This window comes from Centrocercus urophasianus, unplaced genomic scaffold, assembly GCF_019232065.1.
Source record: "Centrocercus urophasianus isolate 14NV4802_14NV808 unplaced genomic scaffold, USGS_Curo_1.0 seq_5, whole genome shotgun sequence".
NCBI classification, from domain to species: Eukaryota; Metazoa; Chordata; class Aves; order Galliformes; family Phasianidae; genus Centrocercus; species Centrocercus urophasianus.
Window position 1 is genome coordinate 5,648,502 of NW_024885088.1, and position 72,089 is coordinate 5,720,590.

The following is a 72,089-nucleotide window of genomic DNA, read 5'->3' on the forward strand; positions in this document are numbered from 1 at the left end:
ACATAATTATCTGTATTCTGGTCAACAGGGTGTGGGAGTGGGAGAAGGGAAGGAAACAAGTTAAAACACTAGAAGTTTCCTTTTGAACATGGAACATCAACTGTTTTAGTAAATTGGTGCTTCTGACTGACGTATTCATGAGAACATCATATTTTTGTCCGGAGTTGCTTGAAGTTTTGATGGTAAAATATTAAGCCAGCTCAGTTTTCTGTATGATACCTTTGTTCCCAACAGAGTTAATTGCACTAGTGGTGAACAAGGTGAACAGTAAAAATGTGATTAGTTGGAGTAGCTATAGACTTAAGCTGTGAAAATGATCTCATCTGTTACTCAGTGCCTTGTACAGCATTTCTTGGCCAGAGCCATTATTACTTCTGAGAAGTCTTATCAATACGATACCCCTTTTAATAAGTGTTTAAAAATCCTGGGATTTGCTATTCTTGGAGAAGCTTAAGAAACTATACCTGTGTATATTTCTACACTGGTACTCATCTAGCGTATTCACAGCAATTTATGGTAATTTCAGAACCTCATACTTTCGTTTAACCAGTATGTTTGTAAACAGCTGCCTTACAAGTTTCAATCTATTTTTTTCTATGGCAGTTGCATATGGCAATTGTGCTTTTATTGTATTACAATGTGTTTTATGTGCAGCACTGCCTGGAAAATGATAATTATTATTTAAATGTACACCACACCTCCATGAAAGTTGAAGCACAAGAAAATATAAAAATAAAATATTAATCCTCTTAATGCCTGGAGGCTTCAATAGGTTTGGAACCTCATTTATTCAAGCAGCAAAAAGTTGGTCCTTTCTCTCACTTCCTGCACTTCTCAAGCCCCCATTGAAATAATCTTATGATGTACGTTTTACTACTTTTGTCCCATTATTTCCTCTTACTCTTTGGTAATATTGCTACTTCTTGAAAGCCACATGCTTCCAGCTCCTCAAAGCACACATTCTCTAGCATTATCACTTGTTGCTTTCGAGGCTCTCTTCTTTTCTCACTCCATCTTGAACATTATTTTCTTAGGTGCCTTTGCTCTAGGCCTCTGTTGTGAATACACTTGCCTATATGCTTAAATTTCAAATATTAAACAGTGATCAGGTTCAGGCAGCTTATTTAATCTAATTCTATGCATCATAGGCCATCATACTTCAAGAAACAAATCCTACACTAAGCTGAACGCAACTAAAGGAGGATATTAGCCATTTCAGTAGGCTTTTTCTGAAAAGCATATCAATAAAATATAATAATGGAATATATAAGGTTCAACAATAAGAGCAGTAGTGACATTGTTTTTCATTTTTCTATAGATGCAGTGGTAGTTTACATAAACAAAAATAATTTGAGATACTGAAGAGCATCTTTATGTGGCTGAATGTTATGGCTTCACTTCTACGGTTTTCTCTACATTGTTTAGATATTGTTCCCTGGTAAAGGCAATTTACATACACATAAACTTATTTATTAATCTTAACTTCATGTGTAGCTTCCTGTTACGATGCGTAAGGAATTTCCTAACAGGTATTTTGGAGGGATTGTGTGTCTCAGAGAAATGAATTTCGTTACTGTTCATACACAAGATTACCCTCATCTGTAACGGATCTGGATCACATTAGGAAAAAAGAGTTGAAAAGCGAGGAACTGAGGTGTCTATTGATCTTCTTGAGTTAGATGCAAATTGTTCACTGGCCAGTTGTACAAAACATCATACAACGCTAATCTTGAATGCTAAGATTTTTTAATTTTTTTTTATTTTTTGGCCAGGATTAATAGTAAAAGCAAAGCAAGTGCATGTTAATTTATTATCTGAATTTAGATACCCTGCTTCTGCGCAGCAGTGACTATTTGCCCATCTCTACCTTCTGGAAAAGTTGAGGAATGAGGCTCATGTCAGGCTGAAGCAGAGAATGAGAAGAGATGGTTGACATAGGCAGTCTAAGGCAATCCATAGTTTCTGTGTTTTTCCCCTGCAATGCACACTTTCATGCAATGTTTTTTTCCATAGATAAATATTTTAGACAAAGAAAAATGCTCCTCCAATTAGCTTGAATGCAGTGACATATTTTAAATTTAGGGAGCTTATGTGCTTACCTTGAAAACAGATGGCAATGGGATTTCTTTTTCTGATACACTGCAACAGAAAGACAGGCAGCAAGGGTAACTTCAGGAAGTGAAATGCCTTTTCACGCTGGAGGAGACAAAAGACTTTTTGGTGCATTAGGACAAACTGAAGAGCATCAATTTGAATTTCACAGTTCTAATTATTCATAGTGTTATCAGTGATTACTTGAGGTCATAAAGGCAGGAAGAAGCTTTTCCCTCTTGAAACCTTCATTTAACTCTTAAGGCCAAAACCAACAGTATGTTATAAATGTCTCCTGTTACAGATATCTTTTCAATCCTTCCAACAGATACTGTGGTTGTCAGCTTCTCTACCGGAAAATCCTTGATATAATCAGAGATCAAGAATGCCAAGGAGCGCTGCCATGGCTGCTCTGGGTGGAGAACTTTGTTGCACCTGCCAACTCCTACATCTAGCCCTAGCTGCTTATAGTGACTGCTGAAGTTTCATGAGTATCAAGTGCCAAATGCACAGAAGTATTTCCTGCACTTTACTAGGGTTTGTTTTGTTTTGTTTGTGTGGAAACGTTACGAGAGAAAAGTAGTTTCCTGTGAGGAAGAGCTAATGTCTCTAAATGAAAGTGCTACATCCCTGTAGAACGGTAAATTTGCATGCTGAATCTGCTTGCCAAAGTCAATCAAGTCAATGGAAAGACTTGGTAGGTAATTAGCTAATGCTTCATTGTCTGTTCCTGGATGCCTGGCTGTATGTTAGCTCTGACAAATGGTTTATTTCAGCAGTGTAATTGATAACTGACAGAGTTTCTCTTAACAAGCTGCTCTGATGTCACATGCTGTATTACAGTGCCTTTTCTGCACCTTTGCAGGTAAGCTTAGGTCAACATTTGCCCTATAAGGCCCATATGATCAGAAATGTGAATGCAGCTGTAGATGTTTGCAATAGGCAAACTACTCCACTTTGGAAGACAATATTATTTTGTTGGGCAGTATATAACAAATATTAAAAGTAAATTTTTTTCTCAAGTTAGACTGAAAAAACCCACCAGACACATTGCTTTGAATGTTCCAGTCTCACATGTAACACCTACAGGCTCTAGTTGATGCAGAGGTATTATTATTATGCATACACAAAGGAAAAGTTTGTTTTCTGAAGGGATTAAGCAATAGTTTTATTATGTATGCATAAAGCTTTGGACATCAGATGTCAAAAGTCTTTCAAAGTCCCTCAAAGATTAAAGTTGGCAGCATCAAGATAAAAATATTGTCATAATGAAGGCATCTTTGGGATGCTCTGCTGTAACTTGGATGTGACCTGACATTTCATCCACCACAGTCTGCCTGTCTACATAGCTGACTGCAGATTTCATTCTCATTTCATTTTTGCTTTTAATTTCCATTCTCTCCAAACTTTTTTTGTCAAACCTGAATCCTGCAACCAATGAGAGAAAGAAAACCCGTTTACATTTCAGACTGCTCACTTCAGACATGTTTCACTACATCTGTACCAGCAAACCAAGCAGACACACCGCTGGCCCTGAACACAATTCCATACTTGTTGCAGTGCCAAGTGCTGCTTGATTCTGGGGAAATTATTTCATTCTGTGGCTTGGGGAATTGCAAGAGTTGGTGACTTGTCAGCCATGTCTGTTTGTCTTGTGGACACAGAAGGGTATCTGGCCTGTTTGATGCACTAGTCCATGGGTGCACAAACTTTTGGCTTGCTTGGGCTGCATTGAGTAAAGAGGAATCGTCTTGGGCTACATATAAAATATGTAGGCCTCTCCAAAAATAATGCCTCCTATTTATTTCTGTGAAAACTAAAACAGATATAAAGAGCACGATAACAGGTTGACATTAGTTCATCACTTGCAAAAATGCATAGCTGATGTGTTGAAAAATAGTGTTTTATGGCTAAGAATTTACTCTAACAAATAGCGTTATTGTGTTCTTTATAGGAGGCATTACTTTCAGAGTGATCTACATAGATCGTGCTGTTAACAAGCACCGATATTTTCCTAACAACTCCTAAGTAAAAAGAAGTACTTAGCATTACTTGCCATGTCTATTAAACATATTCCTAAATTGAAATGTTACACAAGTCCTTGTGATGCTCTTTACTGCATGCTTTTATTACCATCTAATCATACTTTAGACTTCTAATGTCAAGAAAATGAACACCATATTGACAAACATTCCAGGTTCTAATAATTTTTCTTCAACTTTCAATTATCCTGTTATTCCAAAGAGAAGTAAAAATGTCCCCTATCCTTTTCCAATTGTTCTACTCCACTAATAACTTGTTGAATTTTTTAAAAGAGAATATTTATAATTTCTTCATTTCTTATTTCTGCTGTTAGGAAAAAAAAAACAAAACATTCAAAGCTATTTGAAAATGTTAAAACTTATACTTTATTTTCATAGAATCATAAAATGGCTTGTGTTGGAAGGGACCTGAAAGATCATCTAATTGCAATCTCCGTTTGCAGGTAGGCTTATCAACCACTAAATGAGGCACTAGAGCAGAACCCCATCCAACCTGGCCCTGAGTGCCTTCAGGGATGGGGCATCTGCAGTTTCTCTGGGCAACTTGTTCCAGTGCCTTACCACCCTTCCACTGAAAAATTTCCTCCTGACATCTAATTTAGATCTACCCTTCTTTAGTTTAAAACCACCCCCCCTTTGTCCTATCACTATCTACCCATATTATAAGTTTATTTCACTCTTTTTCATAAGATCCCTTTAAGTACCAGAAGGTTGCAATGATGTCTCCCTGGATTTTTACCTTACCTGGACTTTCTTTCTTTTTTCTTTTCAGAGAATCATAGAATGGCTTGGGCTGGAAAGGACCCCAAGGATCACCAAGTTCCAACCTCCCGCAGAGTCACCAACCTCCATATCCCTCCATATCTTCTCCTGGACCAGGCTGCCCAGGGCCCCATCCAATCTGGTTTTGAACACCTGCAGGGATGGGGCATCTACAATCACTCTGGGCAGCCTGTTCCAGCATCTCAGCACTCTCTTGATAACAAACTTCTCCCTGACATCCAATCTAAACCTTTCCTCCTTGAGCTTAAAATCATTCCCCCCTTGTCCTATAACTATCTTTTTACTTACCCAAGTAAAAAGTTGATTCCCCTCCTTTTTATAGCTCCCTTTTAAATACTGGAAGACTGCAATGAGGTCTACTTGCAGACTTCTCCAGGCGCAGCTCCCCCAGCCTGGCCTTGCAGGGGAGGTGATTATCATCTTCGTGGCCCTCCTCTGGGCCCTCTCCAATAGCTCCACCAAAGAGATAAGGCTGTTTGGCCCTTGCCCCTCACTCCTTGACTCATTGTTCTTTTTTTTTTTTTCTTTTTATTTCTTCTTTTTCTTTTTTTTTCTTTTTCTTTTTCTTTTTCTTTTTCTTCTTTTTCTGGCAAGTTCATAAACATAGATTGCTTTCCCATTTAAATGCATTTTTTTTTTCATAACAAGTGTTTTGACTTTATTTTTAATCATAACATTTGAAGAAAACACATTGCCAGTTTCGTTCTGGAAGAATGTATGAGTTAAATATATATACATATGCGTATATATATCCATGGCCACTTGGAACATTTCTTCAGAGATATGTATCCTATACATTTTTAAAAGCTTGATTCCTTACACAGCTGTCAGCTGATCTTTTTCAATTAAAGTCCTTTGATCACTACCACCTGTCCACAGATTTTGTTTATCTGGAAAGCTCGGTTTCAGACACACAGAATGTAATTAAGAAACTTTACATGATCTCTTTGGCAGGAAAAGAAAAGGACAGATCATTATTTCAAGAATTTTTTTTTCTAAGAACTTTTTAACAGACAATAGCAGGGTTCTAAAATAATATCTTTATCCAGTTTAAAGATCTGTGAGACAATTAAGTAGAATTCTGATAACACTGGAAAGCTGCTAATGTGTGGGATGCGCGTCTGGTTCTACCTGTGTGCACTTTAAAGGAAAAGATGGGAATAAGGGAAAAGTTCATCTGGAATCTGTGGGATTTAAACCTTATACTCTTTCTTTTATAGAGCACTGCAAAATAAAAGTTTAAACTCTCAATAATACCAGCTAATGGCAATGGCTCTGAACCAAAGAAATATATGTGGAGAAACTTAACAGCGAAAGTTTTATTACTTTTAAGTAAGTATTCTTATTGGCAGCTCTGGATGCACGGGAGTAATCCTCCTATCATGCATAGCTTATGCAAAAAGATCCTCAGTTTATATACGTAACTGGTGTTACATATGCAGAAGTTTTCCAAGAGGTACATTACATATTCAGAAGTTTTCTCAGAGTTATGTTACGCATTCAGGTTTTCCCAGAAGTATGTTATATATTCAATGACCCATTCCAAGCTGGACTTCCTTGGTACAAAGACTCAGCAGGACTTCCTTATCTCCTTGGTTCAGAGACACAGCTCTTTCTGTTATCTGAGCAAATTGCAGGGCAGCAGTATCAGCAAACATTAGCAAGCTTAACTGTACTGTCACTACTTGTATCATTTTAAAGCAGAACTGTCTTAGAACATGCCTCTCCATTTACAAAAACATCTAGATTAGGGAGGGAAAAACAAACAAACTGAAAACACAACAAACAATATAAACAAAAAACACTCATGGGGACAGTCAGAGGTTGAAGGTCTATGCTGAAAACCTGGAAGTTTTTCAGTGGATGCAGTGGATGCCAGACTAAACAGAAGCCAGCATCACGCTTTCCTCATGAATAAGGAAAACTGTAAGCTTGGCTTCTTGGTACTGGTAAGGCTGCCTCTGGATTTCTGTGTTCACTTTCATGACCTCCCGCTTCAGAATGGTTTCTGAGAAACTAGTGTGGATCTAGCAGATTGTTGCCAAGATAATAACAGATGGGATACGGAGCTAGTCTGGTTTAGTCCAGCAAAGAGGAGGATGAGGGCAGTCTCATAGCATCCACAGCTGCTGTTGGAGAGCAAAACAGAGATGCAAAGTAGTGTAAGATGATGTAGCCCAAGGCAACAGCTGCAAATAAAGGCTTGGCAGGTTCAGACTGGAACAGACTTAACAGCGTGAGGGACTGAAGTGAGGTTCAGCAAAACCTTGAAAAAAGGCAGAGAGCTGACTTGGCAAGAAAATGTTGAGAAGCTGCTCCAAAAGAGTCTAGGGGCTTGGGTGCCCGGGCTCAAGGCCAGGCTGGAGTTTATGTAGGTGGCAGCCTTGAAAGAAAGCAGCCTCAACAGACACTTCCCCAAACATCTCTGCCAAGAAGCTTCATCAAGATTTCTCCTTATTTCTTTTTGTAACTGCTTTTAAGCTGAAACTCTCGCATTTAGTAATCTGAGCTTTGCTGCAGCCCTGTGGCAGCCCTGTGGCTGGCCATGTATCCTGTTGATCCTGGCTCAGTCATGTGGTCTTGACCTCCCACTCTGCCACCATGAACTTGACTGATACCCTGTTTCAATGGCTGCCCTGGGCATTCCCTGAGCCTCCTTTGCTCTCTGCATGGTTGGTGTGCCAGGCTCTTCCCCACGGGGTGCCCCACAGCTTTTCTCCTCATGTGGAGCAGCCAGCCATCTCAGGGCTGCGCAACAGCTACTTGTGGGGATCCTTCACCTGCCCATGATCCTGGAGAGGTTTTCAACCGTGAAAAACATCAGCCAGGGTGAAGAAGTTCTGATGCAATGCTGGAGTGTTCTATTAGAGCCTTCAAGAGCAAAAGGGGCTGATGTCATTGCAGCATATATCATTAATTTGCATGATAAGAGCTATCACAGCAAGTAGTAGCTATCTGTAAAAATTTGGTATAGCTGATTGATAACTGCAAGTGGTTAGCACAGTAAATATTGCTTCCTTGATGCTAAAATACCTCAGTCCAAAAGTAGCATACTTTGGTTTGGAATTGACAGCATGGTATGGAGGTGTGCAAATCTGATGCTCAAGTGGTCCAGCACTGAGGGGGAGCCATGACCAAATGGCCTAATTGAAATACTTGTTACTGATTCCACAGAAGTTTTTGTTTTCAAATTAATAAATTTCCTTTTAGGTACTAAGTGATTTTGTTTTTTTAAAAAATAAAATATGGTTGCACGGGACTGTTCTGGACAGCTGACATTTCACAGAAACTCCCTTATTTCTTCCCCCCTCCCCACTTTCATCAGCAGGAGGGAGATCCAAAATATTAACGTTCTCTCAGAGAACTATTCAACATTTTCTACCATGGTGACAGCTCCATAACATGGCTTTTGACACATTCTGAAAGTCTGCATCCTGAAGGACTGTGAGGAACGCTCTGAAAATGTTTTCATTTCACAGTCCATCCTCATGTCACAGATAGAGATAATTTTTGAGATAATTAGATGAGAGAGATCCTGAGCTCTTTTATAAGCAACCAAATGAGCACATATGTAAGGAAAATGACATGGTGAAGGAAAGGAAAAAGGTAGAACAAGAAGAGGGTTTCGTGAGAGACACTTGTCAATTCACTAGCTATAAGGGAAAAAGTTGTTATTGATGCTGTACTAGTAGTTATTCCCAGAATAGAACAGATACAATATCTTCCTCAAAGAATGTACAGTCTAGCTGTAGCACAAGAGAAAATGAACAAGTACAAAACAATAGCATGGACACAAGAAAACACAGTGCATCCAGAAATGTCTACATAAGAATTTGCAGTTGCTATTAGGTTACCTTTGGTCATTAGCATAGCCTGGACAAATATTCAGGGCAGATATATTCACAGATTGCAGATCTAATGTGGAACATAAAAAACAGAAATTACACCTTCTATCCAACTGCACCTGATGCTGGCACTCATTGCAGCAATACAACTGAGGTAACTGGCACTGTTTAATCTGGAGAAGAGGAGGCTCAGAGGAGACCTTATAGCTCTCTACAACTTCCTGAAAGGAGGTTGTAGCAAGGGTGGGGGTCGACCTCTTCTGGTTAACAGCAATAGGATAAGATGGAAAGACCTCAAGCTGTGCCAGAGGAGATTCATGTTGGATATTAGGAAAAACTTACCCAAAAGAGTGGTCAAGTGCTGGAACGGGCTGCCCAGGGAGGTGGTTGAGTCACTATGCCTGTAGATGTATAAGAGATGTGTACTAAGGAACATGGTTTATTGGACAACATTGGTGGTACATGGATGATTGGACTAGATGATTTTAGAGGTCTTTTCTAACCTTAATTATTCTATGAATAGAGAATTTTCCAGTCCTCACAAGTTATTGCTGGCTGCCCAGCAGCAATCATTGTTCCGCTGGGCATTTTAGGATCATTATTTTTTGCATCACAACAAAGTCAAGAGGATCTGCAGACCATGTGCAACAAAGGTCAGAAGACACATTCTCAAGGCAGTAATGCAGAAAAACTGGAATACATATGCTGGCTGTGCTCCTGGTCTGTTGATCAGTCCTGAATGAGTCAGTTCACAGCAGCATGCCTCTCTCTGTTTCTTGTCCAGTCTCTTCTATCTCAAGCTTTTATTGAAAGTAAGTAGTAACATTTTTTTCACATATGTGTATGTGGGTATGATGGGTCTTTTAGCATGATAGAGCCTGTGGGCATTGTTGTGATAACAATACTAAAAAGAAGAAAGTTCTTTATTTAGGAAGTGAATTATATATATATATATATACTTTTATATATTATATATATATATTTACTTTTATATATTATATATATATTTATATTATATATATATTTTTATATATATTTTATATTATATATATATACTTTTGTTATGGGCTTTCCCACGCTAGTCTTACCAATATATCTCTATTTTGGTTTTTAAGGGTAAATCTAGTAATGAGAAAATAATCTGACTTCTCAACCATGATTAGCAATAGAGTGGGAGTTGGCTTCTTCCATTGCTAAAAGGAGTGTGATTTGAAAGTGTACTTTCAAAAGCATACAGAAAGTAGGTCTGCCTTATATTAGACTTTCATGATGAGTTCAAAATGACAAGTGATGTTAATGGTATTAGTCAAGCAACAGCAACCATATGTCTCATCGCTTTTCTAGAGTTAAGAATCCATCACATTAATACTTTCCACTTGGTTTCAAAACACCAAAACAGTTGACAGAAGAAGTACTGTTCTGAGGTGGAAGAAGAACTTAGATGCACTTCTGCAATGAGGAAGAAATTTTACTGAATGTTATAGACAGGTATCCAAGGACAATCTGTGGTGTATGACTATTCATATTTCCTATGTTGGCTTGCTAATGTAGCACAAGTTATTTTAAAACAAAGGAAGTATAGAAAATTCTAGCGTGGTTATGTTCAGAAAATATCGCAGTAGTGAAATTAATTTGTCCCAGAAGGCCTATGAAGATGCAGCATTATCCCACAGTATCTAATGTATTGAAGATAGTAAGCCAGTTGGAGGACTTCTTTAAAGCTGAGATTAAGCAAGTGAGAATTTCATGTGGAACCTGAGTTTGCATATAATCTTTTCCTTAGTCTCTATGACATAATATATTCACTTACTGTGTTACTGTAATGAAGTAATTTGGAAAGATGATAGTAACTGCTGTTAAGTGAATCTAATGCAAAGATTATTGCAAACCTAATTGAAGTAAAGGAATATACGAAAAAAGAAAGAAAAAGAAAAAAATATTTCCTTCTCCATGATAGAGAGTTGCAAACCCTGAAAGGTCTGCTGAAACCAGTCTTGAGTGGTGTGAATTATAGAAAATGTTAATATGTTTTGTAGTACAGCGTGTATAAAAGATGGTATGAAAATCAGCACTAAGTTTGGGAAAGTACTGATAAAAGCATGAGAAAACATGTAAAAGCACATTTGATATTCTTCCTGATCAAAGAAATAGATCAAAGAAAACTACTTTTCCTCTTACAGACTTTTGGTTTGATGTTTGTGAATAAACAAAATTCCTCAGAAATATACATTTCTTATTACATCATACAATACTTGACGGAAATGAACCTGGGACTCTGAATTTTGTCTGTCTGGGAAACAGTAATTTCGTATAAGTTCAGAAAAAAAATGCATGAAGGTTTTAGGATTACAACAGCTAAAAGAAACCAAAGCATGGTTAATCATTCCTGTGCACAATTTTTCATTATGGAAGGTTGACAGAAAGTAACAACAAATCAGAAATGTCTGTTAGACATTTGATCTGAACTAGTCAAGAACAGTGCTGAATCTGGCTTACAGTTCTAGTTCCAAGAATTTAATAGTATGTCTACAATATAAAATGGTGCACAGATACCACAAGTAGTTAGAAATAAGCTAGTCCAGACTCAATTGCATTAGCAGGACACTCTGCCTATGGAAGTTCACTCAAAATTTACTAGAATGGAAATCGGTCTACCATGTATTTCTTTGGGAAAAAAATATCACCAGATCTGTATAACCAATAATAGTTCTGATTCAGACAGGTCTTATTTTGTTAAAGAGGACGATGGTTCTACTCACTTTCACTTATTAGCTGCCTTTACAATCAGAACTTAAAGTATAAAAAAGCCAACAAGAAATGAGGCCAGGCTTTGACCAGACATTCTCTGCATTAAAATATTTGAAAAGGATAATGTGCATCTTTCCTACTTTTATGAAGCAAACTGAAATTTAACGTGCTTTGATGGCACTGAATTTGAAGTCAACTGTAGCCAGTTTCAAGCCATGGCTGCCTTCTAATGATGTTTCAGCATTTGTCTCACATTCTAACAGGATATTGTTAAACCCAGACTATGGGCAGTGCAGGAAGTTCTTCTTCCTGCTCTAATACCACTGCTATAATAAGCGGCTCAGAGCAGTATATAATTGCCAAATGTCACCCATGCTGCGTTGTAGGCATAGCTTGGAAGGAATTACAGTTTATAGCTCTGCAGCTTGGATATTACACCCTGTCATAATTAAGGTAGAAAATTAATAGTTCTGGGCTTTTTGTCCATGCAACATAATGAACCTTGGAAAAAAAAAAAAAGCCAGAGCTTTTCACTTTAGAAGTATTAAAATTTTTCATTGACAAATTTCACGTGTATCCCTGCACCACCTCTTTATTGACATTGGTTTTAATTTTAGAACAGTCAGTATCTTAGTTGGACAACAGAGAAAAGAGGTTAAATTAAAGCAGCATCACAATGTCTTTGAAATGGTTGCTGTAAAGTTAGTGTAATCTGTAAAATAATTTTTAGGAAAAGTCAATGAGAAGTTACCAAGATCTGCCTTAAACGTACACACACATGTACACACATATACATTGTCATGCTTCTTCCTGTGCCTTATCCTTCCAATGGTAAAGTGAATACTTATTATCATCCCGCGTGAAAATTGTATGAAAATGTAGTCATTACTGTTTTTGAAGCAATCAGATACAATTATAATTAAACCTAGAATGCCTTTGAGAATATTTATTATTGCATATAGAATGAATTTGAATGATTGTAGTATGACAGAGGATCAGGCAGTGATCACTGATGATACAAGAAGGTACCAGTATCTTCTATTTACTGTTCATAATTCAGTTCAGAATACAAATGAATTTAAGGGCCAAAGAAAAATGAAAATGCATGATGTAATGAAAGACTTTGCAACTTCTGCATTTTTTAGAATTAAAGTACACTTTCCTGTTATTCAGAGACTTGAGAATGTCACTATAATAAAATAATAAAATGAAAAACATCACATATATCCACCACATACTTTTGTTTCATGGAAAGGCACGTAAAATAAGGACTTCCTCTTTGATAAAAATTCGACAAAAAGTAACAGAATGAAGAAAAAAATGCTACTTAGAATGACAGTGACTGTACTGTGACTATCCTTGGGACATGACTTTGAAGGCTGGCTTCTCACCTGGGATGTATTGGCTATGTACCAATGGAGCTGTGCCAATCTAGAAGTGCTAAGGATCTGCTCGTGGGTTAATAACCACTATAAATCTTTAATGTAACTATCTTGGATAGGCTATCTGCTTTTTATAGCATGCTGTATACTTGGATTTGGTTGTTAATGAAATTGGAGTGAAATTTCACATCTGATTATCTAAGAGGCTTATGAAAATAAAAACAGAAAGGATAGCTATAAAACAATATGACATTGTTCCAGAAACAAAGCTTGTGTTCCACTGTAGTTACCATTTTGTTTTTGGGCTTTTCTGAGCTATGTCATTCCTAGTATGTACATTCCTAGTATGTTCCTATGCTATTGGAGCTCCTTACAATTGTCACCCTGTGTGGTGACATTACTTCTGTTTGTGACTGAGAGGTGTCATCCAGCCTCAAGCTATTAAGCACCAGAGTAGGACTTCTTTCCCTATTATTGGAAGCAATGACCCTTAACACCTAACAGGAGACTGGTGATAACGCCTCTTAGGGATTTTTCACTAAGATGCTGTTTCTCCCTTGCCAGTCAAAGCTACAGCATATATAGTCAGTAAAAGACAAACCTCTCAACGGATTCAGTTTTTGCATGAAGCTATTAAAGCTTTGCTAAAATTAGAAACCACAAGAAAAACCAACCCTAGTGTGACTTGCTCTGAGCAACACAAGGTATGGAACAGTTGGAAACAGAGTGACGTCACTCAGCTTTCAAAACATATGGTTAAATGTAGGCATTGCTTTGATTTATGGATACACCTGCAGTACGCTAATTTCAGAGTAGGTTTTTTAAGTTTTCATATGATACAAGCCAGGACTGCAGACATGACCTGTGATATCAGTTCCCGCTGCTATTACAGGAATCCCACTTGTGTCTCTGCCTGGCCACACTTGACCCAGTCATGACTCAGGCAGCGTATGTCTGTGTTTGTGTCTGTACACATGTCTGTCTGTGTGCTTGCAGGGCTGTGAGGTCTTTCTTACAAACAACACTCACTCCTTTTTCTTATGTGCCCTCTGATGATGAACAGTATCAGGGTGGGGTGTTCTCTTACTTGGGTTTTATTGTTTTATCTCCTTATCTAGCAATAGTTCCAGAACTGCAACAGATAACTCCTTTCTGAGATGAGACTCAAACCATTATCAGCGTTTCTCAGTTAAACCCTGTGGAATTAGAAAAACTTGTGTTTTTTTTTCTATCATGGCTGCCTGGATGGAATTAAATGACTGCAGAAGTAATAACATAAAAGCAGCTATGCTCTCAGTTCTCTCTGAGAAACAGAGGCAGGATTTAGGAGTCACACTTCAAAGTAAGTTCTAGCTGGATATGTGTTCCTTTTTCATGTGGAAAAAAATTCCCAGATAGCGTTCTTTCCATGCAGCTTGAGAAAAGCACTCAGCCTGCTGCTGTGGAGCGTCTGGATGATTTCATTTTCTAAAAAAAGAAAATGATCTCATCCTCAGTACTTAAAGATATATCACCCCATCATTTTCCCTTGCCTAGTACAAAGGGGAATTTGAATTCATGAAGCTTGAAGCCTGACGACTATAGAAGTACTGACCTGAATGGCACAAAAGCATTACCTTTAACCCCTTCCCCACTGCTAGCCTGCACATGCTGGTGTTCTGGCAGGAAGAACAGCCTGAGCAGGCAGGAGAGAAGGCTGATGAGGGCTTTGTATGGTGGGTGGCAGAGACACTGTGTTGCTTGGTTGCCAGTAACCTTCAAGCTACTGACTCGAGGCCACAGCATGCATGGACTGTCAGGGGACTGACAGCCTCCCAGAGGAGAGAGATTATCTTAGTTTCAGGTGGGATGGAATTCTTTTCTTCACAGTACTTGGTATGATGACGTCTTGGTTCAAGGAGATAAGCAATGGTGATAACTCACTGGCGTTTACAGTCACTACTAAGTGTTGTTGTACAGAGTCAAGGCCAGTCACAGTGAAGGGCCCAAGGAGCTGGGAGAGAACAGAGTTAGGACAGCTGACTTAAATTGGCCAAAGGATATTCCATACCGTATGACATCAAGGGGAAGGAGTTTTGAGGGGGGTGGGAGTTCATCTCACTCTCTTTCACTGCTCGAGGACTGAGCTGGACATCATTTGGGGGTAGTGAGCAATTGCTTGTGCATCACTTGTAGTATACAGATATATATTTATTTATATATATAAATAATATATAACTATTGTCCTCTTCTTTTTCTCTATGTTAGCAAATAGTTTTATGTTAACCCACGAGTTCTAATTTTTTTTTTTCTGATTCTCTCCCTCATCCCACTGGGAAGTAGGGGGTGAGAGAATGACTGTGTGTGCTGAGCTACCAGGTTAAAACAGAACAGAGATTCTGTATTTCAGGGTTTTATCAATGATGTCTTCAAAACTGGGAAAGAGTGCCTTGAACTCTGAAGTTTTTTTGTATTGACTGTGATCTATTTTCAAAGGACCTGTGGCATGTAATTAAGTCAGTGAGAAACACGTAAAGTACTTTGCTTTTTGAGTACCAAGATATTTATTTAGGGACAGATACTAAAATTTTTAGGCTCCAGATACCTCTTGATGCAGGATACCTACGTTTGAATTGAGGTTTTAAGAACCAAATTCAAAATGTTTTAAGTCTGGCCTTAGGTTCCTTTGGCCAGTCTGTATGCAGCAAGGGTAACTGCAGAGTGGCCATTTCCTCTTAGCTCCCCCTTGCATTTTCATACCATGTGAGTGCTTCTCTGTGGTATCATTTAGTAAGCTTAGTCTAACTCTGGCATGAATCAAACAAAACCACAGAAGGGCAATATAACTGTGATGAGAAAAGTATTGTGTCCCATGCTTCTTACTTGCTACATTCAGACTGTTATGTATTCTACAGTAGATTCCCATGAATACAAGAACTAAGAGGATGCAGACTACAATGCAGAAATTGTAACCAGTGTTTTACTAATTGCATTTCTAGATAAATACTCAACTCTTTATTACCACTTTGTTCCAGGCTACAACTGACAGCACATACCTCAGACTGTGCTTACACTGCTTACATTTTCATTCTCTCTATTGCACTGCTTCTTGAAGAAAAACTGTAATAACTTCACTAAGCAGTTCTTAAATGGTCAAAAGAGATACTGCATTACTCTGAACACAATAGGTGTACTAACAAGAAAAGAAGTTCCCAATATTTCAAATTGTCTTTTTCTCCCCAAAAGCATGCTGCTTTCAAACAGATTCTATTCAATACAGTTGAGTTATTTCAGTTTACCTCAGCCAGCACCATATTCAGAGGTTCTGCAAAGATGTTCTATGAAGACAGTGATGCTCTGTACCAAAATTCGCTTTCTACTGCCTTCAAGTTGAGTCTCAGTTCTCACTGCCACTTGCAGCACCTCTCATTAGGAGTAGGATAGTTATTCTATTACTGCAGCAGAAGACACAGCTCGCACAGAAGCCACAGAGGCACTGTAGAAAAGGGTGATTTCAAAATAAATTATTTTATACTGAAGGCAGTAGCTGAGTTGATGTTATGATGCCCATAGATTTTGTTTGGAGGGGAAATCGGGTTGCTCTTGCACAAAGCTCATTTTCCTTTATTTTTTCATTATGCTTTCCTCAATCCTGTCACAAACAACTCAGAAGCTTCCCAAGCACTCTGAAAATGACTGAATTTAACAAGTTAGAGAAATATACAGAAGAATAAAAAAGGACAAATAACAACAATTATGAGTAAAAGCATTTTGCCTGTGTGTTATGTCTTTCAACAAGACATTTCAAAAAATCTCTTAAAGTGTTAATGAAGCCTAAAAAATCTCTTAAAGGAAGATGTTCGTGTGTGGTTTACTGCTAAACCTTTATTGCTGTCACAGTTTAAAAAACAGCCACATAGTAATGTACTGCAGTGTTGCAGTTCAGAAAGGAAGATGTAAGGATTACACAGCTGAAAACATAGGGTGAGTTAGTAGGAGTAAAATGCACAGTGATCTTATCTCAAGTTGAGCAGAACTTCAGGAATTATAGCTCTATGAGGTCTCTCATGGCTGACAACTTTCATCACATATAATGTGCAGTTGTGATCTCCCTAAAATGTCAGTAAACCAGAGGGCAACAGAAAGTGGTGTATACTAAAAATACTTATACTAAAAATACTTTTATCGTGAGATTTTTAATACACATTTATTTAAAAGGATGGTTCAGAAGGTGGGAAACAGGAGAGCAATGCCCCTCCTGCTGTAATTGAAGATCAGGTTTGTGACTGCCTGGGGAACCCAAATATCCATAAATCTATGAGTCCCAGTGAGATGCAACTCAGATTCCTGAAGGAACTTGAAGCAGTCACCGAGCCAGTCTCAATGGTATTTGAAAAGTCATGGCAATTAAATGAAGTCCTGGAGACTGGAACAAACACGATGACACACTCATTTTTAAGAAACACAGAGAGGATGACCTTGGAACTACTGACCTGTCAGCCTCATCTCTGCCAGGGTCCCTTCCAACTTCAACAACGCTGTGATACCATGATATTATAGCTATTAATGAAAAGCCTTCCTAAAATAAAAGATAAACATGTGGAGAGGAAGATGCTTCCTGAAGTGTCCTTCTACCCTTCAGCCATTCTCAGGCAATCTTGAAGGGCATCTTGTAAGCTGTCTCACAGATGCCTTAGGCTGCCCTCAGGGAAGATCCTCTGAAATAAAGGATTTCTGTGATGGACTTGGAAGCAACGCTGACATTCAAGAGCAATCTGAAGGCCTGGGAATAAAGCAGAGACAATGAGCCCTGGGCAGCACCCTTGAGGCTTAGTTCTGTTCAGTCAAGCCGTGGTGACTGCTGCAGTGGCGCACCTCAGACAACTCAGATGAAAGCCTAAGGCTAAGCCTATTGAAACTCTCTTGCTTTCATGCTTTCATTTTCAATTTTGAATGACAATTTAACCATCTTGTTTGAATAAACTGCATTGCTTTCATTTTCGTTTAAAATGAACTCCAGTGAGTCTGGTAAATGAGGAATGCCTTCGATTTTTCAAACGAGCCACAGCAGTGTTGCAGAGAAACCAGGTGAGTCTTGGATGAAGTGGGGTAAATCTTCACCAAAGCTGAAATGGCAGCGTGTAGCATTGCTCAGGGCTAGAAGGGGAAAAGCCTCAGCAACTCAGAGAAAGACAATCATCAGCTTCAGAAAATCCCAGATCACTTAATGTAGTTTGCAGTTTGAGTTCATCTCAGTAATGTATTGGTGTTATGTCAGCAGGCCCAGAATCAGCACTATTATTATCAGTAGAAAAAAAAACAACATATATATATATATATATATATATATTATTTTCCCCCTTTTTTCCATGCTTTTTGTCTTCTTCACTAAGAATGACATTGATGGTGCATTTTTCAAACTCATTACTGCACTGAGAACTGGAGTTCCCAGATGGGACTGCTGAAAGTACGTAGCCTAAGGATCAATGATCCGAAGTGAAAAGTGCTAATATAGTGTTATTCAAATGACATTTTTGTGCTAGCAATTTTCTCTAATTGCAGAATTTACAGGGTACATTATGGTGCATTCCCTGAATAATGATTTTTTAAATAATTGTGAATCACACCATAGACGTATGACTATATAATGAATCTGCTCTATTGCCAATTGCACAGGGAGTATGAGATGATAAAATACATCCGAGTTTTAAAGAGAATGATTTGTTTAAATCCACAAGAAACATATTTTTAGTAGTCATTCTCTCTCACTTACATTAACTGGAAATGCAGGTGCCAGTTCTGAGAAATAATTCCTAGTCATCTAGTTCCAATAGAAAGCAAGCGGAAGTAATCCATTACAAAAATAATACTTGAAAATCTTGGTTTTGAGTTCCCAAAAGAAGACTTTTACCAGAAATGCGATAGGTAGGAGAGTACATTTATTATTGTAACAAGTCTAGCATCCCTGTGCTAGAGTTGGGCAGAAAGTTTTCTTATTCTCTCACATTTCAAGCCCAATGACCAGTAGTAGTTAATCCCACAAATCCTACAGAACTGATTCCTTGTTTGTGGGCTGTCTGGGTTCATTCTGGATGGCCAGCAGAATTAGGGGAAATCATTCTGAGTTTGTCTTCTAGGGAGAAAATATGGGACAACCATTTCTCAAAAACTGAATGCAAATCCTTTGTTTATTCTCTACCAGTACAAAATCAAAGTTTACACTGATGTTGAAAAAAAAAAACCATTAGTTGACTTTCATTTCAAATTCAAAGTTGTTTTTCTTTTTTAAATCTTGCTACAAAATTGGAGGCAGTGAGAAGTAGCACAAGTACCCTGGTCTGTCATGGTGTCCAGCTGTGCAGTTACCCACACCGTCTGCATGTGAGTACATGGACTGACCACAGAACACCCTGTAGGGGAGGGGCCCCTAAAGGTTTGGCACTTACTAGTGCAAATGCAAATTCATCATTTACAATGCAATGTACGTATCATAGCTGTTAACCAAGGAGAAAATATTTTATTGAACGGACAGAGCTCTGGATGCATGCTGGTTTTTATATGCCTTCAAGGCCAAGCTGCAATAAACTGTGTTTCAGCTGTGGAAGGCTGTTGTTCTCTCACCTAATTAAATCCCTTTTGAATCACCTTTATTACTGCTAACGACACCTCTCAGAACATATATTGAAATTTGTTAAGTTCCCAATAAATTTTTTCACTGCTGTTTATTAAGGCTAGTTTTTCTAATGTTGGTCAAACTCTCTTATAACTACATCAGTAAGGTAGTCACATTATCATCTACAAAATGTAAATCTCAAGTGTACTAGTGTTGAGCTGTCTGGTGTATTAAACAAATGTTAAACCACTTTGTATATAATCACTATAATGTGATGGAAAACACAGCAATAATAGCAGGGTAGCAAAGTCTTTAGCTACAACAAACAAGGACAAACCCAAATTCAGCAGCCATGGATGCAGAAATTAAAAGAAAAGAAAACAAAACAAAAAAAGTTGCTTATCCACAGAAGGCCTCAGATAGGAAAGCATCTCCAGTGAGATACCCTCACCTCCACTGCCAACCCTTAAATGAAATCAGGGGAGGGGTGGATCCTGTCTCCACCCTTTCTGGTGACTCAGGTACATTGCATGCACCTGAGCTCCCCTGGGTTGGCCCTGCCTTCCCACCAGGTGATCAATCACTGGTTCAAGCCATGACTTAGCATTTCCACTACAATTACCCATTCTGAAAATACAAAAGTAATGCTGTATAGTTGAAATGAAAGGATGTTTCCGTTTGACCATGAATTCTATTCTATGTCATTCACCAAATCTATGTTAAACTAAAAATATTGTCTTAGTTTCAGGTGGGATGGAATTGTTTCCTTCAGAGTGTCTGGTATGATGCTGTGTCTTGGTTCTAGGAGAAAAACAATGTAAACATGCTGACGTTTACGGTTACTACTAAGCAGCATTGTACAGAGTCAAGGCCATCCACAGTGAAGGGCCCATGAAGTTGGGAGGAAACAGAATTAGGACAGCTGACTTAAACTGGCCAAAGGGATATTCTGTACCATATGACATCAAGTGGAAGGAGTTCTGAAGGGAGTGGGAGTTCATCTCACTCTTTCACTGCTCAGAGGCTGAGCTGAGCACTGTTTAGGAGATGGTGAGCAATTGCTTGTGTATCACATGCCCTTTTTTTTGGTGTTGTTGTTTGTTTATATAGTCATAACTATTATCATTTATTTTTTTCCTCTGTTTTAGTAAGTAGTTTTATCTCAGCCCACAAGTTCTACTTTTTTATTCCTTATTCTCTCCCTCATTCCACTGGGAAGGAGGGAGATTGAACAGAGGACTGTGTCATGCTCAGTCACCTGCTGGGCTAAACCACAAAAAAGTATAAATCTAAGACCTGAAATGTTTTTGTGTCATTTATTTTCATTAGGTGCCAGAACATTCAAGGTGTTCTGGGATGATATTGGCAGTGAAGTTATTTTAAAAGCCTTCTTCCAGTATGAGAAGTTTGTGAGTGGCTTTTACTATCCAATTATCTCTTTGAGAACTACTCTCAGGGTAAAAATCTGATGTCTGCATGGTTTCTAGAAAGAAGAGTGACTTACTCTTTCTTTATTTTTCTGAGTTATTTTATGCTGTTCAAGTCAGTGCTGTATTTGTCAACTGAAGAATGACCCATACACATACTTACATCACAACTGGCATTTTCTTGCAAAATCTCCTACTCATCTCATAGTTTTTTGTTGCTGTTTTGTTTTTTTGTTTGTTTGTTTTTAAACTCTTTGATTTTACTGATAACTATGTCAATTTCAGCTTTTTGTATCTGATTTCTTTCAAAGCTTGTCATTTTTACTTGAAATTGCATTGGTTTTACCCTGCAGAGAGATTTTTCCACGGCTTTATTTGTGATGTGAAATGATTCAGTTTCTAGCTCTGCCTGTTCAAGCATGCTGTAGAAGCCATTGGATTCTCATGATGCTTGCCAGCGTTCCATCTCTAAGTATGATTTGTTCACTGACTTGTTTTCCTTTTGCTGTTTCTAACAGTTTCCTGTTTATTTGTAACGGGTCTTCTGGATTATATGAATTTGCCAGCTTGAACCTTGCTTTCATTAGTTGAGTGCTTTATAGTGATGCCTTTCAGAAACTGTTTCAGATTTTGTAGCGATGTTAATACTCCTGGTTTCCCCTAGTGCTTCTTTTTCCTGCTGTAAGTTAAATAGTGTTTGATATTTTGTCTTGTTTTCTTTGTTGTTGCTGTTGGTTGGTTGGTTTAGCTGCTTCTTCAGGAGCTTTTTTTTACACATGGATATATGTTTCAGCTTACAGCTCTTCTTTCACACTGCTTCGTGTGCCTTCGCTCATCAAACTTCAGATCTGCTCTTCCTCAGTATTGTCACAGCAAAGGTGTTGTGGCACTCGTTTAAGAATCTCAAAACTTTAAATTTCTTTCTTTTTTTTTTTTTTTTTTTTTTTTGTTTGTTTGTTTTTGTTCAGTTTGATATTGCTATGCTTGTATTTTAAGCTTTTGCCTCTCTGTAAAATGCTAGAGTTACGAGGATTCATGTTTCTTCAAATTTCACCTCAAATCTTACTACACATTATCTACTTCTGCTTTCCATGGCAGCACCTGCTTTACTTAAACATTCCTAGATGGTTTCTGCAAGGGCTGTTTTAGGAAGGTGATCTGGATTAATAGCAGCCTTTTGTTTTCATTGGGTTGATTTTAACCAGTTCACTTTTCACCATCTAAATGCTTGTGCAGCCACAAGGGACAGCAGGCACTTGCTGATGAGCACAGGTAGCAAGCAGCACCTCTACACAGCTAAGACATTGGATATGCCAGCTTGAACAGCTGGTGGAGCTCTGTTGTGAGGAGATGATCCTGTCAGCAGTACCATCAGTCAGGACCTGAAGGCCACTGCACAGCTGAGCTTCAGCTGTACCCTATGTGAGAGTTTATCACAGTGTAAATCGTTCTGCTTGCATCATGCTGGGATGTCATGTCAGTCAGGTGGGCTTCTGAATTGGAAACATTTCACAATTAATGCTAGTTCTACTGAGCTTTGCTTCCCTGGAAAAATTCAACTCCATTGTCACCCGCCTGTAACTACTGTCAGCTCCTACGCACTGATGGCAGCTTCTTCCGGCAGTTCTGAAACTGCAGTTGTACATTTTTTGCCACCTCATAACATTCACTGTTGTACCCATTTTTCCACATGACTCAAGCCTACTTTACCCTGTCTTTAAAACAAAGGATTCTCAACTCTGCAATTACCTAGTAGCTTTTACACACTTATCAAGCCTGACAAGAGAAAACCTATAATTAAAGTGGGCTGCTTGCCGGAATGGCTATCTTAATGTGTTCTTGCATCTTAATTTGTTTCCACTGGGATATCCTGTGAGTTTATGAGTTTATGACCTTGATAATCTGGGTGCTTCTGATACCTTCTCTCAAATTATCCAGTTTGCATGATCCTGTCCAAGCTAAACGTCCTGTTAGCATAGCAAATGATAAGCATTTTCACCATGATAGTGCATACTACAGGGAAGGAATAAGTGTGAAGCTGTAGGACTCCTCTCCTAGAAGGAAATGGAAAAGTTACAGCCCTTTTTCTATCCCATCTGTTGGAATAACGGAACAAAATTAAAATTCTTATCATTTCCTCATTTTTAATTAGCTGAAACAGTTTGAGCAATCTTAAAATACACTTGTTAGGCTCAGCAAGACAGAATCAGATCTGTTGAAATGTGCTGGAAATATTAAACATATTCACACAGATTAGCTGCAACTATGTCCTACTCTCCCTTGTCATAGTCAGTGATGTACTCTACCATTTCTAACTTCCAACATGATACAAACTTCAGCACATTTTCTTCTTAGAAAATGTATGCATTTAATTCATATGGCAAGCTCAGTGAAATTCCTTGTCAATTATGAAAAGTAGAGTTGCTCATAAAAACAGCTTGGGAAGACTTTTGAAGAAAAATGAATTTCCATCAGCTCTGAATACAGACAATCTGAACAATCTAAGAAGCTCTATAATTTGTCTTCATAAAAATAATTTATCTTAAACAAAATGCTCTGAACAAATAATTTTCCATGATAAATAATTCTGATGGGGGATTTAATCAGCTTTTGTGTAGGCAAGTGACTCTCATTACAACTCCCATCTCCTGCCCACTTCCTCATCTGTGCCTGCTGGCACACAAGCCTACTTCTACCCCATCCAAAGCATGGAATACAAAGACAAGGTGGTGCAGGTCAAGGAACAGCACAGGGCTCTTGCTCCTTGGAAGAGATTCTTACTTGGCTTTCGGAGTTACTGCTTCAGAAAGTAGGAAGGTGGCAACGAATGTTGCTTGAGAAGACTGCACAGTGCTCTCTTCCTTCTGGCATTGAGGAGGCTGGTCTCATACACAAAATGCAGAGACACAATAGCAGCTGTTAGTCTGGAGTTACAGTACTTTGAGAAACTAGGAAGAAAGGGTTGTTTATGAGAGCTGTTACAACTGAGGTACTCTTTGACTTCCACAGCGAACCTTTATATGCTGCATAAAACATTAAGCTACTTTTCAGCTTTTTATACAATCTTCTCATGGGTATCTTCCCTCAGGCCTTTTCAGAGGGATTTGCTGGCAAGCAGCTATGGACAAAGTCATAAATAGGAGCTTGTCCAAGAAAACTCAGAGCAGGAAGAGTGTTTCCATGACTGAATGAATCCTCCTTACAAACCAAACTCAGTCCTTACTCCTGACACTGCAGTAAGTCAAGCTGTTGAAGAAAGCAGACTTCATGGCAGATACACCTCCCTGTAATGGCAGTGTATTTCCTCAGCCACTTCAGGGATTAGAGGACAAAAAGAGTTTGGAGAGGCAAGTGTACAGAATAATTACCAAATGCTGGCTCAGGCAAGAAAACAAGGCAGAAAATCTCTCTGAATTCTTTGGGAGAAAATGACAGAAATAGCACAAGGGCTTTTTTGAGTTACAGTTCAGTCATCCAGCTGTGCTAGACATATAGGTCTCCACAACAAGATGTGAAAGGGCTGGGAAGTTCCATTACAGGGATTCCAATTAGACAAAATGGGGATAAAATTGGTTAATACTTATGCTGATTCAAGGAGCCATATTTAAACTTAAAAGCCAGAATAGTAATCATTTCAAGTATGTTCTCAGTCATGCAAACACGACAGCCTGAGGGTGAGCCGCTTGAGAATATTCATCTGAGGAGGCTCATCAAGAGCTGGTTGACACATATCATTTGATTTCTATTTTGGCTTCTGCCTTTTGAGTCAATCACTTTTGTGTTGAGAATTTACACTGATACACTCATTAATGTGCTGACTACCATTAACACTTAAAAAGACATATATAACTCTTAAAAAGCAATAGCAAAATCTAAAGCAGAATCTAGACACGTGGCATCTATCCTAGTTTGTACAGCTAGTTTACTGTGGTTACGGACACACAGAGCTGTGTTTTCTAACCTCTTTTCCAGTCCCCCAGAATATGAGCCAGACCCTGTTTAATAGCCAATTTGCAGTATTAGCACAACAGAGTGACTGAGCTAAATTGCTTAGTTCTCTGCAAAACCCCTTCTTAGACTCAGCATTGCATGAACAGGAACTTCTTGGGATATTAGTCATTTGTTGAACACAGAAAATACCCCTCTGCTGAACACAGACTGGAAACATTTCCCGCTCTTTCCATTAGTGTGTCAGGCACTTGGGGCAGGCAGACAGCACATACACTAGAAATTGTTCCCTGAGTTCACACCACTGCTCTCCTTAGCCCACCATTTGGAGTGGCTTTACAGGACCAGCTTGAAGGAACTGTGAAAAATCCCATTAAGAAAATGTATAAAAATTACCTATCAGAAGACTTTCTCTCTAAAGCAAATGTTAGTGATCAGTTTGAGTCCATCACTTCCCAGCTCAGATGTTTCTGTTTCATAGAGAAGAACAAAGATAAGAATAAATTTGCTGACAGACAAATGAGTCTCTTTATACCTAAAATAAAATTTAAAAAGTCCTCTTCAAATATCCCATAGCCACTTACAACAGGGTGTTTGCACCTGAAGAGAACATGCAGTGTGTTCTCAATGTCCTTTTGTGGCTGGCATCTGTTTACTTTTGAGCCAATTCATGTTTTAAAGAAACACATGGAATCTTTTGAATGTGCCATTACCACTGAGATATAGCTCGTGTTTATCAGTATACATCCCAGTTAAGGTTAGAGCAATGGTTAGACGTGCCATGCATTAGCTTAGTGTTCAACAACAATTCCTTAACAATGATTCCTCACTTACGTAAAATCATGGCATGCTGTGGCACATGTCTGCCTGCTCTAGAAGATGTCTAGAAGATGATATTTTAAGATATACATAGGTTTTTTTTTTGGAAACTTGCAAAGCATCTACTATTATGTCTCTGCTGATAATTTCATTTTTGTATTCATTTTTGTTTTCATTCTGAGGCTTCAAATCCATTAGTAATATCCCTGTGGTACTGCACAGTGCTATCAAAAGCAGCTAAAATACCTCTCATTCCAAATTTTCTGAGAGTTCTCCAATATATCTTCCTAAATTCTCTTTAATCTAGAAAACACAACATGGAAGATTCTTCGTATCTAATCCTGAGCGCAATTCCCTGCAGCAAATCATTTATCAAAAGGCATTTCCTGTTCTTCATTTAATTACATTTGATTTTCTATTAAGGATAAAAGGTTCCATTTTAAAGGAATACCCAGTGCAGTGCAGTGCAGAGAATACTTTGCTGTAGGGCCTGCAGTCCTGAATCTGAGGTCTAATCTTCTACTGACTTCTTGGTTTGCTGGGATTTTTTTTTCTTTTTATGTTTAACTGGGTCTCTTTCTCCTACAACCTTCTCTCCATGATCTTGGATCAGACTGCTCTAAAAGAGATTCTTAATCTATGCATATGCAGTAATGCTCAGGAAATGATAAGCAAAAAAGGCCTTTGCATTCTTCATGTGCATGGAAAGACAGGACACAACAAAACACTGCGCAACACCATCGTATCGAATCTGTACTGGCACTACTTATTTCCTTTTTTGTTTTGTTATTAAAGGATTTCTCCACTGGAGAAATCACATTGTTACTCTTCAGACTTCTATTACAATATCCTTTTCCATTTTGTGGAAATTCTCTTGTTCATTTTAATAAGCCAAACTACAGTAAAATGTACAACTTGTTCTACCCTTGATGTTTTACATTATTATGTGGCTTCGGGGAGCAACAGCTTGCGAAGTGTCAGAGCTGAGTATGAACATGCTGAAACAAAAGGATAAAAATAAAGCGTGAGGAAGATAGCACAAGAACAGGAAGAAAAGTAAGGGAAAAAAGGAATATGCTTGTCTTTTTTATAATCACAATGAAATAAATGGCAAAGTAATTTAATAAGGACTACAAAAAACACTCATTTTAATACTACTTCATTCATAACTACAAGTCATCCACATTACACTGTTTTAAGTTGTAGAAGCTGTTCATCTATATATAAACAGCAGCAAAAGTATCAGTTCAAAGCTATGGCTGTTTAGGCTGCAAAAGATGAGTGTATGTGAAATTGCTGAGATGTGCAAAGCATCTGTATTCATAACTCAACATCCAATAACAAGTGAGTTGTGCTCAGCTGTTTGCAGAAAGAAGGTCCATAGAAATCTGCTCTTGTACTGCCAGCTGTGGTTCAGAATGTGCTGGAGACAGTACAGACTGCTACAGGAAGCTCCAGAGAAAGCATTTGAAGCAACAGAACCTGAATCTAGATCAGCAAGTAGCTTTTTTTCAAACATTGCCATCATTTATCATTCTTATTTGAAATAAATTTTCCAGTTGATGCCTTTATATTTCAAAATAAAAACCAAAGCTCTTGGAGAACTCCATTGAAATGTGGTCACTGAAACTAGAACACTAATTACTTCACTCCTCCCTCAGCTGAGGAACATGGCTGAAGTCGTGAACTTCTTCCACCTCCGTTAGTTCTGAGCCATGTTTTACATATTTCCTAGAGGTTTCACTTTCCCTTCCTCAGTGTCCTTCAGCAGAAGGACTCTTGATTGACACATTTCCTTTCATTCTTGGATTGCCCCAAAGGAGCATTTGTCTCAGCAGATATTTGCTTTCACTTGCTGTACATCTCAGGTCTTCTCCCAGTAAAGCTGGTGGGTTATATGACAATTTTAATAGGATTTCATTATGTTCACAGACATATATTTTCCTGAGGCACTTCCTTTCAAATGACTGTCCAAAGTTTTTCAGAACACTGGTGGATTTCAAAGTTTCAGAGTTATAAACAAAGGGAGGAATAGTCTTTGAGATAAGGATTTATAATTCTGTTTTATTTTTTGCAGACTCTGTATCAGAAGTTGACAACACCACTTGCTTTGTGTGTTCACACGATTTCCTTCCTTTCTGTTTAGCTTTAATAAAAGCAACTCTACTACCCAATTCAAGGTAAAAGATACACTAAGAATCTGAGTCTTCCTACATCTGTATCCATTCAAACTCCAAATTGTGTATCATGTACAAAATTGTTCAGTAGTGCTTGTGAACAGGGAAGACATTTATAATTCCAACTGGGAGGAAGCTCAGCATTGCTTTGTTAGTCTTAGAGATCATAGGGGTTAAGCTTGGGGAATGTTATTTCTAGTTTAATTACTGTCCCATGTTCCACATTCAAGGAAAATTAGCATTCCATGCCTGCTTTACACAGTGTGCCATCTCACACCTTGTGGGCTCAGGGCCTGGAAAGAGATTAAAAAAAAAAAAAAAGAGAGGCAATGCTAGCTAGTATGAGAAAAGAGAAGGAAACAAGTTGTATATGTTAAATGAAAGGTAGATGAAAGCTTAAGATTCTGATGGTTACGTGTGGCTGCTTGATAGCCTCTGCTAGAAACCTCTTTCTTCATTCCTCTTTGGACTCCTTTCCTTCTTTCCAAAGAAGTTGAAATGGAAACTTGGACCCTCTGTAGTTTTGTGAAGGAGGGCAAAACGTTGAATCTATGAAAGAATTTGGAGGATGTTCCAGCAAAAAAAAAAAAAAAAAAAAAAAAAAAAAAGGCCCAGCGGTCGCACACCTGCACATCTGCGCGAGTTCAACTCACTAGAGGGAGCTATTGCCGTTTCGTTTCAGTTAGCAGCTCCCGCACCAAAAGAGCCAGAGGAGAAAAAAAACCTTTCATAAAATGCCTACTGATGTTCCATCGGTCAATAATTTTCTTATACACGACATAGACAAGTTCTGCTGCTTTTGACAAAAAGATTGGATAAAAGCCAGATAGGAGCCAAGGCATGACATGACAAGAACAATGTTCTCTGTGCTTAATAGTGTTCTCCTCGCACCCATTTGAGAGTTCTACTCTTTTATTCTTTCCATCTAATTGATCTTTTTATAGGCAATATATTCAAGATGCAGAATCACAGAATCATAGAATTGCATTATCTGAGTAACTTCTCCTTTGTGCCTTGCTGTTATCCAATGATGACTTGAGTTCAAGAGTAATTAATTAGTACATCATTTGTCATGGCTTGTTCAATTAGTTCCTGTTTACGTTTAAAAAGTAACACTCTGCTTTTCATTTGTGCTTAACACACATTGTTTTCCTTTGTCTCCTCTTCCTGCCCTTTTCTTTGATGAAAGTAATAGATTGGAGTACCCAGAAGTATTCATGCTGTTACCAGATTCTCTCTTCATATGTTATCTTTTGACAAACTGAAATCCTTGTCATAGAAAACGCTTGGCATTTTTTTCAGGCATCATTGTTTCCAGTGATCTTTATCTTACTGTCCTAATTTTCACGTAAAAATACCTCCCATTCTACTTAAAATGAATTACATTAGTCATTTTTATTTAGCATCCCAACTGCATTTTTCTCTCTCTGGTTCAATTGACTCCTCGCTATAACTTTTCTGTCCTTCCTAGAGTGAGGTTTGATACTTTGCATTCCCTTTATCATAGGCAAGGTATACATTCTTTGTTTAGATGTGTAATGTTTGCACCTAGCTATGCATCTTATTAAGCCCTCAAACTCAGATCATGTGTTGCTTTACTTTCATCATCATTATATTTCTGCTGATTTTGGTGTCACTTGCAATTTTGCCAGCAGTGCCCATTCCCTGTCATAAATGACAGCGTTCTGCTACATTCATTTACGCTGCTGTTAACAGCACTGAGGTACCTCTGAGGTATGTGCAAATGAAATTAGAAAACTATTATAGACTATCTGATAATAACATTCCACAGATAACTGTAACATGCCTATAGATGGAATGTCCTTGGTATGCCTCCAAGAATGCTAACACAACCATATGTAAGCACTGAGTTTGGAAATCTTCAGCTGCCTTGGAATTGCAAGGTATGGAAATATCTATTAATTCTCCGACCTCAGTTAAAAATTCTCTTGATCTCAGGTGCTATTTTTGAGTCTGCCCTGTCAAGACCAAAATAAATACGTGCTTTGAAAAAAATAACCTGTTAATTCTACCAGCTTTTTGAATCAGCAGATATTTTGCAACTTATAAATGACATTCCTGTGAACTAAAGATCTCCACCAAAGATAGTTAAATCGATGTTTGTAGCTTCCAAGGGGCTGATTATTTCTGTTTCTGAGATTTTCAAGTCTTTCAGTCTAGCAATTTATTGCTTCATTTATTTTATTAATTGAGCAGGAGATGTTTATTGGAAGAATTATCTTGTTGAGATCTTTCATTGATAACATTACAAAAGTGCAAAATGTAACGTCAGAAACCTTGAAGAACTTAGGTGTCAACTCAAATCAATCAGATATTGTTATTTGCAACAGAATCGTCAAATTGTGGTAAGTACTGATTCTTATTTTGCCAAGGAATAGAAATGAAAACCTTTTACCTGTTCTATATTTCATGTTACCTTTCTGAACAGAAGGGAACAGAGGAAAAATGAAAGGAAGAGTGCCAGGTGGTAAAAAAAAAAAAAAAAAAAAATGCACAAAGAAATCAGCAAAGCTTTGTTTTGATACAGAGAGGTGTTCATTATATATTAGATACTAGGGTACTCTATCTGTTGACATGTTCTGTGATGCCTATTTTATATTACCATCTTTTTTCCAAGAGAAAGGCAGACTCCCAAAGCAAGATATAAATACGAGGGTCATTCTCGGCTGAGCAGCTGAGATGAGTGACAATTTACTGACTTGCTTAAGTCAGACAGAAAGCCAGAAGAGATTCAGGAACTGAACTAGGTTTCCAAGAACCAATTTAGCATCCTAGAAGTTGTCCTTATATCACATCTCTTTTCTGATGTTTCAGGGGCCATAACAGGAGTCAGAATTAGGACCAGTCAGAAGAGTTTCACTTGTACTGCCAAAACATATCACAACTATGGCAGTGAATATTTACTTCCCAAATACAGAATGGAGAAAGTGTCTTACTCATAGTAAGGGCAAATGGGAGGGAAACAGAATAAGGACCAATATTTGAAGGGGAAGGGAGGAACAGAAGGGAGGAAAAGAAGGCAAAATGACCTAGGGGCAAGGGGTGATAAGGAGGAAGGCTGTTGTGTGACTGGGAGAGTAAGAAACAACACCTTATGCTGCTTTACTGGTGAGGTACCAGGCAACCAGTCTACACTTAGAATATGAATAAATATCTATCAGCTGAAGAGCTTGTGAGAGCTTCCCCGAGTTTGCCCATTTTGATATATAGCAAAATAACATACCAGAAAATCTGCCAGAGGAACCTTTTCCCACTCTTTCCCTACAGTGAATACAGTTTCTGAAGTTTCTTTTTTTGTTTTTCTTTCAGAAAGCAAAAGAATAAAAATCTCAAACAGGAAACAAACAAACAAACAAAACACAGAGCCATCATGAATCACTCTTGAATTCACTAGATGGCAACAAGAAGTAAGAAATCAGCACGGAATCTTTAACCAGAACATCTGGTTGGACCTTTGCAGTCCCACCACACCTTCACCCTGCCAAACAAACTGAAGCTCTGGTTGATCAAATGACCACCTTCTAAACACTAAATAAAACATACTCCTCGCAGATGTATAAATATTGTCTCAGTTGGCCAGTGCTCATGCTGACTGACTATCAATGCATCTATCTGGTTTCACTCACAGCCACGTTTGTGTGGCTTTGATGTGGCATTAGGGTTACCAGCTTTGACGTAAGCCCTGTGTCTGTACCTCTCTTTGCCTCCCAAAAGCAGAGCAATTACTTTCCAATCAAGCAGCTTAGGAGTGGGAAGGAAAAAAAATCATTCATTTTCTTAAAGTATAAATAAATTACACATGCTGAAATGTTCCCACTTCACTGAATATGGTTTTCCAAGGAAGGCATGGGCCTTCTATGCCCTTCTTCACCTAAGACAATGGCAGCTTTAAGTAAGTAAACAAAGTGATGTATAATTAAAATGTGTATTTCTCTTTCATTTAAAATACACAGATTTTGTGTTTATTTTTCTGTGTAAATCCCTAAATCAAACCATGGAAGGAAGGGAGGAAGGCAGAAAGGGAGGAAGGAAGGGAGGGAGGGAGGGAAGGAGGGAGGGAGGAAGGATATTAGTAGGGTGTCTTTCAAGCTTAATGCTTCTTTCTGTTCTTGTGAAGAGCCAACTCTACAGAAGTGTCAAAACCTTGAGGGCACCAACAGACCTTAATGCCCTTGATGAGCCTGCCTGGGGCCACCACCATACCCCTATCCATATTCTATTTAAGCTCATCCCTGGACTTTGGCCTCCTTCTGAGCTGTGTGGTAAGAGGCTTGGTCTTCAGCCCAGCTGAGCTGTGGCCTTGCCTGACCATGGACTCTGCTGATCTGCACCTATGGGCCAACCCCCTGGCTCAGCCTCAGGCCTGTTGTGTCACTGTAGAGCTGCCTGCTCTAGCTAACCATGCTGCTATCACTGGATTGGATCCAGACTTAAGGATTGGTTTCTTGGCTGGACCTGCTTCATCGCTGTGACCTTGTTTGGTGACCTGTACCCTGAGGTGATCCTAGCTGCAGCCCTGTATTGCTTGCTTTGCTTGGGACTGTGGGATGAGACCTGGTTGGTGAAACTTCTAGCCATGACATCTTCTTGGCTCCTGGATCTTATGGAGCAGTTGGCCCTGCCTGTGCTGTGTCCTGATATGTGGTCTATAGTTAGAGATGAGGAAGTGAAAGGTCTGGGGAGGCCTGATAGCAGCTTTTCAGTATCCAAATGGGGGCTATAAGAAAGAAGGGGACAGATTCTTCAGCAGGGGCTGCTGTGACAGGACAAGAGGAAATGGTTTCAAACTGAAAGAGAGGAGATTTAGATTGGATATAAGGAAGAAGTGTTTTACAGTAAGGGTGGTGAGACACTGAAACAGGTTGCTGAAAGAGGTTGTGGAAGCCCCATCCTTGAAGACAGGGTAGTCAGGGCCAGGCTGTTCGAGGCTCTGAGCAACCTGATTGAGCTGCAGATGTCCCTGTTCATTGCAGGGGAGTTGGACTATATGACTTTTCAACTCAAATGATTCTATGATTCTATCATGCAAAGTACCTTGTTGTAGAAGCAAGCACAGACAGAAAATACAGCTGGGCACAAGAGAAGCAACTCCACGTGATGGAAGACTCCATCACATACTGCAACTCAATCAGCCCACTGCCTGCCCCTAATGAGCAGGCTGAGATTTGGAAGCACTTTGTACAAAATGCGACAATGATGGCAGTCTTCTCCAAGCATCAAGCCTCACACGGACCATGCATCTTTCTCTCTAACTGTCCCAGTGACATGGATTCAAACTGGGAATGGGTGTCACGTTTCCAGCAAAAGGCTTGGGCACTTCTGGCCTCGGTGCCAAGCTTGGCACATGGCTGATTTTTGGATGTCATAATAGGGCCACCTCAGGCCTAGAAATAGGATTCTGTGCTATCTTGAAAGAAGTAGCAATGTGAGTTAGAGGCTGTGAGCTCCTGCTTCCCCTGGAAGCATCTTGGATGAATTTCCTCTTAAAGAAGCATGCTGTCTCCTCTCAGCTGAACAGCTTGAGATCACCTCAGAACTCTGCTTGGTCTTCTAGCAGTGTATCAACCATTCATCCAAGGTATGATGAAAGATCTCTGGCACATCACCTTCATTGTCAGCCTCCAGTCTACACCACACATAACTGATGAGGGATGGGAGGCAGAAGTTCATTTCCGTTGTCACCCCCTTAATTCATGTGAAGTCCTGTATGCCTGCCATTTTACTCTGTGTCCAGCTCTGCAGATGTAAAATGAGAATAGCACTCCTCAGATTCACACAGCTGGATACAAATCCAACCCATCTATGGGACTTTCAGGCTATATCCTCTGTGGGATGTATAGTGGGGTGCATCAGCAGCCCAGTTCATACAGTGAGCGATAATGAAAACCGCATACCAAAATGTCTTTTTCAGATGCACTTCTGCACGCAACGTTGATTTAGCCAGTCATTACCTAATCCCACTGTAAGATGTCAGCTTCCTTTAAAATGGACTCGTACTGCAATTTGAAAGTGCCAATACAGCGCAGACATGCATTTCATTAAATCTAAGCCAGATAAAGAGAGGTTGGTAAATTCATGGGTAGTAAGTGCTCTTTGTATTTCTTCGTCTTCTCTTATTACATTTTTAGCCTTATCTAGGATTGCTAGCACTATCAATGCTATGGGCATCCTACTCAAAGTGACTAGAATGTCAGTAAGCATTGTACTGGTTTCACTCTGACCGGGTGACTATGTGCAGCAGTTCTCACTTCCCTTCAACCATGAATAAGCACAATCACATCTTTCTGTAGGATATCTCAAAAGACACAGAGGCCCCAATGAATCAGCCATGGAAACATTCACACATTTACTTCAGTGAGCATAAATTGTATATAAAATATTGTATATATACAATACTGATTATTAATTAACTTTCTGCTATTTTACTAATATAGTGATATATCAGTATTTATATTTAATGAAAGAGAGAGAACTAAGTCACTTAAGTATAGTGACTTAGTTAGGCAATGCAGTAGCAGTCTTGATTATTAGAATCTTGATTTATTTTGTTGCCTTGCCTCCTAGCTCTCAACCAGAGACTCATAATCTAAAGACAATTCCCCTTCTAAGGTTTTCTTTCACATCTCTTAAGTATTGTCTGAAACACTGTAAGGGACACTAAGTTTGAAGTGCTTAGTTTGTGCAAATGCAACTAGAACAAGCAGACTTTTCACTAGTTGTGACCATGTAGTCACTGTGTATTTCTTTAAGCGTGCATCTGCACACTGAAGTGACACCATCAAAGGAAAATAACAGTTTAGGAACATCTGTTCCCAGAATTTTTGTGCCGTAACTCTTCTCCTTCTGTTACACTTTTATTCCAGTAATATCAGCAATAGCAAACACTGCCTTCCAAGCCAGATCACTGCCATCTGCAAGGTTTATTCAGAAGGACAGGAGAAATGGGCCCTCAAGAAGAGACAGTTAATGAGGTCAGGACTGAAATCAAAGGTTGGATCAGTTAAACTTACTCTCTTGTGCACAAACAAGGGATGGTAAACTTTGCATGTTTTTCTCCATTCACGGTGTAAAATCATTCTGTGCTTTTCTGAGTAACTCATAAGCTTTAGCTGGAGGGAAGGCAATTCTGGAGGAAAGGAAAACAGACTTTGTCTTTCTATGGGGTATAATGGAGTAACACTCTCTGAAAGAAGCATGCTACCTGCACAATTCCCCCACAGATCATACTAACACTGGGAAGGAGTGTGGATTGAACTGTTCATAGATCAGCATATAAAATAAAGTTTAAATCCAAGGGATCATCTGGAAAACCAACCTCACGTTGACACTCATAGCTTTTCTAGAAACATCACCAATAAGACAGCAGTTATTTCAAAGGATGTTCTGGTTTGTGACATCTAGATTCTCTGCATGCTTTCCTTTCTCACTTGTTTTTACTGCATGTAATTCTTCACTGGTTTGATGTCCTCAGCTGCTGCTAAGACAGAAGAATATTGAGCAATGAGACACAGAAACAAAAGGTCAAATTCTGATACATAGCTTCACAAATATATGATTACATTTCTGACAAGGTTGAATCTCTCCTTACTCTAATGAAACTGTAGGCACAAACTACCTTGAAATGACTTTCTTTAGCTATCACTCTCTAAAGCCAAGTGGATTGTCCTCAAGTCCTGACTTTCAGAATGAGAGCACAGCACATTCAAGTACAAAAGCCAGTGAACTTCCGTATCAACACAAAACCATGTAAAATTCAGGAACTGTTAGGGGAACTAGGCAAATTAAGCAATGTATAGCACTATTCTTCAAAAGAGATCCCAATGACCTGCGGATCTCTGTGGAGAGGCAATGAACTTCAGAGGTACAACCTAGCACTCTATTTCAGAGTTCTCATTTCTTAAGAACAGGCACCTAGCTCAGCATTTCCAAAGGGCTCTCAAAAGCAGAGGATTGAAAGAAAAGAAGTCATAAACAGAGAAAGAAAAAATGAATTTCTGTTCACAGATAGTACAATATAACCCATTAAGCACAGTATTGCCAGTCACCATCTCCCACTTAATAGTGATCACTAATGTAATTAAATAATGAGTTTAGTACTCATTATACCAGGAAACAATCTAGGCACTGGAATAACAGTTTCAATAACTGCACACTGTTTTATTAGTTAATAATCTTGAGTATGTTAACACATCTTAATATCTCTATGCATGTTTTCTGAGGAGTATAGGGAAGCTTTGCTTAAAGTAGGGATGAACCAGTGGAGCCCTCTGTTAGGTTTTCCTTCCAGCAAATTCAAGCAAAATTCTGCTGGAAGTGAATTGTAATTTAGTTTGTGGTAAGATAAAGTGGGGATAAAAAGGTCCAGATCTATAGTAATATAGCATCCATCAGCACTTACTCATAATTAGTAATTCATTCTATAAAAACTCTGTAATATCATTTCTCAGCCATTAATAATGGAGTTTTAACTATTGTTATAGATTTATTGGATCTTTACATAAAGCCAGCAGAACTTTTATTTATCATGCTTATCAGTGTTCCTACACGTTGCCATTCCTTTGCTCCCATCACAATTCCAGGATGCTGCCCCATGTCTGAGACATCAGGGCTGAGACTGGTGCTCTGAACCCATGTCATTCTCCCAGATTTTTTCATCAGAAACAAAAAAAAAACCCTTTCTCCTTTACCATCACTTGCCTGACTTACTTGCTATTTTGAGACTTGACCAGCAGAAACACTGCATGTGTTCAACACTGCCTGAGAATGTGGCATTCCTACAGCCTGGCTGAAGACTCAGCACCACTCCAGCATTATCCACTGTCAGTGAAATGGGACAGAGAGTGAACCTCGATGCCAGACACCAACATAAACTTAGGAGGCATTTGCTGCTTCTCTGCTTTCTTCCTGGTGCTTCAGGAGCAAGTCCCTGTGTTTGAGAGGTGTAAGGCACTTTGACTAAACAGAACAAACTTGCTAGACTTGGTAGACTTAGACTTGGCTGACCTTTTCATCACATTGAGCACTTTTTCTCTTCGTTCTGGTTTCTGACATTTTGCTTTTGATCTAATCTTTACAATTTCCAAAATTTATACTGTCAACTTCTTTCCCAAGATCTCTTCCAACAAATTCTTCTCTGTTCCTTTCTTTCCTCTTCAAGAGTCCTTTTTAAAGGTGGCTCTGAAGAACATAACGAACATCCGACATATGCAGCTTATTTCACTCCTTTCTGAAGGAAGGACTTATACATGTGGAGTAACATTTTACTTCAGGAAGGCTTTGTTTGCACTTTTTTTTAGATATGATGTGTTCTTGGATGGAAGGCGCTTCATTTTCTGAAGTCATCAGTTCTCATGGAAGTTTATTGTGTGAGCTGAGAAGTCTGTTCCCCTCGCATGTGCTGTACAATGTCCTTCATCCAACTTCTCTCTTTCAAGGATGTACAAGTGTGCCTTCTCCTTCCCTGTATCTTTCCCTCTCATTATTTGCAGGTCACTTAAGGAGACTGTCTATTATCAGAGATTATGACTTGGAGGATACTATAGATGTAACTTGGTATAAATTTGTGTAGATCTATTGGGTTCAGCTCATCATTTTACCTTTGTAAGTGGTATTCACATTTATGATGTTGGATTTATGATGCTATCCTTTCGGGTGACAGCAATCTAGTGCCATGTTGTAACAGCTGGAATAGTGGTAATAACTTTTTATAAATGTTTTATATACTTTTTAAAAATATACTCTACAATGTACTTTTGCTGGTTAGTGAGCTGCTTCAGTATTTAATCTAGAAAGCTGTGTATGATAATGTTAGACCTGTGTTAAAAATGCTGTATAAATTCCAGCATGTCAGTGCAAGTACCAGTAGACAGCTTTTAGTGCAAAAATTGCTTTGGCCAAGCAAGAATATGTCTATGTAATACGGCTGTAATTGCCTGAGCTGCTTGATGGTACTTATTAAATGTCTATGTTGCCCAATATGTCCCCTACATTTAATAGAACCAGCTCTAAAGAGCAGAGTTTAGGCTATACACCAATTACTTGGTGTAATCAAAACGTATAATAAGCAATCTTCTTTGGAATTTGCAATTCTTTGTTAACTGATGCATTGAAATAAACAGAAAATGGAGCAAGTGACATATAAATAGTGGTATCTGAAATGTAGTTCTTTAGTAAGTAAACAAATAAAAGTATTGCTATTAGAAGTTAAACGTTAAGATACAAATGAAGCTTTGCTTGATGGAGATCTCCGAGTAAAATACTGGAGATTTTCTTTCAGTTTTGTAGCAGCTTAAGTCCTGCCACTACCAAACAGGACATAAGAATAGCAGAGCTACTGGTAGGAAGCTGTCAGGTTGGACAAGTGCTAAGCTAATGTAGCCTTTTTTTTTAAGCCTGAAGAACTAGGAAATAAATTAAAATTACTCAAACCTTCCTCTTGGAGTTACCAGTGAGACTGATGTGTGATCCACATGCACACACAGTCGAAAATGCTCAAGTTTCTCCATTTTTAATGCTCTGTATTTCATTAAATGAGATGGATTAACCGTGCTTTTACACTGTTGCAGATGTGTAATGAAGCGGTTGAACTAGATGATCTTGGAGATCTTTTCCAACCTTGGTGGCACTATGATTCTATGGCAGCTTACGTGCTTTAAAATAACCCATTTTCCTCCCCTGTTGCAGGGAGTCCACATACATTCATCTCACATGGCTCAGCTGGAAAGCTGGAAGCTGGTAATCACAGGAACTTGCTGACTACCTGTGATTATTTTTACAGTCACTTTTAACACTTTTTTATCATACCAGTTACTGTGAAAGAAGAAATTGGGTAGATTTCAATCCCAGTTTTCGAGTGTTCGAGTCCAGACTAGCACATAATTCCTTATTTTTTATACATGCCTTATAAAAAGTCCCTCCCCAGCTTTTCTGTAGGTTCCCTTCACGTTCTGGAAGGCTGCTGTAAGATCCCTCCAGAACCCTGTCTTCTCTAGGCTGAAGAACCCCAACAATCTCAGCCTGTCCTCATAGACAAGGTGTTCCAGCCCTCTGATCATCATTGTGGCCCTCCTCTAGACCCTCTCCAACAGCTCAATGCCCTTCATCTGTTGGGAGCTTGAGAACTGAACACAGAGTAGAGGGGCAGAATCACCTTCCTTGACCTTTTGGCCACACTTCTCTTGAGGCAACCCAGGATGCAGTTGGCTTTCTGAAATGGAGGCTCTTAGAAAGATTACAAAAGATTACAATAAAAAGTCTCTTATTGAGTCCCACTCAGAGTCTGTTGAGAGGAAAAAGAAGGTTCAAGTAATTCTACACAAGACAAACAAGCTTCTGCCTACCATTTCAGTAAAAATATTTTAGCTGCTTAGCTTTAGGTGTTGGACTGGGAGAAACAAGAGCAGAGATGGGTTTGTCTTTTTTCAAGTCCCTGAACTTCAACATGCCTTAGTTATTACACTGAGGCATTGGTCACAACAGTGCTTGCATGTCTCATATAATCTTACAGTAAAACAAAATTGGATTTTTTTTTTCCCCATTCATAGGCTTATAGGTTTAAGTCCTCTGTCCCAGATGGACATTCAGTGCCTCACTTGTGTGTTACTCCATCTTTCTGCACAGTCTGCACTTCAACCATGGACGTGAAGACCAGGGACCCATGTACCAGAATTATTTCGCAAAACTTCTATTCTTTTTAGAAGGCAACTGCATGAGGTGTTTCTGTGGTATTATCTGGAGAATGCAGACTCAGACTAATTAACATCTAATTCGTGTATGTCATTCTAAAGGGTAGCTCTGTTCTGGGATTTATCTGGATATTTTCAAACAGCATCTATCAGGATGTAACCTAAAGTACTTCAACTGCAACCTGTAGACTTGTAGGCAGAGTAACATGTACTTTTTGTTCCTCCTGGAAACAATAAATAAATGATTGTTGTTAAAATTCATGTGTAAATGAAGTCCTAATGGAAAGCTTTATCCATTTAAAATCATGATATTATGGACTTAATTCATCACTTTGCTAGAAAACTTTTACACTACTCTGACTGAAGTGAAATTCAGAGCACTGTGATCAGTACAGGAGTCCGGTTACGTTGTATTTCATGTTCATTTTAAACCACAGCTGCTGCACTGAAGTTCAGCTAGTCCCAAAGGTATTAGAATAGCTCCACACAGTGATGCTTCGGGATGCTAGATTTAGAAGCCTTCCAAGCCCTAAAAAAATCTCCAAGAGCAAAAACTTACTTTCCAGCCCTTACATAGAGATTCCTCTCAAACATCAAATGTTAATCTAGTTGGATTTCATTAAATTCACTCTTGGTTACAAACTCAGGAAGCTAAATATTGTTTACCTGGTAAAATGGAGTTACAAGGGCTCTATCATACAGATACTCAGGGCCATCCTGAAGGATTACATTGTTTGGAAAGGCCTGCTTCTCTACATCATTTGGGAAGGGTCATTTCTTTTGCCCATTTCATGCCAATACAGTCAAGTTACTTCTGCACAAAGCCAATAATAGAAACTGCAGCCTAAGGAATGTAGTCACAGGCCAGGAATATTAACTTGATCTCTTGTCATCTCTGCTTAGCTTTTCATCGAAAAATGTATTACCTGTTCATAGATATAACACACCATTATCCAACCACAATGAACTACCAACAATATTTTATCTTCTTCTTCTACATCAGTGTGACTCCTGATTGTTAATGCTGTTTAGATCAAGTTTCTCAACACTACATTAGGAAACTATTATTATTACAATTTTGCATGTGCAGAAGTGTGTGACTGCCCTATATTGACCTGTCTGGCACATATGATCCATCATAACAGGTAGTTCTGAGAAGGCTGCAGCAAAGACAGGGTGCTTGGTTTTTATTAGGGACATCTCTATTGTCACATAAACCCAGGATTTTATAAACATAAATACCTCTTAGATGTTCCCAGCAGTACGAGATTGAAGTTCAAACAGATATCTGTAAACAGTAAGAAATTTCCTCAGCAAACACAAAGTTTTTGTGTAACAAAGGGGCCTTTCATTTTAACGTTCCTCCGAACTGCAGCTGTTTCGGTGCTGTGAGATTGTTTGGAGTTTACTGCAGTGATAAGATCTTACATGAGATTTCTGAGGGGAAAGCTAGAAGGACCAGTTCTGTCAGTAAGAAATTCACCTCAATGGATCTGTGCCAATTTACATCAAACAGCGGTGTGGCCCTGATTTCTTATGCAGCAAGCTGTTTTTCCCTTCTTATTGTTACCACTGCTTGACCTTTCAAGTTTGAACCAAATTAATTGCCACCAGATGATAAAATAAATTCTAAGACTTCATCTTTATAACTGAGCCTTCCTATTTCCTTATGGGCACATGAAAAATTTCTAACGTAAGGAGATCTATGGCTCAGTGCGTTATGCTGCCCAGATCTGTGCACAGGTGAGATCCTAACTCAGCAGGTAGTTCTCTGTTCCTGTGTAGAGCAACTGTAGGATGGAGCTTATCTCCATCACTTGGGTCCCTTTTTAACATTTCAGAGATCATCCTGAGGCCCATAATCTTTAAACACGAAGGAACTTTATTAGGAAAGGAAGAAGAGAGCCTCCCAAAATGAATCCTGAAGCCACGTTGATAAGCGTGCAGATTTAAAGATCTGAAGTGAGTGCCCCTTGTGGCAGCCACAAAGAACAGAAATACTCTCCCAAGGAGCCAAAGATGTATCAAAGAAATTGCAGAACTGCACAAAGGTGCCAGGCATCCATATGGCCTCTGTGCAGCAGATCTTGAGATGTGAATCTACTCTCCAAGTATTCTGGGATGACTTTGAGAGAGAAATGTCATAGAAGGCATTTCACCTCCTGCTTCAGTGGGCAGTTTTATCCCTGGATAAATGGGAAATTTCTAACTTTTATCTATAGCGCTATGTTATAAATACGTTGTGGCAGTGACTGCAAAATATTTGTCAATAACTGGGAGTTTTCATTGCCAGAATAGCCTGGATTTCTAGATGCTATTATTATATTATTAACACTGGCCACGAGAACAACCACTTCTGAAGTCTATAGTAGCAGCTTAGTAACAGCTCACAACAGACTTTTTGGTTTCAGCGCAGCTCTCAAAAGGTCAAACACCTTTACCATCATAGCGGCACAACAGCAGCTTTCCTTGCAGGTACCCTCTGCAAGGCTGATAAAGCATGACTGAGCACCAGAGGCAGTTACAGATCCCACTGGGCCACCTCAAGTAGGGTGACTGGCAGAAGGAGAAACATTTCCATCATTTCACATGCCATCTTGTCCTCACTTTCAGGATTTTTCACAATGTTACATCTCCATACTTGCCCATTTCTATCTGTCCGTTCTCCACCACTCTCCCAAACCTTGATCATCAGTTTATCAGTGTTCTTAATGATCTCCAAATTCTCTTCCACATCTTTTCTATTCATTGAATTTTATTTTTTAATTAATTCACAGAGGCATTACTACTCTCCTCTTTCAGCTCATTCCTCACGATCTATATCCACCAAGATATCTGCAGGAAATTGCAAGCTTATAATAGCTTTTCAGACAATCAGTGATGATGCTCAAAGCACTTTAAAATGGATTCTGTGTCTTATATATTGTTCCACCCTCTTCACTGGATTATTTCTGAACTGATTGATGTCACCCTCATGTTTTTTAATCTCTTTATTAAACATGTCACATTCTCTACAAGGAGTTGTGCTTACAAGCAGGACACAAATTTCAGGCTACGTAGTGAACCAAAGAGATGGAACACAGCAGAAAGTGGGGGTTAACTCCACCCTGCACACAGCTGAAAGATATAAAGAAGGCTTCAACTACATATCCTGGAAGATTCTATACACTTCATGGCCTTTGGGGTCCTATCATCCCCAGCTCATTATGGGCTTCATACAGCCCTGAAAAGGCAGAGATGGTTACAGAAAATATTCTCATGAGAAATAATGGATTAAATTGTCATCCTGTAACCACTTAAGAAGTTGATTAACGTTTCTGTGATGAGCAACTCTTTTGGCATACTTTGGACAGTTGTAAAATTAATCACGAGTCACAGCTTGTACAATCATATCCCATAGAGTGCCGTACTACAGCCTTCATCCAGGCAAAATTCCAAGAAAGTCATGTAGAGCTTTGTCTGAGTGGTGGATTTATTGCTTGGTGGCTGCAAATCTAAAAAAGTAGTAATAATTGTTACCTTTCAACCAAAATTTATGCTGTGATTCTGGGCCTTAACTTGTTTCTCTTTAAAACTGTTATTCTTCCTGTTGTCCATCTGTTCTGACCACCACAGAAAGCGGATGAGGGAGAAGAACTTTCATGCAAAGCATGGAAGAGTATTCTGTAACGTGTAAGTATCTTGTATGTTACAAAATAGACTGTTTCTTTTTCTCTGACATCCAACAGGTCCTGGTGGTTTATTTGCTTTGTTTTAATTAGGCAAATAATATGTGTATTTTCTGTCATAAAATGAAAATGGCAAGAAGACTGCTGAGCTGAAGTTACCTATCTAAAGAACTCATAAACTGATTCCACAGGAATCGCTGTTTGGAGAAAGTAATGATTTCATGACCTAGAAAGAAATCCTGTTGTTTTTTAAGATGTGCCATTGCTTTGTGGCTAGAAGCCTTCTAGGTTTTGGACATCACTGACAATGTTTTAAGGAATAAAAACACTCAAGCAGTTGAGTAACAATTTTGTGCAACAAATAAAAAGCACAAGTATTAAAAGTCAGATTCCTAGCAATAAAAGACAGAAGGGTAAGTTTTTTTTCTGATTTACATGAGTATTTTTAATCTGCTATACCTGTTTATGCCAGCAATGGCTTGGAGTGCACTGTGAAATGAAAAGGAATACCAAAACACTGCTCTAAACACTGCTCTAAAGCAGTGCAAATCTGGGATAACTCCAGAATTCAAAATTCTCTCTCAAAAGTAGTGTGACAAAAAAAGTCAAACCAAACATATGCTGACATGCAGAATTTGAAACAAAATGAGACACATATTGAGAGGAAATTACATTATAATTGATTATATAATTCAAATGAATGTCAGGGTCCCATGACAGATCCATGAAGGAGATGGATTTGCTAATCTACCAGTAGCCAAATTACTGTAAATCTGGAGTTGGTTCAGTGGCTTCAAACTAATTCCAAATATTCTGTAAAATCTTGCAGATATTTTTCCCTGCTGTCTACTTTAAGCAGGTGGTTATTAGCTTTGTAATCTGAGCTCTTATGTAATAGACCATCCTCAATTTCAATACTCTCACGTGTACTCTCAGATGAACAATTCAGTACAAGTTCAGCTTTCCCAGTGGCTTGTTATTTATGTTGCTGTCTTGAAATTTACTAAGGTTAAGAAGAATTAGAATCAGAAAACTTCTGTTTTTCAAGATATAACCCAGGAAACACAATTCAAAAGGCAACTGTGACCTAGTGGCTGGTAACCCTGTCCATGACAGAGGCAGTTGGAACTACATGATCTTTAAGGTCCCTTCCTATCCAAGCTATTCTATTATTCTATGACCTCTTAGTTATGGTTGCCCATATTTAAAATTCCGAATCAGAATTATCTATGATGTACGTTGAATGTAAGATTTTGATATTCAATCCCAGAATTTCCCTACGCAAGAGATTTCAAAAGCTTTTAGGCCGAGAAAGGTAAAAAAAAGTAAAACACCTTACAACTACATACATGGAAAAAACCCTCTCTGCCCATGGCACTGCTGAGAGCTAAGCTGCTGCTCACCACCAGGTAAAAATCATACAGCACTCTACCTCAGCTGGAAGCTTGTAAGAGCTGAGGTGATTGGCACTAGCTGAGAAGGAGGGTGATAAGCATAGAGGGAGGTGCTAAGGATGGAGAAGCTTGTGGAAGGGAGTGGATATAGGAGATCTTTAGTAGGGGCTACTTACTAGTGTTATTTTTCTTTTTGTGGCAGGTGTTCAGGAGAGCTCAGGCATGGTCAGCCATTGGGTTGTGTTAGTCCTCTGCTGCTTGGGACAGCTTTGTGCAGGTAAATGATACTTATCTCTGATCTTTTCTCTTGATCCTCTCTTTGTATCTCATCATTTTTCTGTTTGGGTGGAGTTACTGGAGGTTTTTGTTTGTTTGTTTTTTGGTGTGTGTGTGTGGTTTGTTTTTTTTTTTTCTTTTTCTTCAAGCTCTTTCCTAGGACCTGTGCTGAAAAAGATTTTCCAATATTATTTTGGCAACTTTCCTTTCCAGATCAGAGCATGAAACCTCAGCTTGCAGCCCCTCAGCTTGCAATAAACAATCCCACTCTCACTACGATTGCCCTAGAGAAACCTTTCTGTACGTTTGATAGCTCACTACATCCAAACAAATCTTATGCCATCTACTTGTATGTAATGAAAAGTTCAGGTAAGTATCAAGCGTTATTTCATCTCTAGAAAATAACTACATTATATGGCCATTGCATGCTATTCTTCAGAATTTGATGGGAGCAAGAATCAGTGGAAGAAAACAGAAAAAGAGGTAGCTGTAAGTTACATGTAAGCTTGGCCTCTGGTCTCAGTTTTTTTTACTAAGGTCTTACTATAAAATAGCTATTGGAATTCCATGGTACTGATTAAAGGTGTGTAAGCTGACTCTCTGTAGGTGTGGAACAGCACCATCGCTTATAAACAGTTTGCCCTGATCTTGTGGGCAAAGATCATTGTGATCTTGTTGGATCTAATGAATCCAACCGGATCAAAATCTGATACTTTCTCTAAACGTGAATACCTTGAATAAAAACCCCAAATCCCCTACGTAAATATGCTGAGAGAAGATGGGTAACCTCTGCTGTTTGTTTTATAGTTAAGGTTGCATAGACCCAGTTTATTTGTAACTGAGACAAGTTACACTCATCTTATGAGCAAAGATGCTCGGCACATGGGTTCATTCGTAAAGTTAATTTCATAATTGCTTGTCAATGAATCATTGCTGGCCATGACCAAGAGCTTCCTTCACTGTTTCCTGCTGTTCTGACCGACTGTACAGACTGCCAGCTAGAGATGCTCCTTAAGCTGAGAGGAAGGAATGACTTTATAACATACTGTTACCCCCGAATGCCATCTGCAGCTTCCTTTTTTGAGGAGAGTTCTTGTGGGGTGGGAGGGAAGAACAGGTCAACAGCTCAAAAAGGCTAAAGTGTGCACTGCTGAGTGATGCTCTTTTGGAAAAATTGGGAAGAGTTTTCTTCATTGCCTTGGACTAGTTGAAACCTTAACCAAATACACTGTCTGATACAGCTACCAGTGCAATTATGAGTGTGCTGCCTTTTGAGATGATTCCCAGAAATGAAGTACACCTCTTTGCACGTCTAAAACAAATTGCAAGTACATTATGTGACTATAAAAAGCTACAATGACCTGAAAGCAGTTATAACTGCAAACATGCATCTGGATCTGACATTTTGTGTTAGAAAAGACATCAGCCACTCTGTCTCCTATAGATTCTGTGGGAAAAGCCCTCTAGAGATGGGTGAATCTCTTCAGAAGAGGTTTCATAAAGAAAAACCTCTTCCGCTGCTTTTAAAACAGGCAGATGCAGACTTGTTTCTTGGCAGAAGCGGAAGGAATTTTGTTTGGATTTTTTTATGGTCTGCAGAAAAGCACATTGTCTCACTCTTGGTTGCACTTTCGAGCAGGGAGAGGTGAAATTTTAGATAGTTTGATTTTCTAAACACCTCATGTTCAGCTCTGCTGGCAATGAAATGAATCAGTACACAACAAAACTGAGTGCCTAGTAAATTTCTGAAGAACTAATGTAACCTTTTGGTCTACTCTGGCTAATGACACTGTCAGACTTGATCTACCTAACAAATTGAAAAAGCAAACAAAAGAACTGCTTAGAGAATAGCTCACCACAGCCATGCTGAGAGTTACTGAAAGAGGACACTGGAAGAGCAGGAAGACCTAGGTGTAATTATTCAAATTTAGGGAAGACAGCCCCAGTAACTCATGTCATGGCTAGTCTTCACTTCCATGTTCTTGACGCTGTTCAAATAACTTGACCACCATCTCTGAAGTCAAATTTTGAACCCTTGTCTTTCAAAACAAACTTAATTTTGCATTGTATCATACCTAAAAACTTCTCATGGCCAAACAGTTGCAAGAACTCTGCTCCAGGAGCACAGCAGAATGCTTGCGAACTTAAGTAGTTCCCAGTATACTGCAGCTGCAGAAAAACTGGCAGTCCCTCAGCGCTGACAGCACTGTACAACTGGAAGGAGCTCTCAGATTAAATTAACTCTCAGTTGCAGAGCTTGGGAGCATCTCTTGACACTTGTGCTTTGGCTTTGCAATAGGAAAAATGTGAGAGTTGGAACTGAACTTTTTAAAGGATGCTGTAGAGTTGGGTGCAGATGTATACTTGGCTTGAAGCCATGAAGACTTTCAGACTTTCTGTCATGTCATCTGGAAGCATTAGCATGCCTGGCTGGTCAGGAATGCAGATGCTGCATCTGCTCATGCATTTCCTACACACTGGTTTGCATATTGTGCTGTTCTGGAAGGTGCTATTGTATGACTGAGGTCTCAGGGTTTCTGTTCCATGAAACAGAATTGTGGCTCTATAGAAACTGCCTTGGCAATAATATCAAATCAGAAGCGGCAGAACTTCTGGATGCTTTTTGGAGCCACATGGGGTAGGGTTGAAGAACAGTCTTTGCCACCATAGCCTGTCAAATCCTTGAAAAGAGGAAATGAGAAAAAAGAGGAAATGTGGGAGGATTCTAATGAAAAATATTGCCTGAGAGACATTGTATATGCTTCCTGGTTTCTAAGGAACAAACGTAAATAGCTTTGACAACAGATGAGGAGTAAGCAGTGGGATCACCACGCAGACTGTTAGCAGGTATTTGGCTTCAGGTATTTTGGGGTAGAAGAGCAATTGTCAACTTAATACAAGATAAAGGGAAAAGGCTGCACTAGTTCTAATAGCCTTGTTAAAACCACCTCTCCTGCAGCAAGCACAACAAGCTCAGTGGTGACTGACAGCAACAGCAAGCCACTTGACAGCACATTCCAGCAAACACTTGGGGGAAATCTTGGACCTTACAAGGCTGCCTCATTCGATGTACCCAACTGTGCGTCACCTCCCAAGCTTGCTGATGCGGGAGACATCAACAAAGTTTCCGACGTCCTGAAACAATACCTCTTCAGAGTTGGGGATGATGGGACTTGTTTGTATGACCCAAACTTCCTAGACGTCTGCAATCCACCTCTTTCACCAGACACAACATACAGGTATAACTCTTATTTCTTACAAAGTGATTGCTGCTCTTAAAACTCATTTAAGAACGAAAATCTACTCTCTAGAGTTCCCTTATGATAGTATGATGTGAATTATCAGTACCTAACTGGAGGTTGAAATGCAGTATTGCAATGACAGTTATAAAGAAGGCTTGACTTTGGTCTAGCACTCTGCAGATCGTGCTCTATGGTGTTCTTGCAAGCGTGAGCTCTATTGGGTTAAATTTGTGAGTCGATAGGAAAACTCATGTGTGAACTTCTGGATATATACTCAAATTGAAGCAGATGATTTAGGGACAGTATCTGACCAGAAACTGATGGAAGAAGTTTGAAGAATGAAGTTGAGAATATTCACCGTGTATTTTGTGCTAGATGGGTCTGCCAAATAGCAGACATGAGTTTGGCCCTGCTTGATTTGTTTTGACGGAATTGTGGGAAGCCAAAGTTTTCTGCAACCTCCTGCTCCAGGAAGGTCTCAGTGTAATTGGAGACATCGCAGTAAGGGCCAGGCAGCTTGCAGGCTTGTCCAGCCCCTGCTGTCTGTTGAAGTGAGCCATCTGGGGAGCATGGGCACACTCACTGCTATTACCCAAGATTCTGGGTTTTGCTGTTATCCACTATTTAAAAGCTGTAGTAAAGATGGCAGCCATATGAAGCTGTATCTTCTGTAGAAACTTTTGCTTCTGAAACAAAATACTATGGGATCTTTTGAGAAGACTGTCTACCCTCCTCTGTCTCCAGACATTAAAACTCTAAGTATTGTAGAATGGAAACTGAATTCCTTTGCCAAATGTGTTGTTGGCCTGCTTTTTCAGTGCTTTTCCTATCAAAGAAAGTGCCAAAGGTTTCTATTGTTGGACAAAATGTTTGACTTCCATATGGAAATCAAAACCACTTGCTGCTCTAAATAGTGAGGCTTTTCATAAGGGAATAGCAAACTGGGAAAAACTAGTTTTGGAAAGCTAATACCTGCCAAGGGCTCATAAAAATGGAGTGCAAACTCTACATGTCATAGCACAGAACGCTTCTTCTATTAATACTATTTGTTCCTTATAAGGTCTCTGAAAATAGTTATCTTTCACTGCTTCTGCGTAATGCTTCAACCAAAAACGGGAGTCTGAGTAGCTAATCTACAAAAGGAAGCTCAACATTTGAAATACCTAATTTAATGCTCTCTTCCCCACAGGTTTAAATACGTGTTGGTTGATAACACTGAAGGTATCATGAAAGATCAGACTCTTTGGTCTGATCCAATCAAAACCAGAGAAGGTAAGTCTGTAGTTTTGCTCAGGTCTTATGAAGTAGCCTTGTTTGCCTTAGGACATTACTGGTTTCCTAATGAGCAATGTCTAGCATTTTTCTACAGCTTTCATAATTCTGTCAGCCTTTCAGTTCTGGCGTAGCAAATACGAGATAATGGTCTGCTTCTTTTGTGTACTTTAAAGCTTTGATAAAGTTTGTGCATGTGATTGCAGACTTGATGGCTGTTCATGTAATCAGGCGTTGCCAAAATTTCTAGGTAGTACAGATACTTGTCAAGTTTATAGCTTCAAAATGCTGACACTGAATCTAAAGCTTCTTCACCATAAATCACCTAGACATCAGTTTTCCTCTCCTAAATCACCTCCTTTCCCCCATTTAGTAAGGTTGTACGTAGTGAAAAAAATGATTCCTAGGAACATTCTTACCATGGTTTTCTAGCTAAACTTCCCATGAAAATTGATATTTGGCCTGGTCGAAGGAGTGGAAGCATGATCGTCATTACGTCAATTCTAAGTGTGTCAGTGTTCCTTCTGCTTGCTGGCTTGCTCGCTTCTGTGTTTTCTGCTCTTGTGTAAGTACTGCTACACCCTGCACTTCTAGTAGTAGCACCTAATCCCCTGGCAATCAACATTCTTTTCTATAGTTCCATGCCACTGTTGGTAGTGGTGTTCGATATGACAGACCAGATGATATTCTTTCAATTTTGAACCTCTTATCAGCAGAAAAGGAAACTTTGTCAAATAATCTTCCCTACCAAGGCTGAGATCAACAACTCTTGTAATCATTATGCACGCTAAAACGGTCAGACTTCAGTATGGACTGATGAAAAAAAATAAAGCCTATGCATTTTTTTGTGTATTACAGGTTTCCATATATGTAGAATTTGGCAACTGTCTTAGGGGGGTTAGGTCTTCATAGTGATCATATAGTGTTTTAATTAACACCTGCTTGATTTTGATTGATTCAGCTCTTCCATAGGATAAATAAATTACCATTTTGAATTAATAAACAGTGATTATTAATAAAATAAATCTGTAGGCTTCTCATTCTAAATGTTGTAAGTAGCAATTGGCCTTTGCAAAATATACTGACAATAGGCTCCACTCAGTCTCTATTGGAACTTACTGAATTCTTTCCCATAACCACTAGGGAATCAGAAGATCCTTCTGCAGAGACAAAGGGCACATCTGGGACTACTCAACAGAGTGAACTGAGACCACAGCAGAGCTCTGAGTGAACAGCCAGGTTCAAGTGAAGTCTGGAAATAAAGCTGAAAATGTGCCATGCCCTGCAGGACTGACTCTTCTGCCCAGCACTGGCCCCCTGCTACAATATGCAACCAACTGGGCCTGTACAACAAACAAAAAAAGGACTGTTTTTTAAGTCTTGCAGTAGATGATATCCTGTCTTGTCCTAATAAGATTTTACTTAGGTGATTGCTGTTCGTAGCACACGTCAGGTGCCTGGTCTGCAGATGAAGGTTCATGAGATCCTTCAGCTTCAGCATTCCAATGATAAGTTGTCTAGCACACATTCACATGTGGAGTAAACATTACAACAGGCATCTGCTTCTCATGTTCAGATGAATATGACATAGCCATTGGAGTCTCAGCCTTTCTCTATATAGTATCTGCTGAAGAATTAAAGAAAAACTGCTATAGAAAAAAAATGTTGCAAGACAAAAGTAGGGATTGAAAGGTGAATATACTTATAAACAGGGTCTTCCTCAACATTTTAGTGACTATTTGTCATGCTTTCAATTTTTTCTCTTCTTTCCAGAAAGGAAGAAACTGAATTCCAATTACCCTGCACATACCAGAGTAATCCTGACCTCGTGTGCTTAAATATCCTCAAATTGTTTTGCAGGAATGGTAGATAATAAAATTGCTTCAGATTTCTTCAGAGCTAAGTGTAAGTGTTGATGGACTAGTAAAGGTGTGATACTGCTTTGATGGAAAAGCCTAAGTACATTCACAGCTATCAGGCTTAGCCTCACTTTTGTCTTTTCTTTATCTGAGGCAGCAGCACCTTCACATCTTACTATCTAGGCTGGTGGGGGGTTTAGAGATGATTCTTCATTTTATGATTTATTGGTGATTAGAAATAAATATTTGCACCAAGTTTAAGTTATGTACTGCTTTTTTTTTTCTCTTTTTTTTTTTTTTCCCCACTAATACCACCCTGCAACAGGTTTGTCACCATAAATGACTAATAAAGATTCATTTTCAGAGCCCTCTTCTGTATGTATGAGCAGCTGTTCTACTGTACTTACTGGTGATGAGCAAAAAGCTCTCACTAGTTATTACTGATGTTCCCCTAGTTTACTATTACATTAGATTAAACTGTCTGGGTAACTGCTCTTTTTTGACACGTGCCTTCTGGCTAGAAATGGATGCTCAAGTACCAGGAATGCTTTTGGTTTTCTTGTTTCTTTCTACATTTAAATGGGTGCCTTGCTGCTCTAAACACAATTCTGAGGTACTTTCCGATTCATGTATTGAATCAAGGGACATCTGGAGAAAATTGCACATTTACAGCTCATACTGTCATGTTGAAAATTAGAGTGTATGAGAGATCCTTGTACTGTTCGCCTCCCTTTTAAGCCCAAACAAGTACTTTGTTTTCAGAAGGCGGTAACTCCTTGCTCTGACCCATCTGAAGAATTGGCCAACAGTAGGATCATTAAAATGAATGAAGCCAAGTAAGTTTCCTTTCAACTGCAGGCTGTAAATGCATTATATTGGAAGCCATATCAGTAAATTTTATTACTGAAATAACTTTTTTTTTTTTTTTTAAGAAAAGTCGCATGAGACTGTCAGCACCTACAGCTATCATTTAAAACAACGGTAGAATAATTCAGTTTTGTTTTCTGTCAGTATCTTTCCAGCCATTCACATCAAGCAGTTTATGTCTCCCAACAGAGAACTGGTTTTAGTCAGTTTAATGCCTTTAATAGGTCTAGGGGAATAGTTTGCTTTTGTTTTTTTTCTTCCCTTGCACCTTTCCTTCAAAAGATTTTCATCTTGCCTGATTTCTTTATGAAAATTTTAGAATGGATGGTAGGTTTTTCCTCCCTCACTACTTAACTGGAATTAATTCTGTCTCAGACACTCCTATATTAGCATTCATACATGCTCTTAAGATCTTACTTAAGATTTTCAAAACTTTTCCAGTGTTCAGAAAGTGTGTGGCAAAAGAATTCCGCCTTTTTAAAGCTTCAGGTCTTATGACATTTCTTCCTCCTCAAAGAGAATGAGAAGAAAGACAAACTCTGACACGGTTCAGTTCTTACCAGAATTTCCTCTTGAAAACATGATAATAACATGACTAAGGCTACTTTTTATGAAACTCCAGTTTTAGGCAACAAGAACTGTGCTTGGAACAGCCTCGGATTTTCACAAGTTAATGTATGTCAAGTGCCCATTTGTTTGACTGTGAACCATATTTCAGGACTGTGCAAAGATAAAACGGCAGACATGATGAATACCAGAACAGAATCCCAACTACTTTTGCCTCTCTATGTGGTATTTTCATTAATCTAAATACTGACTTTTCCCCTCTGCTTCTGTCTCCTCACTGAAGAGACAGTATGGAAATTTCTGTTTGGATCCTACCAGAAGAATGTCCTGACTTCCATCCTGGTCACACAGAAAAAGCATGAAGTATAGATTATTAATAGCATTTCTTATGTTTGCAGGTTTAAGAAAGAGAAAGGTTGAAGGACACTGATTTTGAAAGGACTGCAAAAAAGACCACAGTAAGCTTTTTCAGGTGTTGTAGCCAAATCTGGTACCATTTTTGCTCAAATATGATATAGATAAAACAAAAGGATGTTTTCCAGCACTTATGTATGTTTTCGTTAGAAATTTCAACAGAAATGAAATGGTTGTCTAGGTACTGTAGCTGTTAACATTTCTAGGCTGAGCTCAAGTTCTGTCAATGCTGCACATAATGACTGTGAACAAGCTGAACTTGGAAAGCTCTGAGACTTTGACCCATACCTGCTGTTCTGCACAGAGGTGAATGTAATTCTAATGGATTTAGTTTACCCATAGTTTTGAACTCCATTTCTGGTATCTTTTATTTGGTTCCTGGTACTTCTCTGGATCAAGTGATGTAGAAAAATTAGTGCAAGGAAGCAGTTATGGTATACGTTTTCAGCTGTACTCTAGGTTGAGATTGAGATAAATCTCAAATGATGGACAAATTACATTAAATTACGTTTGCATCACTTATTCCAGTATGCTCTCTGCTGAGGTCCCAGCAGAAATGTTGCCTTAGACCTGCTAGCAGATGGACTGACTGCACTGAGATTCTGTACAATTGAAAGCTGAAGTTCTCTGCTATCTTGCATTCCTCTGTGGGTTTGTTGTCTCATCCCTGTTAGGCTGTAAATTCCCCAGGATAAAGACTATCTTTGGGTAAACATACCAGCACTCTGTATCGCTATTTCGCAACTGGATATATTGCAATGCATAGCTATAATGCTAATATTGACAACAAGTACAGATACTCCAGGATAGAGTTCTGCCTTTGCAGCACATAAATATCTAGGAATTACATGGTGAAGGCACCGCTTTATCCTGTGACATTACCACAGAATCACAGAATGGATCTAGTCAAATCCTCCAGTTCTGGGCTAGTTCAAGCTGTTCAAAGCCCCGTCCAACCGTCCTGTAAACGCTTCCAGTGTTCTTTCTGACTGCAAATCATAGCATGTCATCTACTATCATTCATTTCCTCAACATACAGCATCAATATTTTCACATAATGCTTCGTTTGCACACCTCAAGTCCTAGACAAGTTTTAGTAGTGCTGATGAAAATCAGGCACCCTAGACCTGTCTTTTCTGTAGAAATGTTTCCAATATCTCAGTCAGTGCTAGAAAACTGAGGTTATTTGCTATCTATCCTTCCTCAGGCCTTCTAAAATAAGGAATACTCCAGGAAAGATGACTTATTTTTTTCTAAACAAAGTCAATGGCATTATCTGCATTATTGTTATATCTTTATTGATATAGAAAGTCTGTAGGTCTCCCTAGAAACTTCAATGTCTCGTATACAGAAAGAACTACTTCTATATAGGATTTTGTTGCATCGTTGTCTCATGGACTGAATCTTAACAATCTCTCATGTGTGCTAGAGTAAACTGAAAGAATATAAATCTAGTCAGAAGGTAAAGTATTGTTCCTCATATCTAAATGATAAGGACTCATTATATTCATGCACTAGCCTTAATTCCAGATAATGTTCTCAATCCTTTCTTTACATAAATAGTGCACAATATTTAGAAGAGAAAAAATGGATGTAACACCAACAGAAGAATACTACAGCTCTGCCCTACAAATTGTACAAACTCAGCTTAAGCTTCCTCCATTGAAAAAGAAGTTACTGAAAATTATATGCATCAGCATCTTCTCTTTTCTTTTTTCCATATCTTCTTCCTTGATTTTTATTTACTGTACTTATTTATTTGGAAGTAAATCCATCCCTCTTTCCAGGGATTCAAAATCAACCTCTCAGATGTTTGATGAGCTGGGCTACCTCCCCCTCTGTGCCTTGGAATAGAGAGAGCTGTTCAGGTTAGACAGTGTCTGCAAATATCCCTTTGTTACTTTCACATTTGCAACATAATACACACCATACTGCTGCTTTGGAGTGTTGCAAATGGATGTTGTAACTGAAAAATTGAAATGCAGAGGATGAGCAAATAGTAATAATCAGTTTAATATACTGTAGCAGTTCCTAAATACCTAGTTCTGTGTGTCTGTTGGTTCTGATTATTTAATTTAATGGCTTTTACTTTTTTATTTTAGATACTCTGGATACATTCAGCTATAAGATATATTGATCTTTCAAATTATGTTGTAATAGCACATCTGCTGAAGAATGAGAAAGGAATAAGAATTATAATCATTAAGGAATGAGAATAAATCTTTATAAGTCTGGTACTTAATAATAATGGTATTTTTATTTTGCCTGAATACAGGAACTTCTTTCTTCCAAGGTAGCTTGTAAAAGTATATATGGAATAAGGATGTGCTGCAGTATAACTGTTTTGCCTAGCTCAGCCAGAATTTAGCAGTGTATATCTGAAGGCTCAAGAGCACTTGGAAGAGTTTTTCCTATTTCCCTGATGAAAGAAGGTAAAAAGGATGGTTGTTTACAGTATCTAGTTCCACATCAGCAGCTTCAAGACTAAAAGCTTATACACAAGTACACAAGTGGTAGGTTTGCTACTTTTATTCACCCGAATAGCTTAGGACTTTAATGTGTGATAGAGATGGCATCGTATTCTAGGAGATTGATGTTTTTGAGGGCAATGCTTCATTTCCTGGTTTAGCTGTAAGTTAATATTTTTAGACAAGATCTGTGAGTGTCCACATTCTTCAACTGTTATGACATTTCATTATTGCACTTAATCATGTGATGCTTCATGGACAAAAATGAAGTACCAGTTGATTTTTTTAAAAATGCCTCTTTTTATGACTTTGAGGAATTATACATATGTTCTTTGAAACATTGCAGATTCCTTCTGGATGAAAGGAGTTATTTCCTTAATGGTATGAGTAACACTGGGATAGACCCTTCCACACTTGCCAGTATAATACCTGCCAAATCCACTGAAGCCTCTCCATTTTCTCTGCATTTATACAAGAATAGCTTAGCAGCAGAATGTGCTCCAGAACTGTGATCCTTTCTCAGGAAACATCCCCACTTACAAAGGTTTGAAACCTCGAGCACAGTTGGATTCAGCTTATCAGTGTTCAATTTCTTCTTCTGCCTCCTGGCATTAGCGTAACTGGCCATAGCCCAGCCAGATCACACCAGGACCAGAGCCACAGAACGTCACTCTGCAGACTCACTGAAATTGTGATCTGCTCTTTGCAGCCACAGGAGAATCCTGGGGTTTTTCTTAAATTTGGCTTAAGGAAAAGAATTCTCAGCTTAAATGTCAGTAAAGATTAATGCATTATTGATAGTATATGAGGCAATTATAGCAGAATATGATGGAAATAAGACCATGTGTTCTTATATCCTTTTCAAACCTTAGTTCAATAAGGAGTTTGAGCCTGAACATAGTTTAAAGCATGAGGTTAGAAAACAACTTGAAATACAAAGAATTCTCAGGAAGAAAAAAGATAATGTTGTAGTCAGAAATGTGGTTTTCACAAAAGGAAAAAGGAAACTGAGATGAATGTGAATACACTTCTGCTGCATTGTTGTTTTGAACACATATTGTTTGGGTTATTTTTTACATTTGTATTTTGAATGGGTGAGGGGCAGAAATAATTTTCTAACCAGCTGAAATAGAGATGGTATACTTGTTTTCATTAGATTTCCTGTCCATCACATGTTTACTTGGAAAATAATTTGCTCTAGAGATGCCTTTTAACTTCAGTATTGCATCTTTTTGTCTAGTGGCTATTATAGAAACAAGAATGTTTGTTTCTTAGATTATTCATATTCCACAAAGTACCCTTCCTTTGCAGTTTACACCCAAACACCATCAAGGCAGCAGTAAGTATTCTTGGAGGTTCAACTACTCCTATCTACTCTGTTTTTGTGTTTGCAAGGGTTTTTTAACTTACTGGCACATTACCAGTCATCAATGTGGGAAGCATTGCCACCTCACAGGCATTTCTGATATTCACCATAAGTCAAGGAAATGAAAGTATTTTCCTCATTTATGACTTCTAGATCATCCCTGTATGAAAAAAAAGTTAGTTTAAGTCTGTCCAAATTTTTTGAAGACCTGGTTATAATTTGGCCATGCTGTGAGGAATGGCTGGATTTCATATATGGTTAAAGGGAGTTTGATGAGAAATGGGCATACTCTGTGAGTGACTGAAAGTCACTGCTGGGATCATGTAGGGGAGCAGAATCTGGAAAGGTCCAGAGCACCCACCTAAGCCACCTCAATTATATTGTAAGGCCAAGATAACCTAGGAGGCAGTATCAAAAATTATACATTTGGATATGTGTATGGCAAAACTGGGATCGGTATGGAAAAGGGATGTTATCTAAGAAGGACTTAACTGAAGAAAAGGATGGATGAGAAACACAAAAAGGTAAACAAGATATGTAAATGCTGTAACTGGGGCTGTCCATAGCTCACAGGCAGCATTCTGATCATTGCAGCTTGGAGTAGGACATTAACCATCACTGTTCTGATGTTACAACAGATCTGAAGCCTGCTTCCTTAGTCAATGCAATGCCTGTTTTTCCTAGCAAAGAAACCCCCAGGAGAGACAAATGCTAGTTATCACTGTGTAGAAGCACTTCGCTGGCCCAGCAGCTTCAGCACTGTCCTGACAGAGTTCAGATGATGCTTTCCCCATGTTGAAAGGGATAGATACAACATGTGACAGCTATCTTCAGCTGTTTTCCTCCTCATGCTAATGCTCACACAGCCACTGCTTGTGTCTTGGAAAAAGAAGAATATAGCAAGGGACATTGCTTCCCCTCCTGCTTCAAGACTCTCAGTGCCTATACAATAGATCTGCCCACAGCTGCCTTTTCATGCTTTGCTTTACAATTTTATATTCTTAACTAACACACTCATAGTATAGTATAAATATTTTGTTGTGCTTCTCCAATTGCATAATTAACACCTTTTCTATTATGCTTTTTGAGCTGTGATAGACTTGAGTCAGATCACATCTGTGCATATCTTCCCTTACATACAAACACGTTCTGCGAGAACTCCAGTGTCTTGTGTGACAGCAGCCAGGGATCTTTGAATGCATTTTGATGGGAGCAATAAAGTAATGACTGTCATCAGGTGGGGATATTTCCACAATAAGTCCTTGAGTCACCATCATTTTAAAAGTACTGCATAAACCAAATGAAACAATATTTTTATGAAAAACCGTTCCCTTTTGCCAAATATCACAAAGAATAATTTCCAGCTTCAAATATGTGAAATTTACAGCCAAATTACAGTCTTATGATAAATGGCTTTAGACCAGACTTTTAAAATGTCTTGAATGCAGAGTGATAAAAAGCTTCAATTTAAATGGGTAACCTAAAAATGGAAACATATGTACAAATTTAGAGTAGGTTTGAAAGTAAAAATAAACATTTCATAATAGGATAAGAAATAGTATCAAGATTAAACAAATTTCTGTTTACAAAATGGTAAATTGAATCCTGTGGTAAGCTTTGATCTAGGTTCTTCAAACAGCAGATGCCACGTGGACCTATTCTGTTCAGTCTTCCTCTATTAAAACAATGTTTATTATTGCTTGGACTGGAGTGACATTATACATTAAAAATAATGCAGAGCTAATGAATTAAACAAATATAATATGTTAATTTCAGTGGACTCTAATATCTGATGTTCTCTTTGCTCTTAATTTGGTCCAGAGTTAATTTCTTTGTTTTAAATGCAGAAGTTACAGTAAGTGTTTACTTTGGTTAGCCTTTAAGGTGATTGGATAATCTGTCTGCTGGACTCATTAATAGTCTTTAGTTTATCCAACCTTGCACTGAACAGATATGCTGTGAAGAAACCTTCTTCAAGATTTCTACCATTCTATTACATCTCACATTGTGTTTATGTGTGGATGTGTGTATCATATCCAAAAGGCAGCATTGTTTTTGCAGGATCCCAGGCTCCATCTCTGCTCCATCTCTGGTAAGTAGAATAAGTAAGTCACAACTCTTTCTCTGGCCTTGTGGGCAAGAGGCATAGCATCACTCACTTCCATTTTCTCTGTATTTTCAAATTTAAATAAACCTGCTCAATAATTTAGAGTTGCACCTGACCACGTACATTAAACCGAGCTGTGAATTTTTGAAATCCTATGAATGTAGACTTACAAGAAAAGCCCTTGCTTTTTGACATAAGTGCATGTTCACACTGGGGGGTGATTCTGGTCATCTGTGAAGCACTGCTGTTATGTGCAAGACAATCAGAGTGTTTAGTAAAATAGTGATTTAAAAGCAGTATGTTCTGGCTGGTAGTATCTGCCACAGCATAAAGCTAGGCAAAGGTGTGGGTGAAACAGAAATTGGCTATTATTACAAATCTTAGAGAGGGTTGTAGTACGTGGAGTTACATCAGGATGGCAGCCAGTCATTAGTGGGGTCTAGTATTGAATGTGGAGGTTGATGGCCCTGTATGTGGCAGGGGGATTGGAGATTCATGATCCTTGAAGTCCCTTCCAACCATGGCCATTCTGTGATTCTGTGATTCTGTGAATTTCATACAGATTTTTTAATATGATCAACCTGATATTTTTAAAGTTATAAAATATGTCTCTAATTGGTGGTAAAATGTCCATTAGGTTGCATGGATTGAAGACTTCACTTTTCTTTTTCTCCAGATTTTCTTTCCTGCATATGAAAAGTCTTGGGAAATTTTCTGTGTTAATTTTTGGAAAGTTTGTATACTATACAAGGAGAGAGAAGTGCACCTGTCCTTCTTACAACTGAGTTATCTCAGTCCAGGGCTCATTTCAATGGCTTTATGAGAGTTAGCAGTTAATAAATAACACAGGAGTATCAAGCCTCAATATTTACTAATAACCTGGATGTTAAATAGTATGTATGTAGTACATACATATGTATGCATGTAGCAAGTTTGTGGACTGCACTAAATTGAGATGAGCAGTCAATACACTGAGGTGCAGAACTACTATCTACTATTTTGTCAGACTACCCCTCCACTGCCATCTATCACGTGGTAACAAAATGTGATGGATTACTGGCGGGAAGGTTCAACCTCTACTGCCATACCACCAATGTCTATCTCAGACACTTGGGCCAGCATAATAATATAAGCCTGAAGACACCAGCAGCCATTGTTGTTCCTCTAATGTGCTCAGCTGGCACATCTCTTTCCAGATTTTGGAGAGGTGAGTGAGCTTAGATGGAAGAGGAAATTGCTAGGGCTCACTTAGGGCTTGCTTAACTTTCCCCACATAGGAACATATATTAAATATACTTCAGGTTGTTATAGCTGGCTTTTATGAGGAGAAGTTGAAGTACTTCCTACTCTGCACAGATGTTATGCATTTTCCCTACCTGTTCTCACTCATGAAACTTCAAGATCCTGGTAGAAGATACCAGAGCTACAGCCACTCAAATATATATATGTATTCTATTAAACAAGGACAAAAAAAATTATTTTGGCCTTCTATGATGGAGAGACAGCATCAGTGGATGGGGGAAGGGTGATAGATGTCATCTTCCTGGACTTCTGCAAAGCCTCTGACATGGTCCCTCAATATATCCTTCTCTCTAAATTGGAGGGGCATGGATTTGAAGGATGGATTGTTCGATGGATTAAGAATTGGCTGGCTGGACACAGCTGAAGGGTTGTGGTTAAAGGTTCGGTGTGAGGGTGGAGGCTGATCACAAGTGATGTCCCTCAGGGGTCGGTCTTTGGACTAGTGCTCTTCAACATCTTAATCTTTACGAGTGCACTTAGAGGGTGGTGACACACTGGAACAGGTTTCCCAAGGAGGCTGTGGATGCCCCATCCCTGGAGGCATTCAAGGCCAGGCGGATGTGGCTCTGGGCAGCCTGGTCTGGTGGTTGGTGACCCTGCGCATAGCAGGAGGGTTGCAACTAAATGACCATTATGTCCTTTTCAACCCAGGCCAGGCTATGATACTATGATTCTGTGAATCTATTGTTTTCCCTAGCCTTCCCCTTAGAAAATGCTGGATTGTTTAAGTGAATTTTCTGGAGTGTTTTCTACCTCTTGAAAAATGTCAGTCAGCTTGGTTAGACATCGGGAATATCAGAAAATATCTAAAAACAAAGTTCCTTAAAAAGAAAATGATGGGAAAACTTCATTATCAATGCTTATTAGAAGGTAGCCCACAGAACAGAGACATGATAGGAATTCCAGATTATTTGTGAAGAAACTTCTGCCAGATGTAAACAGTGGAATATTTTACCTGATGCCTATTATCATATGGTCAGTAGTGACGTACAGATAGCACACAGTATGTACTGAAAATGCATGTGTTTCTGGTGTATGTGAGAGAGATTGGTGCATGCATCTGCACTTAAGAACTTAATTTAGTTGTCTGTCATCCAACAATTTAAAAGGTGTTTTAAAAATCTCCCAGAACCCACTGCTTCTGGGAATGAATCCAGGACTGTGGGGTGAGTGCCCTGGGCACACTGTAACTGAGACAATATACACAGATTCCTCTGCAGATGATTCATTCTGAGTATAGATAAGGCTTTGGAAGTAATGACCTAAATATTCCATTTCGACGAAAATGGTGCATAAAACTGGGAACATGCCAGGCATGTACACTGCTCCAAGGTTTCAAATACAGGGGGGAAATAAAAAGGGACTGTATGAGCTAGAAGTCACAAAATGCATGATACTAATATATTTTTATTCCTCAGGAGAAGTATCTTGATTAATATAAAGGGAATCCTGCAATCCATTTACGATTTTTGTGATACACTATATCCATACTAATAACAAGGTAATACATGTACAACTGTTTGCAAAAATCAGCCATTTCCAGGTGTGGGATCTGGAGCTTTCCTCAGTTGTATAGCAAAGTTTCTCCGGTGCCAAATGATGAAGCGTTTGGCTGCTTTACCCACATGAACTTTGGGCCGGGTTTGCTCTCTGTTTCTGGAAGAGATAGCACAATGAGGTCTTGTTTTTACAAGAGAGGAGCTCTTAAATGTTGCACAATGCAAACAAGGGCAAAAGTATGTACACAAGTACTTTAACTCTCAATAGGCTTTTTTTAAGATGTGTTTTATGTATTTTAATGGTTCCTAGGAATCATAACTTCAAACTCAGGCAATAATAGCTCCATTTAGAAATGAACTGTGTGCAAAATTTTATGATTTCTGTGACATTTTATGCATTGCTTGGCATAATGTCCTCGAGATGAGTCATCTGTCAGATGGTAGAGAAGAGTAACTTACCATGTGATATAATACTTCAGAGGATGCCTTCTTTATTAGAAAAGGGCTGCTCTGTAAATGATGCCTCCAATTTTATTATATTGGCCCATGACATCAGAGGCAGATGTCTGTGGTACAGCAACAGAAATTGAACTTTCCTGCCAGTATTCCTTTATGTTTTGTTACTGTCTGACAGATGATAGCAGAGGGGTAGGCTGACAAAATGGCATCTGACATGGAAGAGTATACAAAGCAAAGGTGTGTCAATGAATTACTCCACACAGAAAAAAGTGGCACTCACTGACATTCACTGATGCTTTCTGAATATTTATGGAAACCAAACAGTGAATGTGAGCACAGTGAGGTGGTGGGTGGTGCATTTCAGCAGTGGCAACAGCAACAGTGGGTCACCTCCACTGGTGCAGGTTTTGACAAGCACAGCATGCAGTCTCTTGTTCATCACTGGTAAAAATGCATAGCTAATAGTGGTGATTACATTGAAGAATAGTGTCTTGTAGCTGAGAATTTGCTCTATGAAATAGTGTTGTTGTTATCCGCGTAATAAATAGGAAATAAATAGGAAGCATTACTTTCAGAGTGACTTGTGCAGTTTTTAACACAACTGCCATGAGCAGGGGTGCTAATCCCTAAATCAGGCACTGATTCTCTGTAGGGGGAACATCATCTCCAGAACAATCAAACATGCCTTGTCTCAGTCTTACAACCTGGAGGATGCCCTGCCTGTAATGGCTGCCCATGGGCAGCCAAAGATTTCACTTGATGAGAATTTCAGGCAGTGGCCTTGTTTCCCTCCATAGCTAAGTGATTGCAAAGGAGGTAGGGAAACATCTGGTTTAAATGTCTCAGAAGGAGAAGAGATAATGGGAGAGGAAGAAAGAGAGGAGAGCAATATGGTGGAGTTGTAGGCAATGCCAAAGGAAAGAGCAGGAAGTGGCTCTGAACAGGATTTACTGAGCAAACAGACTAGAATTAGGCAACAGGAAGAAAGGGCAACTGAAATGTATAGGGCAAGGCCATTTAAATGGAAAAAAAAAACCAACCATGAACTAGAGTGAGGGCAGAGGAGAAAAAGGGGTAATAGACAGATGGAGTTGTCTGTATATAAAAAAGGAGAGACTGTATGACTCCATGGCCAGTGGACTCCTGGTTTGGCAACAACAAGTCTGACAGGGGGCCAAGGTGCTCAAGGAAAAGGGATTTTTAAGGCACAGGAAGCCAGAAAAGGGACAAAGAATGGAACCTCGTTGTACTAAGAGAAAAGAACAGTTTAAGTCCTGAGGGATGAAGAAAGAGGAAATTAAACGTGACCTGGTAAAAAAGCAAAAAAACAAAAAAACCAAACAAACAAAGAAACAAAAAACTGTATTCAATATACTATCAATCAATGGCTATCTCTGAAAATTAGAGAATGGCTGTCTGAGTAATGAAATTGGAAATTAACTAGGGAGAGTGAGGAGTGTGGAAGAAACTAGAGACAAAGTATCAACATGGCATATAGACAAGACAACAAGAGGTTAGCAGGAGCAGAACAGAGGCGATGCTGCATGGATGAAATCAGCAATACAGAATATAAAACACTTCTTTATAAATCCTGAACTAGAACCCAGGATTCCTGAATCTTACCATTCCTCTGCAGTCCCCTGGTTATCTGTGAAACCTACAAGAAGAAATCACCATCTGTCACAAGTGTCTCAAAATTTAGGTACTGACTCCTATCCCCACCAATGCAACTCGGCTTCTGGCTATTTAATAACACAGCTAAAATACTGACTTGAACTTATACACTCACCAGATTCTTTCTAAATCTAATCACTATGTTCCTGTATAAAATCATGGAGCAGTTCATACACATGGACAGGAGGTATCCAATTAAAATTGATGGAGGAAGCTATTTGACCAAGTCGCAAGCATTAATACAGGGCAGTTCAATTTGTGTCATCAGAATGGTTTCTTGTTCTTTCCTTTCTTTAATTATATTTGAGAACTGGTGACATATTCTAGAACGTACAGGAGTACCTCTGGGCAACAAATTCTATGTTTAGTAATTTTATATTATTATATTATTGGATAGAATTCTTTGCCCAAATACTAATTTCTGTAACCTGTGCTATGTAAGAACATAGCCACAAAGGATGAATTCGATTTTTCTCTGATTGTTAACAGCTGTGTATGACTACAACATACTCCAATGCCTTTCCAGGAAATAGTTCTTGGATGCCTGTATTTAGAACTATTCACTATAAATGTTAATCAGATGAATATCTGTGGTGTATGAACACTTATGCAGATAGTGAATATTTTCTTTTTTATTTCTGCAGGTCTTTTGTTGTAGATAATTTTTAACAGCTTTTTGGTTTGCTGAGAAGTTGAAGAACGAAATACATAAGGCAATGGATTTTTGTACTGAGACTCAAGAAAAGCTTTAGTCACAATGATGGTTCACTTCAAGACGGCAATCAAGCCTTAAATTTGAGGGTATTACTAATAGAGTCTCGTACAGGATTTCTTCTTGCTCAAGCATTTTGTGGAGTGCAGTGCAAGTATTTGCTCTAACTAGCAGATGAGAAGATACTGAAGGAAAATGAACAATGAGTCTGAACAAGCTTGAAATCCTAGAAAATTCCTGTTACTCAAACCTTTTAACTCTCTTATCTTCACACACAATCACAAAGAAAAAAAAAAAAGAAAAAAAAAAGGAAAAAAAAAAAAAAGAAGAAACAAAACAACAGAGTATAATCACCCAGGTGAACCTTCCTGGACTGTCTCACAAGGAAGATTTTCAGCCTGGAATGTATTGCACAGGTAAATTGGCTTTGATATTCTTTTATTATGTTTTTCTTTTCTACTTCCAAGATTCATCATAAGGGAAGTAGTAGGAGAAGACTGGCATGTATTAGAAAGCCAGCCTTTAAAATCTAACCACAAATGAACTAATCATGACTGCATTAACAGAGGAAATCTAATTCTAATTATACTGTTTCTTATTAAAAATGGGTATGGGGAATTCTGGAGTGAGTCGTGTTGCAATGTGACTGAATATTGGAGTTCATAACTTCCAGAATAAATCTAATAAATTTAGTGAAAGAAAGGTGTGGGAATGCAAGAAAGACTATTCAGAGCAGCAGCTATGAAGCAAGATAAATAGCATGAGAAAGCAAGGCTGAGAATCAAGGACATCTCTAGAAGAAGAGGAAAGCAAAAGGAACAGCCTATGGCTCTGATCAGATGAGCACCTGTGTGCACAGTTAAGGGGTGTTTGTGTAATACTTTGTTGACTTGTAAAGGCAGATGAGAAAGTGGTAAGGGAGGATGGGAAAGCCAAAAAAAGGAAACTTGTGAATGTATATAAGTTATGTGAGAACCTGTAATAAACAATTTGGATCGTTTGCATCTGAGTCCGTGCCTCATTGCCACAGAAAGGATGAATATGTTTAGATTATGGAGCCTTTTGTGCCTCACTGGAGACTTCGAGCCAGAAAAAAAAAGAAAAAAAAGAAAAAAAAAAGAAAAAAAAACCCAGACTGAATGTTTCTTACAGAAATTTCTTTCTGTAGTACATTCAAGTGAAATTTTAAAACTCAAAAGTTGCCTACTACCTTTTCGATTTTTCTGTAGAAAGTAGGACCTTCACATTATACCTTTTCAAGCCGTTATCGATTACACATTTCTCAAATGGTTAAAGCTGAAGAGCTGAAGAGGCCTGAAGACATTGCTGTTATAATCTTGCCTGAATGTCTTGCTTTAGTGTTACAGTATCTATGGGCTCCTGCATGAATGCCCAGGTTCTCAAATAAAAGAATGAGAGAGAACCCAAAGATCCCTGAACCCTCGGCATGGATCTGCAGTCCTCATTAGAATGGTAGGATACTCATTAAAATGGTAGGATACATTATAGCAAAGCACTTCATTACAACCTGGAGTTACTGGAGAAACATCAGTAAATTTTGTCTATGGAAGAACTGACTGGGAGTCAGACTGTGAGAGAGCTTTGTGCAAGGCAATGCAGAACTTACATGAAGTTATGCTCGGTAAAGTAAAAGTCGACTGTAGGGAGAACTCTATTGGTATCTGTCACTCATCACTTGGTAATTTTAAAAGTAAACCCTGATGTGCTGTTGCAGTTACATCCTGAGTTATTTTAAAGATCATGTCACAATGCAGGTCTTGTGCATATACAGTGCTGGAAGTGAAAACTCAAGGTTTACTTAGAAAATTCATCTCTATATTCAATCATAATTAAACTCAAAGTGAACTGACACTGGCTTTTGAAAACATACTTTGAATTTTTGATAGTATCTTCCTTCTTCAAAGCATTTTACAAACTATTCTGCTTTCAGAGATGACAAACTAGTAAGATCCAGCCAGCTCTGCATTAGGAAAGAGCGAGCGACTATCAGGGAATAACAAGAAGCTCAACTGTGCATGTAGAAGGAATTTTATCTCAATCAACAAGGGCATGCAGGTTTTCTGCTATGGAGTAAGTTAAGATATGAATTTGTTGATCTGTTAAAGATGTTTTTCAATAAACTCAATAAATTATCATTGTGAGTTTTGCTGGTTTTCTTTTCAACCATGAGGATCTGGCATATGCATTGTAGGATTTATAAGAATATAAGGAAATCAGAACTTATTAAACTGCTGAAAAATCAGACTCAGTGCCTCCTTTAGCCAAAACCAACCAGCTGCACTGCTTATCCTGATTACATCACTTTAAGTGGTATTCACAGAGGTAGCAATAAAGCCCAAAATAAGCCACGGAATGAATATATTGTTTGGTACACTTGGATAAGCATATGGATTTAATATAATATGGGAGATTAACCTGAGGTTGAATCAAGTGGTAAGCTTCTACAGTTATTTAATTTAAAACGTGTTCTGCCTGTCACTGAGTTTCTCACTTGCAGCAACAGTACACACCTCTCCTTGTTGCTTCTTGAGAGAAACTCCTTTCTATTTCAAAGTTTACATTTCAACACATTTTACCATTCTCTTTGCTGTATGGCTTTTGCTACCGAGCTTTTTTCCCCCTATTTCTAGCAACATTATTTGCTTGTCTCTGTCGTACACAGCTTGAATTATAATAAGAAAATGTAATTTAAAATGTAATGAAAAAATACACTGCTGCTTATTGCTGTGTATTTGGAAAATTATACTAAAGCTCCTTTTGATTGTGTTTTGTGTGACTATGCTTGGATCTTATTTGGTTGGAAAATATTAATATTCTTCACCCTTAGTGACTTTTACAACTCCTTGTGAGCAAGTCTAGAGCTTACATAATTTATTACTGTTGTGATTACTGTTGTTTTTGAATAAGTTATTGTTGTCTGAGGATGTAAAAGGGGCAAGACGTACTGGGAAAAAGTAATAATATTTATGAAAAAAAAAAAAAAGATTTGAGGGCTTTTCTTCATAGATATTTCCTCTCAGATTAAAAGTAATGTGAAACAAGGAATATTAGGTATCATAAGTCCAGGGGATGGGTCTGACCTTGAGTCAACTCAGGAAAATATTTAGCAAGCCTTTGTGACTCCTATCTACAGCTGTAAAAATATTCAGAGATATTTATCAAATTATTTAGTAATACGTTCCAAGTGTACTGCAAGGCAGTGTCAAACAGTATTCCAAGCACAAAAATGCTGGTTTTTCTCCGAGGCTTCAGAGAACAACATCACTGGCTCTTTTAAAAGAGAACAGGTGTACTGTGACTGGTGACTTTCAGGTGTACTGAACCCAAAATACCAGCATGTTAAGTTGCCTTTTGGACTGAGTGACCGCAGTGAATGGGGAAAGGCAAAAGAGATGGAAATACTGCAGGGCTTCTCTTAACTCCCTCAGTCTTGAAATTTCAGGTGAGACTGTAGCCTCATTCTTGCTTCACCCTTTCTGTTCTCTATGATCCTGTCCTCCATCTTCCTTATGACTATGACTATGGATCTCCACATTGTTTTTTAAGACTTTCTGGGGACACTGCAAATACAATATAACTGTAATATAAAAAATGACAAAGTGAGAAATGATGTCTAGGGAAGATTACATGTATAGTTCACAAGGACACAGTGCTCTTATGTAAAATAGAAGCTAATAAAGTCAGTGGGCTGAATACAACTGCACTTGTGAAAGTATCACAGGATATGGAGAGAAAACCTTTTTTTGTTCCAGCTGTAAAACTGGCTGTCTTTATCAAAATTCTTCCTAAAACTATGTCGGAATGTCAATACAACTGACATTTAATAGACAAAAGAGAATGCTTGTATACATGCATACAACACTTCTGAATCCTGACTGTACCCCAAAACATGGGACTACAGGAAAAAAAAAAACAAAATCGTCTGCAGCCCATGCTTAGGGAGCTTATGCCAATAAGCACTTCAGAAGTCCGTTACCCAGAACATGGTATCGTGTTATCCAGAAGAAATTGAAATCAGGCAACGTCACATTTTCAAAAGTTTTACAGCTGGGACTGGGGGGGCAGTTCTTGCTGAAAGCGCCCTTAGGTGCAGTGTGTCTTTGCTCATCTTGGGTTTTCCTTACATATCTGAGCCCTATCAGGACATGGCCTAATTAAACACACAGCACTGCAAATAAACCTGGAAACTGCTGCTGGAAAATAAAATGGAATTGAGATAAATGTAATTGATTGAATATTATAATAAATCACGGTGAAGGAACTTGAGCTTTTAGACTTTGCCTTTAAGTGAATTAAAAAAAAATAAAATGATTAGAAGAGGATGAGAGCTGTAGCTATTGGCTTTTAAACTAGACTAGATAAAGGAGGCTGTGTCTGAATAGCACGCTGTTTTGCTGTCCCTGCACAGTATACATGCCACCTGCTGTTAGCACATCCCAATGCTATGCTCAGATCAGCTCAAATCGCTCGACCCTACCCATGGATGCATCCACTGATGGTAATTAAACGGTGTCTTTTCTTCCTTTTCTTTCTGTGTTGTTTTCTCATCAGTCTAATACTTTAGCATTTCTAATAGTTGTATCATCTGTGATTTCAATTGCCGTTAATCTTCAAGGTTACCCCTCCCCTTTCTGTAACTGCAGACTAGTAGACTGCTAACCTGTATTTTTGCCTTTAAAGTGTTTCTGGGATTTGTACAGGCGTGCAAACATTGCTCAGCTCCATTTTAGGAGTGAAGTACAGGAGGGTCTCACACTTTGCCAACATCCCCTGGCATACGTGGGAGCGGCTCTGTGGAACTCAGGTTCCTCTCTGAGCTGAAGCTCTGACTGACTGACTGCCTTTCGTTTAAGGAGAAAACGTGTTGCAGTACCAACAGCGGGAGGGAGTGACGAGGGGAGCAGTTCATAGCAGAGGACGGAGGCTCCGGCCAGGGGCAGCACCCGCCTCACTGCGCTTTCTCAGGGCGGCCACCGCCTGCGGCGGAACACGGCACACGGGGAGGCTGTTTCCCAGCCGGCGGGGAAAGCTAAGGAAGAAGCAATGCGAGACCGCCGCCCTGAGGTAACACACTGGGCGGGGCGGCGCGAGGGGCGCTGTGGCGGCGTGAGGCGGGGCAGCTGGGCGCAGCCCGCAGCAGGTGGCTCGGGGCGGGGCGTGCAGTGCGGCTGTACCGCCATGGCCGTTACTACGCACTCTGCTGTGGGCAGCCGTGTGGCTGCTCCGTGTTGGTGCTGTACGGATAAAAGCAAAAACTAAAGCCTAAAATATTGGTGTTGGCAGCGTCGCGGGACGCGACTGTTTAGAAGTTTTAGCAAGTTATACATGTGATTATTGAAGCTTTTTTGGAGACATCTTCCCAAACGCTTTGCTGGATGGGGTAGTGGAAAAACGCAGTCCTTTTCTGAGGAAACAATTTGCATCTCCTTTGTGAATCTTTTTTGCGTTGTGAACCCTTTGTAGAGGAGTTTGTTCTGTAGATTTTAACGTGTTTTGCTGTAAGTTGGTTGTTGTCTGTGCTCTGAATGTGCTGGAGTTCTTCATAGTGCAGCGTGTTGTAGGATACTGACAGTGAAAGAAAACAGCTTGGAGATACCATTATAACAAAAAACCTGATTTGCAGATGGGGTCCGTGTTGGTTTTCCTCAGAAATGCTGATGTCCCTCTGTCGTAGGGAGGTTTTAATTTTCCTTCTTAGTCAGATGATTTCCAGACATAGGCCTCTTGCTTCCAAATGAGCTTTCAGCATGTGAACCTTGGAGTTGGCAAGCAGCCTTGTGAACTGTAGGCTCTGGCACGGTGCTTTCTTGAGGGATCGGGGTCTGCAATCTGCATTTTCCACAACCACACACTGAGATGTGTTTCAAAGCCAAAGAAAAAAATACATCCTTATATTAAAAAAAAATAATAATAGCCACAAGAATTAATGTAATGAAACTTGGGGATTTCTAAGTGATGACGCTGTAGCCAAAGTTTCTTGCCAATATGCAGTTTGTTATAGGCTTTAGATTTAAATTGGCTTTAGAAGATTGTTGGAGAGTTAAAGGATGCTCTCTGTACTTAGAGATTGTTGTAGAAGGGTGACATTTGAGATCTTACGCCTGATGAAGGATCTTCTTGTGAGAAGGAGTGTTATAGCAGCTCGCTAATCCTGTGTGGGAACAGCAGAGACAAAGATCTGTACTACGTGGATTTCAGGATGGGGAGAGATGCTGAATTGCCTGAGTACATTCTGTTAAACTGTGAAACAAATGAGATCAGAATCGTGAATATTTAGGTTCTGTGTTTCTGTATCTGATATATCATATTTACCACGTAGAGCCTCAGGGAAATATTTCTGTGCTTTCATAGATTTCAGAGTATGAGACACAACTGCTATTTTGATGACAACAGTTAAAATAATAATAATAATAATAATAATAATAATAATAAAGTAACTTCTGAGTGTCTTAGTTCTAGATTTATAGTTGCTAGCTGAACTTCTCTTCATTATAACAATGTGTTTTGAATAAGTAGCTGAAACTTGTTCTGCCTTCTAAATATATTGGTTTCAGTGAGTTAGAAGGTAGAATCAGAAATTTCATTTCATGTTTGATTTCAAGTGAACTGGCTCCCTCAGATCCTTCAGCATGATTCTGTTTCTCCTGGGTCAGCTAGTGTGAATAATGTGTAGAAGATGACACACTAGAGATGACAACTTCCAGGGTTTTGCAGTGAGGATCGTAGCTGCCTGCTTTAATATTTGTAACCTTGCTTTAGCATCGTCTCTGTGTTAAACTGTATTGTAGAAATAGGAATTGTTAATCGCCTTGATGTTTTTAATTAGACTCCTTCTAGTAACTGGTGAGCTTCTTGTTTGGAAAGAAATATGTTTTCTTTTAATTTCTTGAGCCTGTTTTATAGCATTTTGAATATGTAATTTGTTTTTTTGGTAATAAAAATGTAGTATTTGTTTTAGGCTGCACCAAGTTGCTCTACAGAACACACAATACAAAAATTCTGTACATGTAGCTGCTTTTCTAGAAGTGCCTGATATCTGGATTTCTTTTGGATTCCTATGTGAAACCAGTTTTTGTTTGTTTTTCAAAAAGCTTTTTTTTTTTTTTAAAGTAATGTTAAGACTTACATTTTATTTTTTGTATCAGTTTGATTTTGTTAAAATATTTTTCTTTCTCAGGAACATAAATCTTTTTCACCTCTTTAATAGCAAAGTAGGAGACATTACGGTCAGACTATATAGTGCTCTAGTATAAGATTTGTAAGATGTATATGATTTTGAAAGTATAATCCTTTTTATCTTTGTTCTTTCTTTTGTTTATATTACCTTAAAAAATACCATTTTCTGTTCTGCATGCCAGAATGC

General features: G+C 38.8%; 1 protein-coding gene across 1 annotated transcript; it reads left to right on the forward strand.

Moving 5' to 3' along the window:
• The first annotated feature begins 32,322 nt into the window (after positions 1–32,322).
• On the forward strand, positions 32,323–50,853 carry UPK3A (uroplakin 3A). The gene is made up of 8 exons (XM_042835077.1): positions 32,323–32,373; positions 43,175–43,231; positions 44,824–44,898; positions 45,111–45,266; positions 47,857–48,136; positions 49,329–49,411; positions 49,844–49,976; positions 50,555–50,853. Exons 2-8 carry the CDS (start codon positions 43,201–43,203, stop codon positions 50,640–50,642), a joined length of 846 nt encoding a protein of 281 aa, XP_042691011.1. The 5' UTR covers positions 32,323–32,373; positions 43,175–43,200; the 3' UTR covers positions 50,643–50,853.
• The last annotated feature ends 21,236 nt before the right edge of the window (positions 50,854–72,089 follow it).

Excerpts from the sequence above, each read along its gene's own strand:
- UPK3A (XM_042835077.1), top strand. The coding sequence starts at position 43,201 with ATGCAAAGCATGGAAGAGTATTCTGTAACGT. Across the intron at positions 43,232-44,823 it reads GGAAGAGTATTCTGTAACGT|GTGTTCAGGAGAGCTCAGGC; the intron begins GTAAGTATCTTG and ends TTTTTGTGGCAG. Across the intron at positions 49,977-50,554 it reads TCTGTGTTTTCTGCTCTTGT|GGAATCAGAAGATCCTTCTG; the intron begins GTAAGTACTGCT and ends CATAACCACTAG.